Source organism: Phacochoerus africanus, chromosome 6 (assembly GCF_016906955.1).
Source record: "Phacochoerus africanus isolate WHEZ1 chromosome 6, ROS_Pafr_v1, whole genome shotgun sequence".
NCBI classification, from domain to species: domain Eukaryota; kingdom Metazoa; phylum Chordata; class Mammalia; order Artiodactyla; family Suidae; genus Phacochoerus; species Phacochoerus africanus.
In genome coordinates, this window is record NC_062549.1 from 8,027,055 (window position 1) to 8,093,799 (window position 66,745).

At 52.6% G+C, this 66,745-nt stretch overlaps 1 protein-coding gene across 1 annotated transcript; it reads left to right on the top strand.

The window, feature by feature from the left end:
- Positions 1–4,351: 4,351 nt before the first annotated feature.
- Positions 4,352–59,141, top strand: NDRG1 (N-myc downstream regulated 1). Its single transcript, XM_047783212.1, has 16 exons — positions 4,352–4,498; positions 17,320–17,400; positions 21,191–21,226; positions 32,803–32,908; positions 34,985–35,105; positions 38,071–38,133; positions 38,917–38,977; positions 40,428–40,514; positions 42,535–42,591; positions 45,917–46,020; positions 47,766–47,822; positions 48,626–48,677; positions 49,871–49,918; positions 50,941–50,976; positions 52,475–52,526; positions 57,287–59,141. The coding sequence occupies exons 2-16, from the start codon at positions 17,338–17,340 to the stop codon at positions 57,496–57,498; spliced, it is 1,155 nt and encodes a 384-aa protein (XP_047639168.1). The 5' UTR covers positions 4,352–4,498; positions 17,320–17,337; the 3' UTR covers positions 57,499–59,141.
- The last annotated feature ends 7,604 nt before the right edge of the window (positions 59,142–66,745 follow it).

Sequence of the window (66,745 nt, forward strand, 5' to 3'; positions counted from 1 at the left end):
GAAGGTTTCTTACCTTGGAGGCTTCAGAGGGAGCTCGGCCCTGCAGACATTGTGATTCGGGACCCCTGGGCTCTGGAACTGTGAGACGTTATATTTCTGTTGTTTAAAGGCACTCAAGTTTGTGATGTCTGTTACGGCATCCTCCACAAACTATTATAAACCAGAAGCAAAGAGAAACTCTCTCTATATATATATATATTTTTTTTTTCTTTTTTTCTTCAATCAGAATGGCTTCTGCTGGCCTGTGCCACAGCCACAGCAACACCAGATCTGAGCCTCATCCTCAACCTAGGCTGCAGCTCTCGGCAATGCTGGATCCTTAACCCACTGAGCAAGGTCAAGGATCCATCCCACAGCCTTATGGATACTAGTCGGGCTCTTCACCCGCTGAGCCGCAACGGGAACTCCAAAACTATTTTTTTATAGGCTAAAAGTTCATTCTTTTCTGTTCAAAGTAAAAGACTCATTAGCACCCTGAACGTGGGCTGGCATCTCTCGACACCCAGAATTGTTCTCCTTTCGTGGGCTGTCCCCTTGCTCACCACCGGATCTTACAGGTGGGTGATGCCCTCAGGGGACTGGGAGAATTTGCCTAGAGCTCCGTCTCTTTGGGCTCCTGAAGCAAATAGAAAGGTCACTTCTACTCCCAGCAAAGTCCGAGCAAGGCTGCATCAAGCAGGAGGCGTTCAGAGAGAAACACTTACATTCGCTCACTAATTCAATCAACATTCCCGGATGTCTCTAGGCATCAGGCGCTACGAAAGATGCCAGGCAAGATCGGGTGAGATGATGATGGTGATGGTGGCGATGACCATGATGGCATCTAATATTCTACCAAGGGCTTCCTTTCTATGTGCCAGGGGCTGCTCTAGGTCCTTGAGGCGTATTAACTAATTCTTACATCCACCATAGGAGGTAACTCTGTTATGACGTGTATCTTCTAGATGAAGAGGCTGAGGCAGGAGATTTTCGAACTTGCTCAGGGGTTTAGAGCTGCTGCTGATGAAGATAAGCTACAAATGGTCTGCAAAGAGAGGAAAGTATAGTGGCTTCTGAAGAGGAGGGGACGTGAGGACGTGGAGCGGGGGTGGGGAGGGGGTAAAGGCTACTGTGTCTCCCTAACCAGCTCTGGAGAATTATTAAGCCAGGACCAACCCCCCCACCCCGCCCCCCTGGGGGAACTTGACAAATTAAACACTGAAAAGTGAAAGGAAAGGGAGATGAGGAAGTGGAGACTGGATGGATGGGCAACTATTTAGAGAAGTTGTTTTTTTTTTTTTTTTGTCTTTTTAGGGCCGCACCTGCGGCACATGGAGGTGCCCAGGCTAGGGGTCGAATGGGAGCTGTAGCCGCTGGCCTGTGCCAGAGCCACAGCCACGCCAGATCCGAGTTGTGTCTGCGACCTACACCACAGCTCACGGCAACGCCGGATCCTCAACCCAATGAGTGATGCCAGGGATCGAACCCGAAACCTCGTGGTTCCTGGTCAGATTCATTAACCACTGAGCCACGACAGAAACTCCTAAAGAAGTTTGAGGAGGAAGAGGGGAGAGGATAGGGCTGCAGTAACTGGAGGGGAACTTGTGGGAAGGGGATTTTTAGGATGGGTCACTGACTGCTGGGAACGTGTACTTGTTGATTCTGGAGGAGCTGGGAGATGGGGGCAGGGAGAGCCCAGTACTAGAGCTGGGAGGTGCTGGCTTTTCAGGGACACTTTCTCATCCTGCCCGAAGAGGAAAAATATGCACTCATAAATTGTGATCAGAAGGTCCGATGACTCCTCTTTCTTAATCCTAACCCGTCTCCTCCATGTTCCTGTGGAGGTGATGGATGCAGAGAGAGGCGGGGGGGAACCACCCAAGGTTACACCCAGCTCCTGGGTGTTGAAATCAGGCGTTCTCCCTCTGAACTCCAGCTTTCTCTTGGGTGTCTCTCAACCTGACCACCCATGAACTCCAAGAAAGAAGGTTGGGAATGGAAGACTCTCGCAGTCCTTTTCATTAGAATACTCTATGCAAAAATTTAAGATGTTGCAAAAAAAAAAATTTAAGATGTTGCTAAATAGAAATTTCCAGGGACATTAGTCGACAAAAATCCAATCTCATCCTGTGATGGATTTGCAGCACATGTGCATTTACTAAAGCAAATCTAATTCTATTGCTGACCAGCGAGAAAGAGAAATAATTTAAACAGTTCAGTACAATGGCCCCTACATTTGGCTCCAAGAGCTTCTGCTGCCTCAGCGGGCCTGGGCTGGGTCGCTCCCAGTTCCCTGGGGCCAGTCCATAGGATAAGCCTCTTCTACTGGTGTGTATATCCAGGGTTGCCCCCAAGTCAGTCTTTTCTATAGCAAAATGCAAGAAAACAGCTTCCTCCGGCACTCACCGCATTGCAGAAACAACAGTGCATTGCAACATCAGAGGAAAAAGGATGAGAGGGAGTGTGGGGTGCAAAGGACACCTCGCTGAGAGCTCTTCCAAGCAGATGGATTTGGATTCTGCAAGGATCTCGTCTCATCCTGGTTTTAGAACTTTAGAATGCCACCCTTGGAAAAATCCCCCCCCCGCCCCCCAATTCCAGGGTTCCTTAGCCCAAGCCCAGCCTCCTTCTGGGCAAGTCTAGCTGCAGGTCTCGGCTGTTCTGTGTGCTCTGCCCCCAAGTCTTCCTTGAAGAGGAGGAAGTGGCTTCCCTGGCAAACTGGCCTTCTCCAGCCCGCACATGAAGGCTCCCATTTGTTACTGACGCCTACTCCTCTTTAGAATTTCATCCTCTATATTTTGGCCAGGTATACACCACAGGGGAGCAATGCATGTTTGTTGAAAGCCAAAATGGGGGTGGTAAGCGAATAAGAATGTGTGTGTGTCAGGTAAAAGAAAGCGGTCCTACCGATGGCTAGATCTGGCAGGTCTTCAGACGACAGGGGGGCTCTGGAGGGTGCCATGTCCCCAGTGTCTAGAACAGAGACTGGACATAGCAGGTGCTCAATCCAGTTACCCAGTGAATGAACTCAGCTTAAGCTTCTTATGTGGATGGAGAAACTGAGACTTGGGGGTCCTATGGTATGACTCTGAGGGAAAAGACGTTGCCTCTTCAGTCCTTTTTCCAGCAGCTGAGCACAGGACCTGGCTCGCATCAGTGGCTCTGTCCCAATGACAGAACAGGTAAATCTCAGAAACCTAGGGAAGCAAATGGCAAACACAGAGGAAAACCACCAGGACCCCTGCACTGAGCAAAGCAAGGGCTGGTGCTGGGAAGAGGTTAGCATCAGCAAGCAGAGGGATGGTGGGGGCAGGGTGCACATGCCTGCAAACACAAGTCTGGGCAAGGGGCCTTTCTTTGCCCATAAAATGATGTTTTCCTAATGCGGTGATTCTCGCTCCGGCTGCACACTTGAACCATTCGGGAACCCTTAACATACCTCTATGCCTGGTCTGCAATCCCTGAGATTCTGATCAAACTGTACTGGGGTGGAGCCCTGGCACGTACCTTCTGGGGAAAAAAAAAAAAAAGTTCCGCGGTGGATTCAGATATGAAGAGCGAGTTGAGAACACACAGGCAAAACCAGACAGCAGACAAGGCAAGTAAGCGAGGAAAGGTGCTCAGTACAAGGTCTGGGAATCAGGCGAGGGGAGAGTGAGAAACATCTCTTTCAGCCAGGGTCCTGGGGGCTGGAACCTGCACATAAGCTATGAACGGAGAGGTGGGTGGGAAGGGGAGTGGGGTGACCAGGCGTTAGGGTGGGCTGAGCAAGATGGTCGTGGTTAAAAGGGAATGAGGATTTCAGCGGTGAGCTGATGCAACAAGGAAGGGGCCTGAGGTGAGAAGGAGGCCGCCCTGGGAAGGCAGCTAAATGGGTCTCTGAGCTAAGACACGGAGTCTCCGCTAAGGGATGTCAGGGCATGGCCCGATGGGACTCGGAAGAAGACGCTCTGAGATGGAGATGGGGCCACTCGGTCACACAGAGACACACGGAAGTCCACATGCACACGCAGGGGCGCGCACAGGAACACGCACCCGCGCACAAAAGCATCCCCGGTGCACACACGCCCACTGCACACACCGAGGCCCCGGCTTTCCGGGCGAAGGAGGGGACCGCAAAGAGGAACGGCAGCGGGGACTGGGAGGCCCCTCCCCGCCGCACCCCTACTCCGGCTTGCGCAACAGGCGGCGGCTCCAACCGGCGCCCGCCGCGCGCAGCCCCAGCACAGCCCGGCGCGCCGTGGGGAGCGGGAGGAGCGCCTGGGAGGAGGGAGCGGGCGAGGGGTGTGTCCCCGCTGCGCGCTGGGCCCCCGGCGGGAGGGGGCGGGGCTAGGCGCCTGGGGGCGGGGCCGCAGCGCGTATAAAATCGTCCTCCTCCAGGGCATAAACAAACCTCGTCTGGCTCCTCACTCAAGCTCAGCGGCGGCGCACGCCCCTGATCGCCACTCGCCTCGCTGCTTCTGGGCGCCGCGTCGCCAGCCTAGCTCCGGCTCCTTTTGCTTTTCTCCCTCCACCCTAGGTAAGCCCGGCGCGCTCTTCCCGTCGAGCGGGAAGGGACTGGTCTCCCGCGGGGGCTGCTCCAGCTCCTGGATCGCTCTTTGTGGCCCCCTGGAGCTGCAAGTCCTTGGCCTCCCCGTGGCGCGAGAGCGAACGTGAGGAGGGGCTTTGGGGCCTGGGCACTGCTGGAGTGGGGGATTTCGGTTTGACAAGTGGAGGAAAAAAAGGTCGCTGTTCACCTTTTTCCCTAGCTGAGGAAGTGGGATCCTGAGGGTCGGGGTGGGGGGCAGAGAGGTGCGCGGGAAAGGTGCTTCCCAAGGCCTCTCAGATCACAGCTGGCGCCGCGGGCCTTGGGGCGAGCTGGACATGGGAGCAGAAGGGACCAGGAGAGAGAGAGAGAGAGAGAAAGAGAGAGAGAGAGAGTGTGTGTGTGTGTGTGTGTGTGTAGGTGGGGGTGGGGTGTGTCCCTGGAGTGAGCTGTCTGAGGAAGGAGGGATTGGGCGCGCGTGTGTAGAAGGGAGCTGGGTAGGGGTGATCAGCGCTGGGGATGAGGCTGGAGAAGGGGCCGTGGGTGTGTCTGGTTCCCAAAAGGTGCCCAGAACCAGTGTGCGTCCGAGGGGCTGGGGCCGATTCAGCCTGGAAGCCCGGGTGGGGCGCGCGCTCGCTTGTGTGTGTATATGTGTGTGTTGGGGGAGGGTCCGCGGTGTGTCACGGAGCGTGCGACAGGAGCGGGAGCGAGTGCGGCTGGGCAGGGCGCGCCCTCCGAGGTGGCCCGGGGTGGGCGCTGTGGCGGCGCCGACGAGGTGGCCTGGGCCAGAGGGGTCGTGTGGGCATCTGGCGGCCCTGCGCTGGCTGGGGCTTTGAGTGGCGTCATTTTTGCCTCCGCCCACCCTCCCTCTCGGTCCTTCTCGCCGCTGCCTCCTGGGCCCGCCTCTCCTGCCCTCCCGGGTGGAGAACAGCTGGAAGCTGCTTGGCCGATCCTGGGAGATCCGCCGCCGCGGTCTCTGATTCATCCTTGGGCAGGGCGTGTGCAACGTGGTGGGCTCCTGGGGAAATGGCGCTGTCACCACCGCTTGGGTCAAATTAGTGGCTGAAGCTGGGATTTAGTGGATCCTTTCCTTACTGCCCACCCCTCCCCCACTCGCCCGTCTGTCGCCTCTGCTGTCAGACAACCCCGTGGGTCTGGGGCAGCATGGGTCTGTGGCTTGGAAGAGGGAGGTGCCTGGCAGCTGGTGGGGGAGGGCCCGGTTATCTTGTGCTGAGGCCATCTCTTCTTTGCAGATATCCTGGGCATTTCAGCTTATTTGGTTCCTTTGGGTTACTGGGAAAGATTAAAGATTCAAAGTGAGTTCAGCCAGTGGCCACACAGGACGCCTCCTCATAATGTCTATATCACCCATACTTAACCTTCTCCTAATGAACAAAATCTCTAAACACGACTGCTCTTGCTATGAAAAATCCAATTCCAAGGCCAACTGTCCAGCCTCCCTTCTCCCGCATAGAAAGTCTGGAGTCTTTATTGAGTTTCACAAACATGAGTTGAATTAAGCAAGGTGCAGAGTGCAAAGGGCCAGCACTGCCTTCAGAGGGACCACCAACCAGGGGAGACATGCAGGTGAGGGTGCAGATTCTGGCCCTTGGTGGCAGTGGCTGTCAGTGCCTCTCCCCAGGGTGGCGCAGAGTGGGGGTCAGGGGAGTAGGGGAGGGAGAGGTGATCAGGAAGTGACGGGAAACCTGCAAAGGGACAGTGTTCTGAAATAAGGAGGGAAAGCTGCCATGTCTCCAAACTAGCGACTTCTTAGCTTTGTGGGACCTTGTCTCCCACTAGAGAGTGAGAAGGTAGGCGCTGTCAGCCTGGTCGGGTCACCTGGTACCTGGCTCAGGGCCAGGCACTTGGGAGGAGATCACATACCACACTGAATGAACTGAATGGCTTTCCCTCTGCCCTGTTCCCCTGTGATAAGCATCCCAGGAGGCAGCTGACCTTCTGGTAGCATGTGACTGGGCTTTCCAGGGAGACTTTGGAGCATCTGTCGGGGGTCTCCCCTCCTGAGATGCCAGTCCAGGATTACTATCCCTTGGTGTGATAATTTGGAGTAGAATGAAAAACTCACCCAAGTTTTCAGATGTTCCACTTCTTCCCATTTTACAGATGGAAACTGAGGCCCAAAGACAGGGAATGAGCTGAAACTGGCAATTGGCTCTCCAGGACCCTTTGCAGGGGTCTCCTGGCTGGGGTTGAAAGTGGTGAAGGCTGGGGGTGGGGGTGGGGGCATCTCAGGCTTGAGAGATGATTTATTTTCTGCTGTCAGAAGGGCAAAAATCCCGGGCTCTTCACTGAATTTCGGGTGAGGAAGCTTTCCAGATCGAACGTGGGTGATGGACTGCTTAACACTTATAAACCCTGTGTTCTTTGAGAGATGAGCAGCAGCAGTGTAGTGACAAGGGGTGCAACCTAGATAAAAGGGGGGGTGGTTGTCAAGACATGCTGCCCCCTCCAGGTTGGACCACAGATCTGAACCCAGCTGGGCCCCCGTTCCCCTCCCCTCTCAGCACTGAAATCTCCTGGCCCCAGTTGCCTGGGCAGGGATGGGGAAGAAAGATCGCATTGTGTTTTTCTGATGGCCCGGAGCTGCAGTTCTTCCTTGCGACCCAACCCCAGAGGATCCCATCCAAGGCGTGACTCAAAAGGCCCTGTGCTTCAGAAAGGAAGCCAAGATGATGACTCAGCATCTAAGATTCCAATAGGGAGGGGCCCTGACTCAGGCGAGGGGGCCTGGAGGCTCAGGACCTCTCTCTGCAGATCAGCTGCGGGATGCCCACACCCCTCCCCATGCTTGCCAGAGCTTTGCCTGGCCTCTGAGGGCTCCACTGAATGGATGGGAAAACTGAGGCCAAGAACGTTTAAGGGGCTGGCCTTGGCCCACGTGACTAAGAGTGGAAGAGCAGGCTTAGAACCCAGAGATGCAGACTCGAATGCCTTTTTTCTTTCCCATGGCAGCATCACTGCAGAAAGGCATGACAAGTACAGGGGAGGTCGGGAGCTCTGGGCCTCGGTTTCCACCCCCCTGAAAAATGAGAACAACAGAGCCTGTCTCATCAGGGCATGTAAATATTAATTGAGTTAATCCATGTAAAGAGATGAGAACAGTACTCTGCTCGTGAGGACACCGCGTCAATCATTTCTACAAATGACATTCTTCAGGCATGTCCTTGGCCATCAGGGACCTTTGTCCGAAAGATACCCAGGCCAGGAGGAGTGCCCACCACGGCTGGACTCATGTCTTGCTTCTTGAAGTTTTTCCAAAATGCTAGGCTTATACAGATGGCATAAAAATAGAATGGGATCTTTGCTTGAAATGCAGATTTCCAGGCCAAGTGGGTCTGGGATGGGCCAGGAAGCTGCTGCATTGTTTCCAAGCTCCCTGGGCTGGGTTGGGGGTGGGGTGTACTGAGAGCAGCCAGAGTTGGGGACAGCTGCTCCAGAATGATGGGGGGGGGTGGGGGAAGGAAGGGAAAGGGATGCCATAGTTTGAGAGACAGGAAAGGGGGGTCTCCAGGGTTTGGGGACCCAGCTCTCGGTATGTAGCTCTTATCTGGCTGAAGTGCCCTGTGACTTCAGGGCGTCCCCTCATTCAGTGGCGATAGGAAACATCCTTGTCATTTCTCTGGTTAGAAAACCCAGGCTTGGGCAGGTCACTTGCTGGTCCAGAATCAAGTGATGGGATCCTGTTCCAGGTGAGCCACTCTGGACCTTCCCCTGCACCATTGCCCTTGGAAGCTGCCCAGACCCTTTGGACCTGTTTTTGGAGTTTGAACTTGGCTTCTTGGGTTCTTTTCAGGCAGCCCTTCCTGCCTCCCTGATCTCAGTCTGGTCCCAGCCCTTCCCTTCCAACTTGTTCTTTCTCTGAAGGTTCAGAGACAGAGACAGGCGGGTTAGCCATCTCTGCTGCAGAGCCCGTGGTTAGAGGTTCATTCCCTGGACCTTCCCTTGGCCCCCTGCCATGCCAGCCCAGGTTTGTTGGAGGGGGGTGTGCCGGGTGGCAGATTCAGATGGGATGTGTGTGGAGCCCAGATCTTCAGGGTGGGCTCCTTGTGAGAAGAGAGCTGAGCCATCCGGGGGGATCCTGGTTTGATGCTGCAGAGGGACCAGGTGACAGAATTTGGGTCCACACACAAGAATCTCTCGGACCCGGTCTTTGACTTTCATATCTGACATATACTGAAGACCTGGGCTCCATCCCCAGGCGTTTCCAGTCTAGCTGGGGTGTTCCCCCAACCAAGTTAGGAAATGAGACTCTTTAGCAGATGAGGGCCTCATCTTTTATTTTACATATATTTTTTTTCCCCTTCCTTAAACCTGTGGAAACCTCTGTGCATAAGTGTTTTTTATACCCCATGTGCAGCTCTGCTTATGGGGACCAGGGCTAGTCTACTTCCTCCATCTTGACCCTGGGCTCCACCCTCCTGGGGAGGGGCCTGCATCCGCAGCATATGGAGGTTCCCAGGCTAGGGGTCGAATCAGAGCTACAGGGGCTGGCCTGTGCCATAGCCACAGCAACGTAAGATCCAAGCCACGACTTCGACCTACACCACAGCTCACGGCAATGCCGGATCCTTAACCCACTGAGCGAGGCCAGGGATCAAACCCACATCCTCATGGATACTAGATTCATTTTTGCTGCGCCACAAAGGGAGAACAGTACCCTTTTTTCCTATAGACCTGAGGGCCTGGCACTTAGTAGGCGCTTACTTAGTGCGGGTCCAATAGAAACTTCCATTTACGAAGGAAGTAACTTGAACCATTTCTCAGGGCAGAAAACTGAGGCTCGGGCAGGTCACTTGCTTGTCCAGAATCAGGTGATGGGGTTCTGTTCCAGGGGAGATTGGAAGGCCACCCAGAGGGTAGAAGCAGCAGGACCACTCTGGGGAAGGATCCTGTCAGCATGGCAGTCATTCCGTCTCAGGGGCAGCGGGTTTTGTAGGAAGGATCCGAATCCATGCCCTGTGCTAACGCTGGCTCCGTCCATGTGCTTTCAACATATGACCTCAGAGACCATCCGGTGCTGCGCATGCTTGTCCCAAAGAGGCATAGGAAAAACCTCTAAGCCAACCAGCCTCCTCCTTCGGACCTCCGTTGTTCCGCTCGACTCTGCAGAGGGTCAGATCTTCTCTCTGCCAGACAAGTTGCCTGGCTGCCAAAACTCCACTGAGGAGCTACAGGAAAATCTAGGTGTTGCAGGGAAGAGGGTGGGTGAGGACGGGTTGCTGGCCCTTCCCTCTTCCTGCTATTGTGTTCCAGACACGCTCCCTGACCTTCTTGCAAGTTCTGTGCTCTGGCTGAGCTCAGGGAAGTTCCACTGCAGCCCCAGCCTGGTACCCGGGGAACGGATGCCCCTGTGGTGTGCTAGGGATTCCTTTTGTATTCTTTCCATGTCAGACAATTTGTTGAATGCAACTGAGTTTCGGCTTCCATACAAAGCACCAGGGGCCCCGGAGGAATTCTGATTATCTGATTGTCTTTTCCGCAGTAGCGCTGGCTATTTTATGGGCCTTTGAAAGCCCTATTTTCGACTTCCCTTTTCCTCAACTGGGGAATTTTTTTTTTTTTTTTTTGGTCTTTTTAGGGCCATGCTCAAGGTATATGGAAATTCCCAGGCTAGGGGTTGAATCAGACCTACAGCTGCCAGCCTACACCACAGCCACAGCAATGCCGGATCCTTAACCCACGGAGCAGGGCCAGGAATCGAACCCACCTCCTCATGGATATGAAACCAGGAGCTATGCTGGGGGACCTCCTGGGGAACTTTCTTGAAGGTCCAGTGAGCCCACCCATATTGTTAGCTTGGTTGATTACATAAGAAAAACATTAAGCCTTAAGGCCATCAGCTTCCTGACCCTCCCCAGAGCCTGGAGTTTCAAAAGGTCCAGAAAACATCAAGAGAACCCATGACACGCCTGGTAGCTTGATGTCAAAATCTCTTTGGCAAAGAAGAGACAGAAGAACACATCCTGGACAAAGCGGGAAGAGGCCACAGCGGACCCCAACGCTGCTTTCCTTGAGGTTCATGCAGGAGTGGCATTGTTCTCTGGAACCCTCTGGATGACTGTATTTGGGGAAGACGGTGTGGCAAACAGCAGCAGCTACGCATTGATCGTCCTGCCCCCACCCCCTTTAAATTCTGTTCTATGAAGAGTCCAGTGTGCTGGAAAGAACACTGCTTTCATGTGGCTTGGAGACCAGGCATGTTCTGGAGGGGACAAAATCTGGGCCAGTGGCTGACAGTCACAATCGATGCAATGTGAACGTGTCCACAGTCCCTCCTGGTCCCCTCCTTCTCTGCTTCCCTGGAGGACTCCGGGAGGCTCTGGTCTGCACACCTGTACCCACGTGGAAGGCCGGTGTCTGGCCTTTAGGAAGTCACCTGGGGCTTGGCGTCTGAGCCTCAGGTGACCCATCTGTAAGGTGGGATGATCAGATTCACATTCTCCCTGGGACCTCCTCAAGGGACACGTAGAACAATGCAGCGAACCCTTTTGCAAAGCATTGGGTTTGCCAGGAAGGCACTTTGGGGAAAGCTAAACACAGACGCCCTTCTGGGTATTGTGCAGGGAGAAAGGAAAGGTCTTAAGACGTGGACTCGTGGACTTTGCCCACAGCCTGCACCTCCTTGTGATGGCTCGGGGGCCTGCTCCCGGTGGAGGGAGAAGCACGTGCATCCCCCAGCAGATCCACGCAGCAGAAGCCTGCGAGCACACATGATCCGTAGCACGTCCTACCTGGGCGGTGTGCACAGTACACATGTCTGTTTCAATGTGTCTGTTTCATGCCAGCTGGTATCGCAGTCGACTGTCTCCTTTAAGGTTGCTTGAAACGGTGCCAGCGTGATGCCTGGGGACTTGGGGTGCGTTTCTTATCCCCTCTGTGCCTCCGTTTCCCTGTCAAATGGTGAATCCGATAGGGCCCACCTCCTGGGGTTGTTGGAAAGCTCAAAGGAAGGATGCAGTTGGAGCCTTGTTGCTGTGATCATGTGTGTCTGTGCAGGGTTTTGGCCATTCGCTAAGGCAGGTGCAGCCTGGGGCTCCCAGGGCACATCCTGGATGTTTCGCTGCTTAGGTGCCTCTCTGCCCTCTTCAAGAGAGTTCTAGAGGCCCAGCAGAACTTGCTCAAGAGGGAGGGCAGATGGGTCTCCCCAGGTGGCTTGTTGGAGGAGTGCCAGCCTTGGCCAGAGAGACTTGGGTCATAATGACAAGGAGGGGTCGAGGCAGGAGGAGGGGAACATCCTGGTTCCCAGGGCGGCGGACCCAGGAAGAGTTGAGCTGTGTGTGTGTGTGTGTGTGTGTGTGTGTGTGTTTGGGGCGGGGGGGGGGGGTTTGAGCTGTGTGTGTGTGTGTGTTTGGGGCGGGGGGGGGGTTGTTGGTGGGATGGTAGGACCCCCAGGGTGCACGGCCCTTTGGCCTGCCTGCAGCATCTTCCCACCTGGGGTCCCGTCTGCCCTGAGCTTTGGGGACCCCGTGATGTCCACAGAATTCACCCCACACATTTTGTAGATGGGAAGCCCAGCCCAGGGCGGTGGGGAATGACTTGGGGGGAGAGTCATGTGGTGAAGTGAGGGGCAGGCTTCCCACGCCCCCACTCCTAGGCAGTGTTCCTGCAGCTCCACCCGGTCTTTTGAGAATCCCAGACTCTGTGCGTCCCCTCGCTGTCCCTGTGACCGATGATTAACAGCCCTCATGTGGTCTCATTGCCCAAGATGCCTCTGCCCACTGCCTTCCCAGTGCCCCGGGGTCACCTTCTTCCCTCCTCCAGGCAGATCTCTGTCTTGGCCTCCCTGGAACCCACGAAGTCCAGCTCATTGCTGGCCGTCTCCTGGGTCTGCTGAACTGGAAAGGTATTTGCCCATCCCCCACAGCCCAGGGCTTCGTTACTCATTGACCAACATGGGTGCTGCTGTGGGTGGGACTGCTGGGAACCCATGTGGCCCTTGCTGAAGCTTCTGTGTGCGCTCTCCTTGCTGGGCCACTCAGGGGACTAAAGAGGTATAAAACTCAGACTGTGTCCCCACAGGTGTCCCCAGGTCTCTGAGGCAACCAGGAGAGGAAAGTGCACTGATGAATTTGAGCAGCCATTTGCCAGGTTCTCTGGGCCAGCCTTGCCTTTGAGTCTGGCTGCCACTCACTGGGAGCAGGAGTTGTTATACCCATTTCACAGATGAGCAGACTGAGGCGAAGAGGTTAGATCCCAGAGGTAATTAAGGAGGAAGCCCAGGTCGGACCCTCAAGTCTTTTTCCCTCGGGTTCCTGGCTCCCTTTCACTTCTCCGAATTCCCTCTTGGCAGGCAGGTGGGGAAGGAAGAGTGGCACGAACCAGTCTAGCAGCTGGCATGGCTTGGAGCCCTGTTTCTGGCACTGAGTGGGGTTTTAGCAGAAGGAGACCTGTCCTGACCTCATTTCTGGTCTGGAGCAGCTAGCTGCCCTCTATGCCGGGACGTGGTTGGTACCACCCCAATCCCCCTGCAGATGGAGCGGAGGGCTGGGAGTCTGACACGTGGGCTCTGCCTCGTCATGCCCTGTCACCTGTGTCCACTATATGATGGCCTCGGCCCTTGTCGGTCTGACACTCTGTGCTAGGGCTTTCCAGGAGGCAGTGGAGAGGGGCAGGGGCGGGCCAAGTGGGGCCTCGGGTCGGTGGTGGGGAGAGACCCCCTGGATGTGGGTTTGGAGCAGCCTCGGGGGGTGGGGACACTGGCCAGAGCCCCCAAACCAGGTCACCTCGATCCATTCCCCCCGATGCTGGGACTGCTTCCTTCAGCGAGCCGTGTGGTCTTGGGGTTGTGAACTTGAACCCCACAGGACGCACTTGAAGAGTGAGGTGAAGAAGTGAGAGGGTGGGCGCCAGAGACCTCCCCACCCCCGCCCCTCCCTCTGCGCTGGCTGTGTCATTGCAGGACAGTCACTCAGACCCCCGGGGCAGACTGATGGCAGTGGCGGGGCTGTGTGTGTGAGGGAGTGTTAGGGTGTATGGTGAGGGGAGCCTGTGTGCACGTGTGTGTGCCCGCATGCTGGGCTTGATGAGAATTGCATCTGGCCGACCGCTCTGGGCTCCTGCCGTGAGCTGCCCTGGGACCGTGGTTCTCAGCCAGAGGGGACTTTGCCTCCCCGGGCATGGTGAGCGTGCAGCACTGCAGGCCTTTTGGGGTCTCACCGCCCCGGCGTATGCAGCCTGACACCCTGTGATGCAGTCGCAGCCGAGGCCGAAGCCCCCAGGGCTGTGACCCGGGCGGTGGAGAAGCGGCGCCCGCGGGAAGGCATGGCGAGGACCACGTGCCCTGCCCTGGGGGAGGTCACCTCCTGCAGAAACGGGACAGTAGCGACGGGGCCTGATGGGGGAGGGGCTGTGGGGCTGTGGGACCAGGCTCTGGCAACAGGACAGTCCTGACATGTCACACAGAAGAGTCCCATCACCAGAGCTGTCACTGGTCGTTTCTCGCTTGGCTCAGTGCCTGGTGCTGAGAACCTAGGCTAGAGGAAGCCACCACTGGTGACAGGGAGCTCAGATGGTCTGAGAGGGCTGGTCTCCCTGAGTCGGGGGTCGGGGAGGGGGGGCATGAGGGGCTGCTGGGAAGTGTCCCCGGCTTCATCCAAAGCATATCAGCTTCCTTTTTCTTTTAATTGTTAATCGAGTTAATTTTTAAGGTATTGAGCTTCCTTATAAATGTATTGAACTTCCTTATAAGGTTTTCTTTAGACAAGCAGCTTTTTCTGAAACAGCAGTTTGCAAGTTCTTTGGGGGGTGGAGGCAGCAGAGACGGGGAAGGGCTGACCCTCAGGCGGCCTAAGGTGGCCCAAGAGCCCCAGCTGTGTTCCTGCCCCAGGCAGGTTGACCAGGGAGCTGCAGGAGGGGCGGGGAGGGCGAGGTTCAAGGTACCCCTTCTGCAGCTGGTTTGGAGCTCCTTGGTTTTTGCAGGTAGTGCCCTAGACGGAGGTCCTGGCTGAGCTTTCCCAGTGGGGACATTTGCAGTTATCACCTGAGAGCTGCCCCAGGCCTGGGGTCCCCAGGGACAAGGAGTATCAGCTTCCTTTGCTTTATCTGGTCTCCCTGCCGATGGCGGAGCCCCCAAAACCAAAAAACAAAAAAGACAAAACAATAACAACAAAAAACTGTCTCCAGACTTTGCCAAATGTCCCCCTAGGGACAGACCCCCCTCCTCGTTTAGACAAACCCCATTTTAGTTCTTGGTGGGCTCACCTCTGAGCCTCTCCAGGGCCCTGAACACAGGAGGGCCGGGGCTCTGTGAAGCTGCCCACCCCCCCCCAGAGCCATGATTCTCAAATGCTGATCTTTAACGGACACTGGCCAGTTTTCAGCCCTCTGTCTCATGGGGTCTGGGGAGCTGGGATGGAGGAAGGAGAAGAAGGTATGAGGTCAGGAGCTTTCTCCCAGAGCGTGTTGGGGAAGCTGTAAAGGCTGGAATGGAACTCTTTCCCGTTCTGAAGAGGGTGGAGGGGTGGCCAGAGGCTGACACTCAATGGATCTGAACGCCAGGGAGAACCGACCACCGGGGCTGAACTGCAGCCTGAGCTGAGCCCCCACCCGTGTTTTCAAGGTCTTTCACTCTTGTGGTTTAATGATCATGTGAGAGTGGATTTAAATATAGACAGTGGTATGAAGCCCCATAAAACCTGTTCATTGAGTTCCCATGGTGGCTCAGCAGAAACAAACCCGAGTAGGATCCATGAGGATGCAGGTTTGATCCCTGGCCTCGCTCATTGGGTTAAGGATCCGGCATTGCTGTGGCTGTGGCGTAGGCTGGCAGCTGTGGCTCCAATTAGACGCCTAGCTTGGGAACTTCCATATGCCATGGCTACAGCCCTAAAAAACAAACAGACAACAACAACAACCAAAAAAAGCCTGTTCATTTATCTACTCAGCAAGGGCACGGAGGCCCGACTTTGCACCTGGTTGTGTTGCCAGGAGCCACAGGTTGGCAGGGGAATGAGCCAGGGAGGCTACCTGTCCTGGGGAGCTCACAGGTGGGGCTGAAGGAGGCCACCCAGGGGGTAGCAGCAGACCTCTCTGTCACCCCTGGCTTCTGAAGGAGCCCCTGTGAAATGTCATGTCCACTCCCTCTCAGCTCAGAGGGTGGTGTTGCCAGAGCCCTGGGCTTCTGGAAGGCTCCCTGGGCTGTGTAGGCGAGGTGTCCCACGGCCAGGGTCTCGGGACCATGAACACGCTGAGTTAGCAAGGCCGACAGACCTTGGCTTCTCATGCCTCCTGCCTCCAAGCTGGCAGCCGCCCAGGAATGCTCCCAAACATAAAACCGACTTTGTTTTCGGAATGTTCTGGAGCCTAGACTCCAAGGGCTGCATAAAGGCATTCTTGTGGGGCTGGTTATCTACTGGGGAGAATCATGCTGGGGTCTCAGACCAGAGCACACAGGGGATCTGCCCACAGAATGCCATGTGCGGGCACGGGCCTGGGTGCAGGGTGGCTCTGCTGCCCGCTGACCTCCAAGAGGTGTTTCACAAAGAGGGTTCTTCTGGGTTCGGGGGGGCGGGGTCTGCAGAGGAAGTTCAGAGACTTGCGTTCTCCCCCTGGCTGTTAAGTCTGTGGGGCCCTGGGGGAGCCTGGGGCCAGGATCCCCCTCCGGAAGGTAGCAGGGTCAGGGCCAAGGTCAGGCGGGTTTTCACCACGTGCCTGATCTGGAAGGTCTGGGTCTGTGACCTGGGTGTCGCCGGACTCCTCCTGTCACTTCCTCCTCCCCGTCTTTTCTGCTTCTGCCCGTGCACTTAACCATCTTCTGGGTTTTTTTTTTGTCTCACCCCAGTACTGGTGGGCACTTTGTCCTCCCAGTTTTGTTTTCCTTGGTTTTTTTTTTTTTTTTTTTTTTTGGCCACACCTGTGACATGGGGAAGTTCCCAGGCCAGGGATCGAACCTGAACCACAGCAGGGACCTGAGCCACAATAGTGACAACACCGGATCCTTGCCCGCTGGGCCGCCAGGGAACTCCCCATTCTCCCATTTGACTTGGATCTGTAAGAAGGAGTGTTCATGCTTCCAGGTCCCCGATGAACCTCCCAGAAGCATGCTCAGTACCTGTCACCGCCCACGCCTTGCTCCCCAGGGAGACAATTTCACTGGCTTTCCACCACCTGAACTCTGCTCAGTCTCTCTCTCCTGGTCCTTCTGCACCTGCCCAGGTGTCAGCGCCAAGGAGGACCTCTTCTGGCCCAGCCTGATCTCTGCACCCCACCCCCAGCCCTCCCCGCCTGCTCTCCCACCCCTGCTCTGGCTCATGAAGTGCTTTTTCTTTCAAAATCCTACTGAGTGTTCTGTCCTGTCAGATCCCCTTGGCTGGAGGTTTTGCCTGCCTTCCTGTCCCTCTCCTCTCCAGCCTGGAGCAAAGCACCCTGCACAGAGTGGGCCGCGTGGCCGCCCCTCTGCTGGGGCAAGTTCGAGAAGGAAGGAGGAGGAAGCTTGTGCCGTGGCTGCACTCGGCAGGCCTCTGTGACTGTCTGTCCCCTTTTGATTGTCCACCTGGGGCTGCCTGACCTCGGGATCCGCAATGGGGGTCTCCTAAGATGCAGGGAGGAATGTCCTCCCCATGGTGGCTGGGACTGGACTGGAGGTCAGGGCCTGGTCTTGAGCATAGTTGCGACCATAAACCTCAGTTTCCTGTCCCAGGGACTCTGCTTCCTCAGGGGCGGCAGGGCTGGTGGTTAGGACATTGGAACTGCAGGGCTGAGTGAAGGCTTGTTCCCCGACCTCAGATTTGCCTGCTCCTTTCTGGAAACATCTCTCAGTGGGAAACGCTGATGTCCTGGCTTTTGTTCCTTTGCAGGCAGGTGACAGCAGGGACATGTCTCGGGAGCTGCAGGACGTGGACCTCGCTGAGGTGAAACCTTTGGTGGAGAAAGGGGAGGTGAGTGGACATGCCTCTGGCCGCCCCCATCCCCCGCCCCCTGGTACACGGGTGTACATGTGTGCACGGTAGGACCAGGCATCTCAGTACACACGTGCACATCCACCCACGTGCGTGTACATACACACATACACACGTGTCCACTGCTTCCTTGTTCCCATAGGTCACCTCGTCCAGGAAGGCAAAGGGGCAAGAGGTACCCGTTCAAGTCCTGGCTTGGCCACTGAGTGCCCAGGTGCTGTGGGCCCGGGTCCTCACCCACCTCGAGCTTTTCTCACTGATCTCATTTGTGAAATAAGGGCATTGAACCTGAGTTCCTCTAAGCGCCTCCCACCTCTGTTATCCTGGTTCTAGAACCTGAAGCATGAAGCCCATTGCCCATCAGCTCCATCTGCCCCGTAGCATAGAGGTTAAGGCCACTTGCTCTGGGACTAGACTGCCTGGATTCAGATCCTGCCTGTGACACTGCAGCTCTGTGACCCCTGGCCAGTCCTTGAGCCTCTTCACATTTTAAAGTCATATCCTCTGACTTTAAAACTGTAACACGAGGACTGCCATCGTGGGGCCAGGGTGAGGATAGGGTAGGTCAATTCATGCGGAGCCCTTAGAGACTTGTTTGCCCTGAAGGGGACAAGCTATGCCCACAAGTTCTTATTGCTATAGTTATTACCCTCTGTTCGGTCAAACTTTCCATGACCATAACGCCTCCTTGTTGGAAACAGAAGCCCCTGGCCTACAGTCTAGCCTGGCATGATCCATCCTGGACTGGTTGTAGATGTATGCGAAAAGGCTTTTCATTTGCACAGTTGACAATGGATTTTTAAACTATATTTACGTCTCAGTTCTCACTAGAGCACATCACTGCCTATAACGAGACACCTTTTTAAAAAATATAAAGCTCAGATTCCAAAGTAAAGTTACTCTAAGATCAACTAAATGCTTTCGAAGCATGTGAACCATGTGCTACCTACCTGTCTCTGGGCCAGTCATATTTCCTGGCTTATCTCATGCTAAACCAAAGGATAAGCCTGTGGTTGATTAGAGACTAGGTTTTGTGATGATTCCCATTTTGCAGAAGAGGAAGCTGAGTCGCCCCGAGATTCATTTGTTCTCACTTGGTCACATAGTTACAAAATGTGGGGTGTGGAGTCAAACTCAGGCCAGCTGCCTTTGGCGAATGGGCTGTTCATTTAATTCCCTTATGACCCTGCACATGGCTGCTCTGTTTCAGGTCCACTATTTCATGGGCTTTTCATTACAAATAAAGGAGGCAACTATTTCTATTTCCCATTTTACAGATATAGAAACTGGTCTTGATGGGAAGGGAATGGCCCAAGTTCATTAGGTGATGCAACTGATATTAGAAGCCAGGCCAGGGGAAGCTGCAGGCGTTATCGTTTCCAGGGTCTGCAGGGCCACGTGGTAAACATCTTCAGCTTTGAGGACAACTGGTCTCTATTGTAACTGCTCAGCTTTACATCAACAGCATGAAAGTAACCCTGGACCATGTATGAGCGAACAGGCCTGCTGTGTTTCAGTAAAACTCTACGTCCAAAAAAAGGTGGAGGGGAATAGTTTGCCAGCTAGTACTATTCACCATGCATGCTCCAAATCCATTTCCTCTTCTGTCTGGAGCTTGGGCACAGTCTTAGAAAGCAAACAAATAAAAAACCCCTAGGTGATAACAAATACATGTCAGCATAGTCTTGTTTCCCCATTTTGAAAACCATGTGAAACGGGTGACCATACTTTGCTTTATTTATTTGATCTCTTGTGTTGGAGATCTTTCTAGCGTCAGTCGGTAGAGCACTTCCTTCTCTCTCCCCAGCATGAGAGTTCTCCACTGCGTTTATTTGACCCGTGCCCTGTGGTCACCAGGGTCCTTGTCACCATTCCTAGCCGTGCTGCAGGGGTTCAAACACTCCATGGACCTCGCGTGTGCTTCATTTCATACATATGCAGGTGCATCTCCAAGATAAATTCTCCAAGTGGTATTCCTGAGTCTAAGAGTAAATGCATTTTTATTTTATTCTTGTTTTGTTTTTTGCTTTTTAGGGCCACACCTGTGGCATATGGAGGTTCCCAGACTAGCGGTCAAATTGGAGCTATAGCTGCCGGCCTGCACCGCAGCCGTGGCAACTCAGGATCCGAGCCGCATCTGCGACCTACACCACAGCTCACAGCAATGCTGGATCCCTGACTCACTGAGTGAGGCCAGGGATCAAACCTACATTCTCATGGGGTTTGTTAACTGCTGAGCTGCAAAGGGAATACTCCGAGTAAATGCATTTTTAAACTCAGCATTTATTTATTTTTGGCAGCCTAGTGGTATCCTTGGAAAGTTTTATTTCTGAAACAAACATCTAAGAGATTATCAATTCCAGGTTACAGGAGTTCCTGTTGTGACTCAGTGGAAACAAACCTGACTAGTATCCATGAAAATGCAGGTTTGATCCCTGGCCCTGCTCAGTGGGTTAAGGATCCAGTGTTGCTCTGAGCTGTGGTATAGGTTGCAGATGAGTCTCAGATCTGGCATTGCTGTGGCTGTGGTGTAGACCAGCAGCTGCAGCTCCCATTTGACCCCTAACCTGGGAACTTCCATATACTGGAAGCAAAAGAAAAAGAAAAAAAAGAAAAAGAAAAAAAAATCCAGGTTACACATCAGTCTCTAGATATTTTCCTTTTTTTTCAAGGTTTCGATGGAAGCAAACCTTTCAGTTCCTTAGGTTGACTCAGCAAAGTTTTTTTAATTAGGTTTGCTATTGGGAAGTTCTTCCTGATGTCTATCCTCAGTCCTGATGACCCCTGCACTCTTATTAGCATTTGATAGGTTAGGGATGTAAGAACTTTTCTGCTCCCTCCTACCAACACACCCACACCCACACCCACACCCACACACTGCTGTTGGCCACATTTGCTTCCACCTGAATTTATCAAACTCCCTGATAGTCTTAACCCCCGACTAGGTGGTGTGAAGCTATTTTCATCTCCTTCAGGCGGCTGTTACAATCTTGTCTTCAGCCGCTGGCTGTCCCAAGGGGGTCCCCTTCCCTTTCCTTCACCTCTTTTGCCTTTTGCTCTGCTGAGCTGCCTTCTTTCACAGTGGATGGTGGTCTAGCTGGAGCTCAGCTTTCAGAGGGTGTTTGATCCCCACCTCTGAGCCGGGAGGAAAACATACCAGCCACATCTCTTAGAAATGTTGGCTGAGAGTGACTCCAGCCCCAGCTCTGAGCTGTGCTTTCCCTGCTACCCTGGGGACAAGGGCCCTTTTCCTGTTCTCTGGGCCTGACCTGCCACTGACGGCGCTGGTGAAGATGGACTTTGGGCTGGACACTCCGAATTGCTGGATTGAGGGAAAAGCTCAATCTTCCACCCATGAGAGACTGGATTTAATCCAGATGGTTGGCTATCCTGGAAGACATTTAAAGACAGCGACATGCTCAGGTTTGAGCTGTAGAAGTGTAGCCTTTGAATGGAGACAGAGGGACCAGTTAAGAGGCAATTACAGTCCTGTATCTCTCAAGCTTGTGGTCACCTTAGACCTGCAAATTTTTTTTTTTTTTTTTCCTACCAAGGCTTTTGTCAAAACCGAATCCAGCTAATATATCCACTTTTCTGCAGAGCTGCTGTTCTTTGAGATGAAAAGTCTCTCTCCGTAAGGGATTAGGCCCCACAGAGGGCGTGGGGTGGGTTTAATACACTCAGGGCACAGAGAGGCCAGTATGTTCCGACCTTACTTCTCTGGCCTAGGAACCCGATCAAACTGACCAGCGCTCTTGTCTCTCCACAGACCATCACCGGCCTCCTGCAAGAGTTTGATGTGCAGGCAAGTAGCAAATGCGGCTTCCCTTCCCCCTCCCCTCCTCTTTCTTCTCCCCTCCCCTCTTCCTTCCATTGGTTTGGAGTAGATGAGGGTTCAGACCTTAGGGCTAAGGGGAGGAAAGGAAGTGGCCTCCAGCTGGCTGCCCACACTCAGCTCTTTCTCCCCAGATAGAAGCAGGTTTGAGTTCTGGCCAAGGAAGCCAGAACCAGTTACCACTGTGAAAGCAGAACAGAGATCCAGCCCCCTTCGACCCTGCAGAGCTGGGCTGAGCTGTGGGGCAAGTGCCTGGGAAATGTCGAGACCTTGGATGGGCTCGGGACCCTGCCGTGGGAGGAAGTGGGAAGCAAAGGCTCGGTGTTCTTGGCTCTGCCGGGGAAAGTGAGACCAGCCTTCTCTGGTTTTCTGGCTCCATCTCTGCTCTGGGTTGGTGGGAGGGCAAGGGGCGGGGGTGGGGGTCGGGGTGGGGGTGGTATCTGAGTGGGTTGGCCACCCTGGGCCGAGGGGCAGGTCAGAACCTCAGGAACTGTGAATCCCTGTGGTGGGCTGGGCCCCGGGCGTGGGGCTGGAAGCCTGAGCACCTCTCTGCGGGCTTCCTGGAGGAGACGGGACCAGATACAGGCCAGGGGCAGGCTGACATGCTCACCTGGACCTCCACCTGCACAGCACCTGGGCACCCCAGCTTCCAGACCATTCTGAGCCCTGAGTCTCCATTATCATTCCACCTCCTTCCCCCCCGGAAGAGCTCCCTCGTCCTCCTGAATCTCATATTTCAGGGACTGGTCCATCCTCCATCAGAGCCTGGGATCTTGGCCTTGTACTTGGAAGGAAGAGGGAGAGGGAGAGGGGTTGGAAACATTGGCTGCTGGGAGATCACAGAGGCCAGTGTGTGAACAGCACATGCAAGGTGTGTGGGTCTCGGGGTGCTTGTACCTCGTCCGGGCTGCACCCTGACCTTGAGCTCCGCGGGGCCCCTGGGGCTTGTCCAAGGTATTGGTTTCTGTCTGGCCATTGGTTCCCTGAGGCCAGCACACCCCGCTCTGTCACATCACCTTGTTCAGAACATGCTTATGACACCACCACGGTGTACCAGGCCCCGGGCACCCAGACAGGCATGTGGCACCTGTCCTCTGTAGGGGACATCCTGCTTCACCCCAGCAGCATTGGGGTCGCTGTCCCCATTCTAAAGCTGGGGAAACCACAGGTTCAGCGTGGCTGGCGCTTTATCGCACAGGTAGCAGTGTGCCCTGTGCAGTTTGACCTTGACCTGCGTGTATGGCTTCTCAGCGGTGTCTGTGTCAGGGCCAAGAGCAGGAAGCCTGTGCCAGGGTTAGCAGTCACCATGGGCCTTTTCCTTAAGAGGGGCACTGTGGTCTGGCAGGGACTGCCCTTCTAGCCCGTGCCCTCGCAACTCCCTCGCCGTCAGTCGGTGTCTGGGGCAGGCAAACCAGGACGGTGGGGGTTGGGACAGGTCATCCCGCCCACCCCGGGGTTGGGGGTTGCGACTGAGAACAGCTGAGTGTAGAGACACCCTCTCACCCCCGGGCGCAGCTCTGACTTCTCAGCCTGGGTGTGTACCATCACGGCCATCCCAGCCTCTCCGTGCGCCGGCAGCGATGAACTCATGCCAGGGCTGGCATCTCCCCATTTGATGGATGACAAAACTGAGTCACTCAGGCTGTGAGACCCGCCACGGTGAGGCTACAGCTGAGACATCAGGCCAACTTGAACAAATGCGTCTTCCCCGCCTCCACCCTTTTTGAGTCAGGCCAGCCAGGTTTCATTCTAGCTCTTTCAAAGTGTGTGCCCTTGAACCAGCTACTCAGGACTTCTGCGCCTCCTTTACCCTCCGCCGGTAAAATTAACACAGCGATAAGAACTGATGCTTTGGGGTACCTGCCACGTGCCAGGAACTGTTCTAAGCATGCTGCCTTTAATTTATGTAATTAAATCACTCATTTACTCTTCACCAGAGCCCTGGGTGGTGATGGGGGGGTGGGTATCACCTTGTACAGAGGAGCGGTGCCTCCAGGTCACACACCAGGGAGGCCCCCAGCTCCCGCCGCCTCCCCTGGTGATAACTCAGCCTCCAGCGCTGTTCACAGCGCTGCTTATTACTCAGAAAGCAGAGGCTGCATGGCGAGAATCCGGATTACAGGCCTGCAGGGATGGGTCAAAGTGACCCTTAGATTCTGGGTTCTGGGGGCCTCTGAGCCACCCACAGCCCCCCCGCACACGTCCCTGGTTGTAGGAGGAAGGATGCCCATACCTCCAGACACACTTGTCCTCTGGGGTTCCCGCAGGTGGGAGTGTCAGCCTGTGGTCATGGCTGAGTCTTCAGCCTCGTGGGAGGAGCCCAGAGTGATGACATCTGATCCCCTGCTCTGTTTCCCACCCTCAGGAGGACAGAGAGAGCCGGTCACAGGGCCATGGAGCTGTAAAGATGCAGCAGCTGTGGCAGCCGTGGCCCTGGCTATTGCACGGGCTCTGTGGGCTGTGCCCCTCTGCATGGCAGCCCTGGGGGCCGACCGGTCAGTCCGGATAGACTGGGTGGGCCTGGGGCGGGAACACCAACCTACTTTCTCTGTCACTGAAATGTCAGCTCTGTGTCCCCACGCCACCCCACCCCCTCCCCGGAAGCAGCCGTCAGCGCTGTGGTTTTGTCTTCCTGTGACAGCCCCGTGATATCTGAACTCCCCCCGGGGTCAAGGCCACAGAGGCACCCAGACTTGGCCTTAGAGAGGTGGGTTTGCCCTTTCTTGACTCTTTGACCCAGAGCAAGCTGCTTCACCTCCCTTTAGCCTCAGTTTGCTCATCTATGAAATGGGGACAGGCACTCCAGCCTCATTTGAGCAGCAGGGCAGAGAGAACAGCGACGGGGACCATGATGGGATGTGTCCCAATCAGTGTTCGCTCACTCTGTCTATGCACTCTATTGTGAATCTTTTCCATTTTTTTTTTATTTTGTCTTTTTTATAGCCGCACCCACAGCATATGGAGGTTCCCAGGCTAGGGGTCAAATCGGAGCTGTAGCCACTGGCCTACGCCCCAGCCACAGCAACACCAGATCCGAGCCGTGTCTGTAACCTACACCACAGCTCACAGCAACGCCGGATCCTTAATCCACTGAGCAAGGCCAGGGATCGAACCCCTCATGGATGCCAGTCAGATTCGTTTCCTCAGCTGCAACCTGCACCACAGCTCAGCTGAGCCATGATGGGAACTCCATCCAATTTTTGGGGGGGAGGGTGAAATGCGTATAACATAAAATGTACCATCCTCGCCTTCTTCAGGGTGCGAACTTCAGTGGCAGTAAATATTCATCATGTTGTGCAGCCGTCACCACCGTCCATCTCCATGTTGCGAAACCGAAACTGCCCTCATGGATACTAGTCGGGTTTGTGACCTCGGAGCCACCACGGGAACTTCCTGTCCTTCCTTTTTAAGGCTGAATAATATTCTGTTATATGTCTAGACCAGACTTGGCTTATCCGTTCAGCCATCAGCGGGTACTTGGGTTGCTCCGACCCCTTGGCTGTGCTGACCCTCTGATCACAACTCTGCTTTCAGCCCTTTTGGGTACCTACCCAGAGGTGGCATTGTTGGGTCGTACGATTAGTGTAGATTTCGAAATTTGGGGTCATGAGAGAAACTTAGAAAGCGTAGTGCGTCTGCTCTCTGTGAAGATAATGCCTCACTAGTGCGTCACTCTCGATGGTTTGCAAAGCACGGTCCCGGGGCACAGGTAGCAGGTAGAGCTGGTGTCAGGATTTGAGAACTGACCTGCCTCAGTGGCAGCCAGCTCGCGTCTGTTCACTTAGTTGGTCTCCATGGGCTCACGGAATCGAAGCCCCATCTGGGCAGTTCTCTGGGAGTTGGGTTTTAGGGGGTCCAAGGTGCCTCTCTGTGTTCCCCAAACCAGCCAGTGTTATTTCTTGGGGAGTGTTTGCTTCAGCATTTTGACTAACGCAGGCAGATGCTTTTTCTTTCCCAAAGTGGTCAAAAATTTTTTTCTTTTTCTTTTCTTTTCTTTTCTTTTCTTTCTTTTGGCAGGAATCAAACTACACAGCATTAGCCCCAGGTCCTCAGTAAGAAGCTGCTGGTGCAGGCTGCTCCAGAGCTGCTGTCTTAGGAGACAGCGCAGCTGCCAGAGCAGGTGGCATCTTGGCCTTTTCTCTTCCTGGCTGACATCACTTTAGGCTGGCAGTTCGTTTGGGCCTGGCTGATGTTTTAGGGCAGATGGATGGGTGCACGGCTGGGCATGGAAGATTCCGCCAGCAGCTCTCGAGACCCTGCTTTGTCCCCCAGGCACCCCCCTCGGAAAGGTTCTGGAGCCCTCAGTGTGGAGCTGGGTGGGCTGCTGGCCTGAGGTGCTGTGGCTGCAGGAAGGAAGTGGTTTCATCTGGCTCTGCAGAGAAGGTTCTGGCACCAGACTAGGCAGTTGTGTTTGCAAATTTGATGAGTAGGGAAAATGGGAGTATTTTGGGTTCTGGTTTATTTTCTTTGGCTAGAATTCTAGAATCCATGAATATCCAGGCTGGCAGATGCTTTGTGATCCAGCCCTACCACTTCTGCTCCAGGTGGGGAGGCTTTGTTGAAGGCCACTGAGGGGAAGGATGGAGTGGGGAGGGAGGGAATGGCTATTTGTGTGCCCACCCATTGTCACAGGGCCTCCTTGCCAAGGTGGGAAGTGATAATCTCCTTTGCAGATGGGAGACCAGTTTGGAGAGGTGAAGAAACTCGTCCAAGGGTGCTATTGAGATAGTTCTAAATTTTGGCCCATCTGACCACTGGATATATGATAATTACGGGGAGTTTAAGAGCTGATGTCTCCTGAGCACTAACTCTAGGTCAGAAACCGTGCTGCCCTCTTTTTCTGCATCGTCTCATTAAATCCTCAAAACAACCCTTTAAAAGAGGTATCCTTATCATCTTCATTGAGGCCCAGAGAGGGTTTAAGGGATTTGCCCAGTGTCACACGCTGATGAGCTAGATGGCAAAGCCTGACTCAGTTCAGAGCCAAAGTCTATATCGCTGGTGGGGGTGGGAGGTGTGGGGGCTGCAGAGTGGAGTCCACTGCTCATCACTCCTTGATGAGAGGCTGGGTTACTTCCTTTGGCCCCAGGTCACCTCTCCTGGTAGACTTGCTATTCCTTTTCTTTTTTCTTTCTTTCTTTCTTTTTTTTTTGCTTTTTAGGGCCGCACCCAAGACATACGGAAGTTCCCAGGCTAGGGGTCTAATTGGAGCCACAGCTGCCTGCCTACACCACAGCCATAGCAACATAGGAGCTGAGCCACATCTGCGACCTACACCACAGCTCATGGCAACCCTGGATCCTTAACCCACTGAGCAGGGCCAGGGATCAAACCCTCATCCCCATGGGTACTAGTTCTTTACCACTGAGCCACAATGGGAACTCCACATTTTCTCTTTGAATTCCTTCCACCTGGATCTTTAGTTATTCAAACAGTTTGATTTGATTTGGTTTCCATGGGAACCTGTGTTTGTGCGCCCACCAGGGATCTCCGTGCTGTGAGCTGATGTGGCCTGCAGGGCCTCTGGGTGGAGGGGACAGAGGGGGCTGGGGCAGGAGGGGCGGTGGGCTGGAGGGTCTCCTGGGGTCTGGCTCCCACTCTGGAGCCCCGATGGGGTGGAGCGGGGCCAGGAGATGTCTGATCCCCATTGTGGGGCTGCTGATGTTTTTCCCTTCTCTTGGAAGCAGATCAGCTCCTGGGGAAGACAGAAATGGTGACCTTTCTTTGCACACAGTTGCTTCTTGTTTTCCTGCCCCCTGACTGAGGTGGGCAGTGCTCAGAGGCTTGGAAATCCTCAACCCACTGTTTCCCATCCCCGCCATCCCCCCGCCTCACTTCCGAGGACACCGTTGGGACTTAGAGCAAACCCCGAGTGACAGATGGCAGTGGCACGCATCTGGGTCAGTGCCAAATGAGGCTTTGCCTCCTCTGCCCTCCTCTGCGAATTTCCTGGAAATGCCCCCCTGGTGGAGGGGACAGAGCTCCTCGGTCGCCAGCACCCCCGTAGTGGGGCTCCCATCGGCGCCCCGGGTCTGTCCAGCCCAGGCGATCAGGCTGACCAAGTGTAGACACCCAGCTCCTGGTGTTGCTGAATAGGTGCAATGGACAGAGGCGGGTTCAGGTCTGCTCTGTCTTCGCTAGTCCTGTGTCCCTGTCCAATCTCCTGACCTCCTGCAGGCTTAGTCTTCTAATCCGTGATAACGGGGGCCGTAGCCCTGACCCGAGGAGTCACGATTGCCACAAAAACACGTGATCAGACTCAGCATTTGAGCCTTCTTTGGCCCCCTCTGCTCTTCCTCTTTTCCGTCATTCCAAACAGACTCTGCTCCCGATCGTTTCTTGCTTGGAGAGCCGTGGTCCTCGGCGTGGCTTCCTGCCATGTCCCCAGGTTCATGCCCTTCCTCCCACTGCACATCATTTTCTAACCGCAGCGTCTTTTCTATTTCTTGGTGTGATGACAGAATTAAAGAAAGCTGAGGCGTTCCCTTCATGGCGCAGTAGAAACGAATCCGCCTAGGAACCATGAGATTGCAGGTTCGATCCCTGGCCTCGCTCAGTGGGTTCAGGATCCGGCATTGCCGTGAGCTGTGGTGGAGGTCACAGACACGACTCGGATCTGCCGTTGCTGTGGCTCTGGCGTAGCTGTAGCTTCGATTAGACCCCTAGCCTGGGAACCTCCATATGCTATGGGTGCAGCTCTAAGAAGACAAAAAAAAAAAAAAAAGAAAGAAAGAAAGACAGCTGAGGGCGTCCCCTTGTGGCTCAGCAGGTTAAGGACCTGACATTGTCTCTGAGGATGCAGGTTGGATTCCTGGTCTTGCTCAGTGGGTTAAGAGTCCGGTATTGCTGAAAACTGCAGTGTAGGCCGGCAGCTGGGAACTTCCATGTGCTGTGGGTGTGGCCTTAACAAAAGAAAAAGAAAAAAAAGGAAAAAAAAAAAAAGGAAGAAGAAGAAAAATAGAAAGCTGAGACATGAAGGGAGTGGGACCTCCTTGAGGTCTTCCCATCTCGGTGTCCTATCAGGCCAGGAGTCAGGACTTGGAGGCCCAAGGGCCCGTGCAGAATCTCCACTCTGTCACCTGCGGCTGTGTCCCCTTGGCTTCTGGACTTCAGCCGGGCTTTGCCGTCTGAAATGGCTCTTCTGAGAGCTCAGGGCCCAGACCCGGCTTTCCAGTGTTTGCCTGGTAAGGGGATGTTCCTCTATGCAAGTGCTTTTGTGCTCCTGGCCGTATACGCCCCCTCCCCCGCTGGGGGGACATGCTTCCTCATGCCTGTGCTCCTTACTCAATGGGCAGGATGAGATCTGGAGCGGGCCCAGGCCCCCCCCCTTCCCCACCATGGACATGGGAGATGGACCAGGAAGATGGGAGGAAGGGTAGGTTATTTCACAAAATGATGGCACTGGGGCAGCCCTTGGCATTTTTCTCCTGAGTCTCTGTTCTTGTGATTCGTCTTTCTTGCCTCAACAAAACTTGAATGCTGCGTCTGATCAGCCAGAATCAGCTTTTCTTTGCCTGTTGTTCCAAAGGGTGCCCTCTGCCCTCGGGCTATGACTTGACCAAAGCTGGCTAGACTGAGTGGGGGGCAGCCCCGTGTGCCAGCTGGCTTAGACAGAGTCTGGGTAAGTGTGTCATCCTATCAGATCCAAAGTGTTCTGAGTCTCTCTGGGGTCTGCTGGGCAGGCGGATTATAGAGGGAGGTGGCAGCGGCTGGTCTCCGAGCTCCCCTCCATCGTCCCTGGTTGACTTAAACCAAGGCAGTTGACCTTCTGGCTTCATCATAATCCTTCACCATAAACCTCTGGGGCGGGGATCTCTGTAACAGCCGATGCGGAGGGAGACGCTGCAATTTTCAAAACGCTTCCCTGTCCCCATGGTGGATTTTGTCTGGGGAGAAGCACCATGAGCAGATGGGTTCGTTACTGACCTCATTTCCCGCAGAGGGAGGAAGTTCTCAGAGAGGTCTGGTAACTTGGCCAAAGTCACATGGTGGGAGTATCATTAGAATTAATATCACCCAACAAGTGGTGCCCCAAACAAGGAATTGTTTGATGTTTTTGCGGACCCAGAAGGCCTAGGACAGCAAACGACAAATGTCACCCAGTCTCAGAGCTTCCTGCTCTGTCATCCTGAACAGGTGGCTCTTGTCCTCATGCTCATAAGATGGCTGCTGAATCCCCAAGCATCCCACCCATAGTCCAGGGAGTAAGCAGGTGGAAGGAGGAAAGGGAAAAATCCAAAGGCCAAGTTTGATTCTTTAAAGCAAAATTATCCTCAAGGCTCCAGCAGTTCTGCTGACATCTCTTCTGACCACCCTTGAATACAAGAGAGATGGAGGGGGAGAGAATTTTATATCAGGCACATTGCTGGGAATTATGTTATAAAGAGGGGAGTAATACACGTCTGAGAGGCCCGCAGACATAGCCTGCCATACATAGTTCACAAGGTTCCCAAGCCAGAGTTGGCAGCCAAAGAGCTGAAATCTTTGAGGACTACTTAGTGGTAGGTGCTGTTTTTAGCACCTGCCAGCTTACAGGCTGTGTAGACGGAAGGCATAGTTGCCATTTCACAGCATACCAGCTTACAGGTGGTGTAGACTGCTTAAACCTCTTCACACCTCCTCCAGGCCAGACCCCGTCTGGGGCAGAGCCAACCTTTCTCTCTGGGGGTCTGCGGTCAAATTGGCAAGTTGGGGAGGCAGGTCACTGGAGTGGGTGCTGCAGGAAGATGACAAGGACCATGTGTCCCGCACATAGTGGGTGGCATGAAAGGCCAGCCCCAGGAAGTTAGGCTTTTGCTGAGGCTTTTCTGAGTCTGACGTACCTGCTGTACCTTCCTGCAGTTTGGGGGCAGGTGCATAACCGGGAGGAAGGGAGGAGCGGGTATTATTTCTCTGCTCTACGTGCCAGTGTATCTTGTGGTTGCTGGGGGGGGGGGTTGGTTTCGGTTTTTGAATTTTTTGTCTATGCCTGTGGCACAGGGAAGTTCCTGGGCTGGGGGATCATATCTGAGCCACAGCTGTAGCCTACACCCCAGCTGCAGCAACACCAGATCCTTATCCCATGGTGCCCTATCGGGAACTCCCGATTGCTGGTTTTTGGAGATGCTGGGAGGATAAAAAGCAATCTAGTCACTTTGCTGGGGACCTGACTTCCTGGTCGATCACACCCGCCTTCCCCTCCTCCGCGTGTGGGCTGCTGGCACAGAACTCAGAGGAGGGCTGGTGGGGGCCAACCCCAGCATGAGGGCCCAGTGGGCACAGGTTGTAATTCTGGTGCACCCTACAAGCTGCGTGCCCTTGGGGAAGTCATCTCAATGTCTTCATCTGGAAAATGGGTTTCTAGGCTCTCCGACTCTTGGTGGGCATTTAGCAAATCTCATCCCTCGCCTGAGCTGACCTGTGTCTCTAGGAGACCATGCCACACCTGCAGGCTTTCACCAGGGCCCTGCCTTTCTGAGATGGGGTTCTGTATCCTTCCCAACAAGGATAACCACGGCTGATGGCCCTTCTGACATCAACACAGGCTGACACGGGTGGTGGTGTGAGGCCACTGGCCATGAGACCCACGTGGTACCTCGTGCAGGTGGAGCAGTAGGGATCTGTGAGGCTTGTACCAATCCTGGGAGATTTCACACCAGTCCTGGGACTTTCACGGGGCTGAACTTGCCGAGACTCCCGTGGCCCATTAAGTGGCAGAGGGAAGCCTGAACCGAAAATAGGTCAGCGGACTTTCTGGGGAATCCATGTTGACCACGATTAGGTGGGTGTCAAGTCTTTATCCAACAGATCTGAGCTGTGCCAGGGCCTGAGGATATCACAGCAACAGGGCAGAGGCAGCCCCTTCCTTCTTGGACAGAGTCAACTCTGGTCCCACGCTTTATTTATTTATGCATTGGTTTTTCCTTTTTAAATTATTTTTTATTTTATAATTTTTAGTTTTTCCATTATATTTGAGTTACAGTGTTCTGTTAATTTCTGCTGTACAGCAAAGCGACTCAGTTACACACATATACATATATTCTTTTTCTCATATTATCTCCCATCATTTTTAAAATTATAGTTGATTGACCATGTTCTACACATGTTTTAATTTGAAGGTTTTATAATTTCAAGGCCTCCAAAGAGATCAGTCAACATCTGTTACCCATCCCCACCCCTGGGGGCTGCCAGATACATCCTTGGTGCCCGCCAGGGCTGGACATCCCACACCTGCCACCGAGGTGGCACCCAGACACCTGATTCACTTCTGCCACTGTGTACCCAATGTCCCCATCCCTCCTGGCGCTGTGTTTCTGACCCAGCTTGTCTCCTCTGCTGAGGAACCCTGGCTGGGGTGGCTCCCTCCTGTCTTAGTGGTGGGGACCCCAGGGCTCAGAGGAGTTGGGGAGGGGGCAGAGCTTTCACTTGAACCCCGATGCCCCAGGCCTGTAGGGACCCTGGTCTGCTGGTCCTATTTTAGAGGGTAGCGTGTAGGTCAGCTGGGGAGACAATAGAGAATGCGGCACCCACAATGAGCCATTGTTCCCACGGTGGCTTCTGGGCCAGGGCAGGGCCCAGCAGATGATCTGTGGCCCCCACAGGGGGCTGGACCTTTGCTTCTTCGGCTGGATTTTTCCAGCGCTTGTGTATACAGGAGCAAACAGGCACTTAGAGGAAGGGAGAGAGAGCCAGGCAGACAGCTGACTCTGGCTTGGGGCAGTCATTTCACAGGGACGATAAGTCAGGGGGCCTCGTGCTGGGGGTGGGCCTGGTCAGCACCCCCTCCAGTCTGTACTGGTTTATATCTGCTCCCATCACCTTAAAACACTCACCCTTCCCCCCGAGGTTCCATTACCCTTCCTGTCTCACAGAAGCAGATGGCAGTGTAGGAGAGGCTACAGTGAGAGCCCGAGCCCCTGCCTCGCTCTGTCAGGGATGGAGAAGGGAGTGGGTTTTTGTTCAAAGTGTAGATACTGGGAGTTCTCGCTGTGGCTCAGTGGGTTAAGAACCTGAGTAGTATCTATGAGGATGCGGGTTCCATCCCTGGCCTCACTCAGAGGGTTAAGGATCCAGCATTGCCGTGAGCTGTGGTGTAGGTCTCAGACATGGCTCGGATCCTGAGCTGCTGTGGCTGTGGTGAAGGCCGGCAGGTATAGCTCTGATTCGACCCCTGGCCTGGGAACTTCCATATGCTGTGGGTGAGGCCCTAAAAAGAAAAAGAAAAAAAAAAAAAAGGCGTGGATACTGAGTTTTCCTGCTCTTGAGGTGGAGCCTGAGGATTGGGGTGTATTTCTTTGTTTTTGAGCCAAGCTCTCAGATTGACAACCACTGACCTCCAGGAATGGGGGGGGCCCTCTCCCGGTCCCCCTTCCACTCATGTCTCTGCCTCTTGGGGTGGCTTCTCTGCCCAGGGAAACCTGCCACCCAGAGCCCAGCGATCCCACAACCAGATGAGATGCTTTCCCAACCTGCAGCGGGACACGTGCTGGGAGTCTGCAGGTCGTCCTTCCAGACGCACCCTGGCGGCAGCTCCCATGTGACAGGCCCGTCTGTCTGTCTCTCCCCAGGAGCAGGACATCGAGACTTTGCACGGCTCCATTCATGTCACGCTGTGCGGGACCCCCAAGGGAAACCGGCCCGTCATCCTCACCTACCATGACATTGGCATGAACCGTAAGTCCCGAGGAGCCGCGTGGCCTGGGCAAGCCTGTTCCTGCCCGGGTCGGGGGATGAGGACGGCTGGGAAGAGGGGTCCCGGCTTCTTCTCCTTTCCTGACACTTCCAGGAGCTGTTCTGGGAAGACCTCTTGCCACAGACAGAGGAGCCTGGGATGCACTGCCTTGGGGATGCTGGGATCTCAGGGATGCTGGGGTCTCCGGGACCCTCCACCATTTGTCTGGGTGGCAGTGACATCTTTTAACGAAGGCCTCTGGCGGTCTTTAGCATTTTCACAGGATTGTGCAGCCATCAGCACAATCCATTTTCAGACTTTCCTTTTCACTCTGCAGAGAACCCTGTCCTCGTCTCCATCGCCCCTTGTCTCTCCTGCCTCCAGCCCTCGTTCACCAGGAGTCTACTTTCTGTCTCTAAGGATCTGCCTAGTCTGGACATTTTTTATCAAGGGCATCACACAGCATGACTGGCTTCTTTCCTAATATTCTCAGCATTGGCATTGATCCATAGCATACTATATATTAATGTTTTACATTCTACTGTATATCTTTTTTTTTTTTTTTTTGGCTATGGAAGTGGAAGTTCTCCAGCCAGGGATCGAACCCACGCCACACCAGTGACCTGAGTCACTGCCTTGACAATGCCAGATCCTTAACCCACGGAGCCACAGGAGAAGTCCGATGGTCCATCGTGTGGACACATCACATTTTGCTTATTCTCAGTTGACTTGGATGCCTCCCACCTTTTCACTGTGCCGAGTACTGCTGCTGTGAATGCGGGGTCTGTGATTCCCACGAAGTGTTGCCAAAGGTGGGCTTTCACAGATGGTAGTGGAATAAGAGCTACTTAAGATTACAGTTACACAGAGCAGAAACGATTCTGTGATGATTCACAAGGAATTCACAGCCCTTTCTGGTCCAGTGAGCATTGCAAGCTGGATGCTTGCTTGATTTTTGACAGACTGACTGATTCACATTTTTTTTTTTTCCGTTCAGTTTACGAATACCTCGAGGCTGGGAATGATGTCAGTCCCTGAAAACCCTTTTCCTCCTTCACTCTCACTTCCCTTTTAGCTCTTCTCCTCCTGTATGCCCCCTGGTAACCATCACGTGCCGGATCCTAGGCTACGTAGCTCAATACGTGCCATCTTGTTCCACTGGACTCATGAGGACATGGAGTTGCGTGTGGTAGTGCTGCTCCCCCATCCTCAGAGTAGAGGAAGGGCTGTATCAAAAAGCCCGAGGGCTCTGTGGCTTACTGAACACAATATGTGTTTCTTTCTCCCTCATCTAACAACTCAGTGGGCATTCTGGGGCAATTCAGGGACCCAGGCTTCTTTGAGCTGTGATTCCACCATCCCCCGGGGCCACTGAGGCTTCTCTTGGCTCGTCCACATCTGACAGAGATGAAAGAAAGAGAGAAAAACCTAGAGGAATGGGTGGCAGGCAGGTGTTAAGAGGCAATGGGAGCCTGAACCCAGGCACGTGGCTGCCTCTGACTGCGAGGGAGGCTGGGAAGTGTAGTCCAGCGGTGAGTCTGGGCAGAAAAGGGAAAAGCTTTGGGGACCAGCTGGCTGTCGTTCCCTCGCACCCTCAGCAATGAGGAGGCTCGTCCAAGGCCACATAAGCATTTGTTTGAAAACCTCCTGTGCCTTGGCCAGTATCCCTGATGGGAAGGCTTAGGAGACCCAGAGAAAAAGGGAGTGTCAGTGGGGCGACCCCACCTCATACTCGGACCGTCGCGGCCTTATATGTGAGGACCACCACAGCCACGATGGGGAAAGAAGCAGGAGCCCCAGTGGGATCCCTCCCTGGACCAACTGGAAATTCAAGGTCATCCGCCAGTGGAGACAAGCAGGGTTTACCGACCGCCTCCACCTCCACACCCACTCCCCTGCCCCATGACTTATTCTTGCCTTTTATCACCAGAGCAAAGTGGGGGAGAAAAGGCATTCTTTCTTGGAAGTTCCTTCCCCCTGCTGAGTAGGCGTAGGCATGAAACAAGCAGCATGAACACACGCCATTCTCTCCTAACTTCTTCCTCCTTGTCGTCTTCTCTTTCCTGCCTATTCTCCAGACAAGACCTGCTACAACCCCCTCTTCAACTCGGAGGACATGCAGGAGATCACCCAGCACTTTGCCGTCTGCCACGTGGATGCCCCGGGCCAGCAGGACGGTGCTGCCTCCTTCCCCGCGGGGTGAGACGACCCCAGGGGAGGGATCGCAAAGCCGGGCAGGGAGGAAGCAGGTGGTTGGGCGGAGGCATTAGTCTGGCTTTTCATTGTGTGTGTGTGTGTGTGTGTGTTTAACTGTGGTAAGATATATATAATCCAAATCTTGCCATTTTAACCATTTAAAATTTTTTTTTTGCTTTTTAGGGCCACACCCATGGCATACAGAGGTTCCCAGGCTAGGGATCGAATTGGAGCTACAGCCCCTGGCCTACACCACAGCCACAGCAGCATCAGATCCAAGCCACATCTGCGACCCACACCACAGCTCATGGCAACACTGGATCCTTAACCCACTGAGTGAGGCCAGGGATCAAACCCGTAACCTCATGGTTCCTAGTTGGATTCGTTTCTGCTGCACCACGATAGGAACTCCTAAAACCTTCTTAGTACAGCAGCAGTTTAAGACAAAGTTCTGCCAGTATATCCACCTTTGGTTGGAACAATTGTTTGAAAGACTTAGGTGGGGTGTTCCTGTTGTGGCTCAGCGGTAACGAACCCGACTAGTATCCATGAGGACACAGGTTCAATCCCTGTCCCTGCTCAGTGGGTTAAGGATCTAGTGTTGCTGTGAGCTGTGGTGTAGATTGCAGATGTGGCTCAGATCTGGGGGTTGATGGGTCTGTGATGTAGGCTAGTAGCTGCGGTTCCAGTTCGACCCCCTAGCCTGGGAACTTCCATATGCCGCAGGTGCAGCCCTGAAAAAAAAAGAAAAGAAAGACTTAGGTTAACCCAGTGCTCTTAGCTCCCCACTGGGAGATTTCAAAAATACTCTGAAGCCTGGGCCCCATGCCCAGGAATTTTTATTCAGTTGACCTGGAGGCCAAGGTGCAGGGTATTTATTCCCCTAAGTCATTCAGTGATTCTGGTGTAGCTGACGGAACCACTGTCTGAGTGGGAGCCTGGCTCCCTTCTGCCCCACCTCCAGTGGTCTCCTTGGCCCTCCAGGGTGCACTCCCTTCATGCTGAGGCTTGGACAGCAAGGCAGGGCTCAGGGCCCCCGGCTGGGATCCTCCTGGCTTTGGGGTCAGCTTCTAACACATGGGGTTGGGTGAGTATAATCCTGTTGCCTCCTGGCTGTGCACTCGGCCCCCAAGAGCAGTGAGGAAAGAAGCCGTGGGGTTAGGTGGCTCCCCCTCTGTCACCCTTTGGGGGCTGCTGGCTTCAGCCTGAGCCACGGCCATTTCGGAAAGAAAGTGGCTCCACTGATGTGTAGCCATGCCAGCCAGGGTCTTCCTGGCTCTTTCTCTTTGCACATGCTGATCCCTCTGCCTGGAATATGTTCCCTACATTCCGATCCTCAAGCTCCCCCTACTCATGTCCCCTTCAATGGCGCTTCTTCCAGGAAGCCCTCCCTGACCACATGAGCAGAACAGGTCTGCCTGTTTCAGCCTCCCCCTCTCAACACCTCCCTGCCCTCGTGGTCATCATTGCCCTTGTGACACCCACTTGTCTCTGATGACTCACTGCCTGGCTCCTGCATGGGACTGTGTCTGCTTTGCTCACATGGGCTCCCCGTGGCCTCACCAGGAGCCTGGCATGAAGAAGGGCCGGTAACTCCTTTGTTAGGGGAATCCTTCCTGCCTGCTCTGTTTTCCCCTCCCTGAGTTCAGCACTGTGGAATATGCCTCCCCATCCATGTCAACCCCGCCCCCAGCAGCTAGAGCATCATAGGTTTTGCGCGGCTTCTGTGTGTAGACCTGCTTTCGGCAAAAAGGGCCAGGCTCCCTGAGGACAGCCAAGGGCTTGTGAAAGCAGTGAATCCTCGCCTTCCTCCCGGGAAAATGGAAAGAAAATGTGTGGCGACGCTGGCTAGGGTTACTGTCACCTGGCAGGGCAGAGGCTCTTGGGCTCCTTTCTGGACATTCAAGGGAGGTGAATGCATGTTTGCTTCGAGAGGCAGGAGGAACAGCATGTGCAAAGGCCACAACCTGGAACCTGGAAGGAAGAACGTGGTTCGGAGAGACACAGTTGGGGTGGGGGGTTGGTGGTGGCTGAGAGAAGGAGCCAGCCTGGGAAGTGGCTCCGTGGGGTACCAGGGCTCCGCCACAGGTGTCCCCGTTGGAAAGGTGGGCACAATGGGAACAAGTGACTCTTTCTGGGTCTTGCTGAAGAGTTGGTGATAGGAGACTTTGTCGTCTCCTGCATCCGGCAAAGGGGAGGCCCCCGCCTTTATGTACAGACCCAGGCAGCCTGCAGGCTCCCTGACCACCCAGACATGAGTCCTCACCTCTGTCTCCTCTCTCTGCGCCTGCTATTAGGGGCCAGTTTTGAGCAGAGGGGAACTCCGACAGCCCTTGATTAGCAGAAGGTGTGGTCCCAGAGGATGTGCAGATCCAGGCATCCTTGTGCCTTCAAATCCCTCTGGGCATCATTTCCCAGGGCCAATCAGCCCATGCCTCCAGCCAATCGGGGTGGCTGGCCCTCCCAGGCTCCCTGCCAAGCATCTCCTGGTCAAAGGGGATGAGGGAGGGGCTTCCCTAAGGTCATGAGCACTTCACAGGGCGACTGCCAGGAGCCCTCCCTGGGCAGGTGGTGAGTTCATGGGCCTTAAAATCCTACGAGCACCAAGTCCATGCTTTTCAGTGAAGCCATGTGGCTCGTCTCTTAGCATCAGTGATAGTTACAATCTTTATAAGGCGGAAATCATAGCAACCTCTTAGAGCTGTTGCAAAGGTTCGGTGAGCTTATAATGCTCATCACATGCGCTGGGTGGGACCTGGAACAGGTTTGCAAAGGGTCCCTCTGCAAAATAAAAAAGAGGAGCAGTCTGTGTACACTGTGGTTGCTTGGAATGGGGGCCGCTGGGGGGCTGGCCTGGGGAGTCTGGGCGCACGGGGTGGGTCGTTGCCCGCTCCCTGCCCTGTTTGTATTAATCACCTCCGCCGGGGTCCGGGCTCCCGCTAACTGCCTCTGCATGGCCCCTCCCCAGGTATATGTACCCGTCCATGGACCAGCTGGCTGAAATGCTTCCTGGAGTCCTCCATCAGTTTGGGTAAGAGCGAGGGCTCCTCTCCCCCACCAGCTTGCAGAGAAGGGTGGCCTCCCGCTCCTGCCTCTCCTGGGGCCTCCATCTGGCCCCACCGCCAAAATGGAGGTTAATGTTTAGCAATCGGGGAAAATCAGCCCGTCACGCTCTGCAAACACTTTTTCATGCAGTCTCTGTACTCCCATCTGCCTCTTGCATGTCGGGCTTTTCTCCTTGAGTGAATCCATCGCCTCGTGACAACCGCACCACCTGTCCTTTCCTCACCCCTCCTCTTTCATTGCTTTCTCTTTCCCGTGGAATGTTCTGGAATAGGGTTACCTGAGCCCTCAAGGTCTCCTCCCATCAGGCCCTTATCTCTTCAGGGCTCATTTCCTTCTTACTTGAGCCTTTTCATCAGATGATAACATCCCGAGTCCTTGCCCAATTTATTTCCATTCCAAGTTATAGAATTTAGAATCAAGCTTAGGAGCGGGAGGAAGCAGTTCGGAAAATAGGCCTTCCCGTCAATGACTGGCCCGCTCTCAGAGCCTGGCCGAGGGTGGAGAGGCGTGAGGGAAAGGGGCGGGTGTCTCCAAGGTCATGGTCTCCTGGGGAGCCATAAAGTAGGATGCACTGCAGGTCCTCCAGGCTGTGGTCCCCCCTTTGTCCAGCCTGCCAACCACCTGCAGTGATGCCCAGGACAGACCTGGGGGAGATGAGGGTCTCCACGGTGGGGGGGGGTTTCAAAAGGCTGTGAGGGCTGCCGTGACTCTCTCCTTCTGTGACATGAATTTTTATTTCTGCTTCCAGGCTGAAAAGCATTATTGGCATGGGAACTGGAGCGGGCGCCTACATTCTCACTCGATTTGCTGTGAGTTCTTTGGCATTGTTATTATTGCTATTATTATTATTATTATTATTATTATTATTGCTTTTCAGAGCCACACCCACGGCATATGGAGGTTCCCAGGCTAGGGGTGGAATCAGAGCTGCAGCTGCCAGCCAACACCACGGCCACAGCAACACCAGATCCTTAGCCCACTGAGGGAGGCCAGAGATCGAACTTGCATCCTCATGGATACTCGTTGGGCTCATTATCGCTGAGCCATGATGGGAACTTCCAGCATTTAAAAAAGAAAAAAAACTTTTTAAATAAAATGAATTCAAGATGAAGGAAGAAAATTGGAAAAATCTGAAAAGGGAGAAAGAAAATAACCCGTAATTCCATTTCCCAAATGATAACCACAGTTCGCATTGGGGTGTGTGGTCCAGAGTTACGGATGCACCTGGGGTGTGGGGGGAGGGGGGAGCTCAGGTACTTCCTAGTGGCTCTTTTTCCTTCGCAGAAATGCCACACCAGACAGACATGTCATTTTATCGCCGTCTTTGCTCACTTAGCAGTGATCGTGGCCAGGCTCCCATCCCTGAGTATTTCACCAGGCTCTTCTTTGTGAGAGATGCGTCGCTTCGGTAGTCAGGGGACTCTTGGCCCCTGAGAGAGTTTAAACCAATCAGAGACACCCATGTTAACATGACCGATGTCACTTACATGGCCATGGGTCCAAGTCGCTTGTTCACGGGGTCTTTTGTACCCTCACCAAACATCCGTTTAAAAATGCGCTGATGCTCAGTTTACTCAGCCGTAGATGTTTTGCTGGCCTGTTATTTGCTGGCCATTGCTGCGAGGTTAGCAATGCTGATGTGAGGAGTTCCCTGGTGGCTCCGTGGGTTAAGGATTCAGCGTTGTCACTGCTGTGGCTCTGGTTACAGCTGTGGTGCAGGTCTCATTCCTAGTCCGGGAACTTCCACATGCTGCAAGTGTAGCCAAAAAAAAAGAAAGAAAAAGAGAAAGAAAGAAAGAAAGAAATGCTGACAGGCATACAAAGTGATCAAGGCTCTCAGCAGACACAGTAAGGTCTCAGCCATATCTTAGCTCTCAATCTATCTTCTGCAAATAGTGGAAGTCTTAGTGGTGACTGGGGAGCCTCTGTGCACCCCATCTGATTTATGAGGTCAGTGGTGTGATGTACCCATTTCACAGCTGGGGAAGCTGAGGGGCCAGGGGCGAAGTGACTTGTCCCAAACAAGTGTGCTTCTACTTTTCCCGCAGTTTCCTCTTTCCACCCTCAGAAACCCAGTTTAGGGTCTGCTGAGCTGGAACGTCAGTTTTGCAAGACAGGGCAGGGCTGTGGAGAGCGGCAGTCTGCTCGGGGAGCCCACACGGGCTGTCTTCTCGTCCTTTTCTGTCTTTGGTTTGACTTTAAAGTCACAGTATCGCACGTGGCCGGGTCCTCTCTCTCACGTCGTGTCTTGAATTGCAGCTGAACAACCCCGAGATGGTAGAGGGCCTCGTCCTCATCAACGTGAACCCTTGTGCGGAAGGCTGGATGGACTGGGCCGCCTCCAAGGTGAGACCGGGGGCCTGGGTCGGGCAGGCGGAGGGGCGGGGAGGGGGTCCCAGCCTGCAGAGGGGCAGGTGTGTCCAACTCCCCCTGGAGGACCATCGAGAGACCTCTCCTGGCCCCTCCCCTCCACCACTGCCAGCAAAGAAACTTCCTCTGCTTGGCTTTGAATAGTGAACGTGAGCTCAGCCATGTGCCATTCGGAAATCAGTGGGACATGGCTGTCCAAGCCAGCTTTGAGAAGGACAGGCTGGGTCCAAATGTATCTGCTCGGGACTTAGCATATGCTGGACTTGGCCAAGAGGCTGAGAATAAAAAGAACATTTGAACCAGACAAATGCCTCTCACCCCAGTCACCCACATAGTGTTTATTTATTTATTTATTTTTATTTTCGCCCGCTCCATGGCATATGGAGCTCCTGGGCCAGGGATCAGATCTGAGCCGCAGGTGCAACCTAAGTCACAGCTGTGGCAACACAGGATCCCTAAGCCACTGTGCTAGGCTGGGGATCGAACCTGCGTCCCAGCACTCCCAAGACTCCATTGCTTCTGTTGCCCTACAGCGGGAGCTCCCGTCACCCACGTATTATTATTGAAAAAGAAATATATATTTGGTGTTAGCTCCATGCCACATAGTTTTATGACAATGATAATTAGCTAACATGTGTTGGGTGTTTATCAGACGCTGTTTCTCCTCCTCAGGTCATACCCCTGTCTCCACTTCTCAGCCAGTCCTGGCCACTCTGATGTTTCATTTCTTTCCAGAACCTTCCACAGGGACACAGGAGCTCTTTCCTCCCACATTTTTGATATTCAGAAGTGAAACACACACTCCCTGTTTTTTATTTTATTTTCCAGCAAAGGCAGTGGCATCGCAGTTGGCCACTTAGGTGTTCTGAGCCAGACATGGGGGCCTGGGAAAGCTTTTTTTTTTAACTTTTTTTTTAATTGCTTGATGAATTTTATTACATTTATAGTTGTGCAATAATCGGCCTGGGAATGTTGACGACGGGCTAACATGAAGCCTGAGGGCTGTTTGCGGGGTTTCGTACCTGCACTGCAGCCTTCTTCCTATCCCCAGCCCTGGCACAAGAAGACCTCTCTCAGGGGTCTAGCGTGTGTCAGGCACCAGGGTCAGATCCTCTGACATGTGTGGTTGCCTCGTGTAACCCTCACCTTGGCCTTGTGACTCTGAAGTTCCTGGCGCCCTGGTTACAGATGAGAGGGCTGAGGTCCCCCAGCTCTGCTACCTGCCTAGGACCACACGGCTAGGAGGTGGCAGCCAGGGCAGCCTAGGACCGCAGCTCTAGAGCCTCCCTCCTCTGCCAGTCCCTGCCTGACACTCGAGGTGGTCAACACACATTTATGGAGCTTCTACTGTATGCCTAACATGTACAGAGCTCCCACTGTGTACCTAGCATTTCTGGAGCTTCTGCTGCATATTTAACATTTATGGAGCACCCATGGTAGTAAGCATTTATGGAGCTCCTGTTGTATGCCTAGCATTTATGGACCCCCTGCTGTATACTTAGCATTGGTGGTGGGGACAGGTAGAGAAGAGAAGGGTACCAGTGTAACCTCAGTATATTCAGAGAGAGGAAACCAGCTTGAGAGGAAAATCTAGAGGGTGACACAGAAAGGATAGCTCGAGGTAGGCAGATTCTAATGTGTGGACAGAGAGAGCTTGATGTGTGTTAGAAGCAGCAGATGGCTCCCTTCACTGAGGACTTGCTGAGCTGTGGTGCAGCCAAAGCTGGGAGCATGTGGGGTCTTTATTCAGACACATTTTGCCCACATCTCCTGGGCGTGGGGTTCTGAGAGCAACGAAGCCCTTCCAGGTCCTGCCTTGGGGCCCCAGGTCCAGCAGGTACCTGGAGACAGGTGGCGCTGTCCCACCTAGGCGGTGTCCTCAGACCTGATTGCCTGGGATCCCACGCTGCTGCTGTGCCTCCAGGGCAGTGGGGTTTGGCTGACCTTCGCCCCACGCTGCCAGCACCTGTCTCTGACCCCCTTTCTTTCCTCCCAGATCTCCGGATGGACCCAGGCCCTTCCAGACATGGTGGTGTCACACCTCTTTGGGAAGGTGAGTGGCGCGGCCTGGCAGTTTGAGGTTGACACCGAGCCGTCATGCTGCCTGGCACTTAGGCCACAGAGACCAACAGGCCCCATCCGACCCTCACCAAATAGTGCGTCGTTATTCATTCCCCGTCGTCAGGTCATTCCTTCTCTCTCGCTCTCCTCTTAGCAGAAGTCTTGTTAACAGCTTTCTGGAAGTACAATTCGCTGCACATGTTGAAAGTATGAAATCTGACAAATTTGGACCTGTGTATACACCCATCCAACCATCGCTGAAACCCAGACAATGAACACCACACCTTCACCCCGAGAGCTTCCCTTGGGCAGCTGGATAATCCTTCTCTTCCTCCTCCTCAGGTGACCCCTGATCTGCTTCGGGTCCCTATAGATTTATTTTGCATGTCCTAGATTTTTATGTAAATAGCATTACATAGTGTGTGTTCTTTGTTTTCTTAAATCTGGCTTTGTTCACTCAGATAATTATTTTACGGCCCATCTGTGTCCTGAGGCTCAAGAGTTCATCCCTTTTTGGTGCTGAGTGGTAGGGACGTACCGCAGTTTGCTTCTCCATCCACTGTTGATGGACCCTGGGGTTCTTTCCAGTTCTGGGTGCTGACAAAGCCCACAGCAAACCCAGCTATGGAGTTGGCTGTGTGTCAGCCTCAGTCCTAAGGACTCTATAACCCGTATGGGATGTACTTCTTATTTATTCCCAGTTACGGATCTATTTGTATTCCCAGGTGAGACCAGAGAGGTCGAGTGACCTGTGTGAGGTCTCACAGCGAGAGAGAGGGCCTGAGATTGGAACCTGAGCCTGGCTCCAATGTGGGTTCTCATAACCACACAGAGCACTGGCCATTTGCACCTCTGCTGGAGCCTGGCTCTCAAACGGGCTGTCCTGCAACTCCCATGTGGGTGCTCACCCCCCCCGCCGCCCCCGACCACCTGCCTGCCAGGACAAGCTGAGCCAGGCCCCTGTAGCACACACGTGGTGTGTGGTTCTAGCCCACCAGTGGTCTAGCATAGCCCCCGGCTCTGTACCTCCTGCCGGGCTGGAGGGTGTGCCAGGGGCTTTGATGCAAAGCTGGGGTCTGAAGCACCCCATCTGTTGCCCAGCTCCAGGTGATTCGCTCTGTTTATTGCATGTGGCAAAGAGGGTGACCGTGTGCTGCGCGGCATGTGACAGTATGATACCCAGGGAAGCAAATGTTTTGTTGGGGGTGCAGTGCCCTCACTGTGTTTGGTCCTTGTTTTCATTTCCTGTGGCTGCTGTGAAGCACTGACTGGCTTCAAACAACAGAAGTATATTCTCTGTTCTGGGGGCCAGAACTCTGACCACAAGTGCCAGCCGGGCCACTCTCCTCCAGGGCCTCCTGTCTTTGCAGCTACAGCATCCTTTGGCTTGTGGTTGCTCTCTCCAGGCTCTGCCTCCACCTTTGCATGGCTTTCTCTGCATCTGTTCAAATCTCTCTCCACCTTTCTCTTCCAAGGACACTTGTCATTGGACTTAGGACTCTGGGATTATCCCAGATGACCTCATCTCTGGATCCCTAACTTAATGATGTCCGCAGAAACCTTTTTTCTGAAATAAGTTAACATTTACTGGATCTGGGAGTTTGATGTGGACCCATCCTTGGGGTCACCTTTCAAGCCCACTAGGGTCGTTTTTCACTTTTTAGGCTTCGTCGCAGTTTGCAATGCATTTTCTCCACCCTGAATGTATAATGTGAGCCTGATGGGAATAGGGAACAATCAGAGGCAATGTCTGTATTTACTTGGAAGAGGGGTGTCAAGTACAGGGTGAGAGTCTGACTGCACCCCGAGTTACTCAGGGCATCTTTGGGGCCCCCAAGTTGCTGTAGCTGTGTTTCCTCCTGAACCCCAGCACGATTCTTCAGACTCTTTTTCCTGATTTTTGCGGAACAGCCAGTGGGTCTCTTTGTTGCTTCAATGGCCGTGGACGGTTTTGACACAGCTCGGGGCTGACACTGGCCCCCTTGGCTCCCTCCCACGCCTGCTCCGGTTGGCGGTAATCATATCAGGCCATTTCACGAAACCTCCAGCATCCGCCATGGTCCAAATGAGAAACAGAGCACGCTCATAGCTTATCTGTGGGTCCCAAATCACATTCAAAAAGGGAGAGGGAAGACGGCGGCCGGCCTTCTGCAAGGGCCTGGGTGACCCTCCTGGCTATTAAGATTGCCCTTCTTTCTGCAACTTCCTGTTGCATGGGTTGGTTTTGTTTGGCAAACATCAAGAGCTTTTTACCCTCTCCCCATTAAAGAAAAAAAAAATGCTCAGTGTTCCTGTTGTGGCTCAGTGGAATCGCACCCGACTAGTGAGGGTGCGGTTCGATCCCTGGCCTCACTCAGTAGGTTAAGGATCCGGTGTTGCCGTGAGCTGTGGGGTAGGTCGCAGACACAGCTCGGATCCTGAGTTGCTGTGGCCGTGGTGTAGGCCAGCGGCTGTAGCTCCGATTCGACCCCTAGCCTGGGAATTTCCATATGCTGCAGATGTGGCCACAAAATAAATAAATAAATAAATAAATAATGAAATAAAATAAATGCCAACATTGGCATCAGTTTTAGACTTTCCCGTGTGCCCGATCTCTGTTCATCCCTACAATCAGATGACATAGGTAGTAGGTAATGTCATCCCCACGCTTTTTTTTTTTTACTTTTATTTGTATTTTTTTTTTTTATGGAATTTATTCCCAGGCCATGAGTTTTTGTTTCTTCATTTTCTTCTGGGCACACATGGCTTCTGTAAAGTGACATCCTTCACATATTTGGTGGCTTTTCAGATATGCATATCCTTAAAGGCCTGGGCAGTTTCACCAGTGTTCTTAAAGTGTCCAACATGAAGATTTGAAACCTCTTGGTTTGCATGATTTTGTGGGTTTTCTGGGTCAAGTGAAAAGGGAACCATTTTTAGAGGTCCCCTCAGGCCAATTACTGGGGGAAAAAACCCTCAGCCCCACTTTTTTTTTTTTTTTTTTAAGGGCATTGAGGCTCAGAGAAGTAAAACACTTGTCTAACAAAGGGACAGGGCTGGAACAAGTTCCCATCCGGGAGGACTGACTTCAGATCACAACTCCTCAAGTCTGAGCCCGGAAGGGCGTGGTTGCCCCTCAGGGTTGCGTCACCTCTGCTCCCAGCTGATATTCAGACATGAGTCTGCATCTGGATGTAGCTTCTGCTTTCCTGAAGGTTCCCTCAGGCTCCCTAGCCGGCTTGTGAATTAGGCATCACTACATTCACTTTGTGGTGAGGCTTGTGACCCGCCCAGGGTCACAGGTCCCATGCATGACATTTTGCCCGCTCTCAATGCAGGAGGAGATGCAGAATAACGTGGAGGTGGTGCACACCTACCGACAGCACATCATCAACGACATGAACCCCGGTAACCTGCACCTGTTCATCAACGCCTACAACAGGTACCGGATGCTGCCCAGCCACACAATAGCTGCTTATCTGGCTCCTTTTGTAGGTCTGGCATGCACATGGGGCAGGAGAAGGGGGATCATAAAATTAACAGAAGATTCAGCCCTGAGCAAAATAGATGATCAGAGGTGCCTGGGGAATCCAGATGCCTTGGGGAGTTTTGAGTGCTTTGCAAGGAGCTGAACTTCCACTCCAGACCACTAGGGGCGCAAGCAAGAGTGGGACCTGGTCACATCTCAATGGGTTTGAATACATGCCTGTGCCATGGCTGACGCCAAGGAAGGTCCAGGTGTGATGCGAGTGGCAGAGGATGTGGGAGGATGGGAGGAATCCAGGGAGGCTGCTGGGAGGCGGAGGAGTCGTTCCAAGGATGAGGAGCACTTTTAGCAGGCCTTTGGCAGGGGTGCAGCCCTCTTAAGGATAAGAGGGTCTGGAGTCAACTAGAGGAGGGGACACTGGGACCGCTGCTGTTCGGTCAGGGGTTCTAGAATCTTCAGGGAACTCATCCTGCTGTGCTCCCACAGAGGTGGCAGGAATGAGCCTCCTGGGCTCTGTTTTCCCACATGTTAATAACTTGACTTCATGATGGGCATTAGAGTCCATTTCCTCTGACCCTCCTCCCAGCCTCTCAGTGCAGGAGGGACAGGCGGTACCCCCAGCGTGTAACGGAGGGCACGGAGGCTGAGCTGCTCATTTATTCAGCAAACCCTAAACAAGGCTGGAGTGGGCAGGCTTTCAGTGGGGCCGTGGGCACAAGGAGGAGGCCAGCCACGGCCCTCACAGCCCCACATGCTGCAGGAAGAAACTGATTCCTGTCAAAAACCCCATGAAGAAGTGCTGTCACAGGCCATTTCCTGCTAAGGAAGCAAAGGCACAGAGAGGCTCAGCCTTCTGCCTGAGGTCACCCAGCTAGGAAGCAGAGGGGTGTGATTTGAATCCAGCCGGGCTGACTCCCAGCTGTGACGTGAGAAAGGGCAGCTCACGGTGGGAGCCACCAGGCAGCGTGAGGCTGGTGAGGAGACAGATGGGGCCAGGCTGGACTTTAAGGCACAGCGGAAAACCGCGGGAGGGTTGAAAATGAGGGAGTGAACGGGATAAGCCTGAGTTCCAAAATGATGCTTTGGGAGTTCCCATTGTGGCTCAGCTGGTTATGAACCCGAATAGAATCGTATCCATGAGGATGCGGCCCCACTCAGTGGGTTAAATATCTGGCATTGCCATGGGCTGTGGAGTAGGTCACAGATGTAGCTTGGATCCCTTGATGGTTGCTGTGACTGTGGGGCAGCTCTGATTCTACCCCCAGCCTGGGAACTTCCTTATGCCGCAGGTGCGGCCCTAAAAAACACAAAACAAAACAAAACAAAATGATGTGGTTACTATACAGAGGACTCAGAATTTGGGTGGGACTGAGGCTCAGACCAAGTGGAGGCTGGACACCATCTGAGACATGCAGGCTCCCACTAGGGCCACGGGAGGCAGGGACCTTCTGTAGAGGAGGGTGTGACGTGTCCTCCTGACAAAAGAAGGAAACCTGGGGGCTCCATGGGGAATGCGTGAGTCCTGAAACATCTGTGGATCCCAAGAGGCCGGGGAGTGACCTTGCACAGGTTGGAATGTGGGTGTTTGCCAGAGTGGATGGTGCAGGACCTCCAGGGATCAGCTCAGGGGGAGGGCGCTTCCTCCAGGGGAGGGTCTGCTATGCTGGTGTAATGGGGCATTTGTCTGTGTCTGTCTGTAGCCGGCGGGACCTGGAGATTGAGCGGCCGATGCCCGGAGCCCACACGGTCACCCTACAGTGAGTTGCTCTTTCTTCCTGCTGTCTCCTTAGCTTTACTCACAGTTGCCCGCTGTGCCTTCCTTCTGAGTCTGGCAGGACTGACCCCTGCCCCATGCTAGGACTGGGTGGGTTCTGTCCAGGGATTGGGCATGGCCCAGCCTCACTCGACTTCTCCTTGGGCAAGGGCTTGGTTCATAGAGTGTCCCTGAGACTAACAGGGAGGCTTAGATCTCAGATGAGAAATGCTGTCCACACCAGACAGGATTTACAAAGCACCTATTTTGCCCCCATACTATGTGAGGCTTTGCTTCACTGAGCCTTGGGGTGAACAAGACATAGGACCCACCCTGAAGAGCCCTATAAAACTGGAAGGAAAAGACACTCATGGATACAACCAGCTGGATTCCACCAGTAGTGGCTGTTGGTTTTTTTATAACCTCATCACCCCCATGAACCATATTATTTGACACTTAAACTTGGCATATGCTTCGTCACATCCTTTGCCAGGCATGTCCTTTTTGTCTCTGATCTTGATTGCTAGCAAAGTCCTATTTATCCTTCCTTGAGGAGAGGAAATAAAACATCAGGGCATGGAAATTCTCTGGCCGAAATTCAGACTAAGGTGTAAATGACTACTAACTCATGTTATTCTAAGAGTAAAGCAGAGGATAGAGAAAGAAGGCAGTTAAAAAAGAGCAAAGGGTAATGGGAAAAAACAAAATAATTTTTTTTTTTTTAGCATTTTCATCCCAGCCTGGCAGGCCTGGGAGTGTAAGGCTCTTTAAATGAACTTCAGCTCCTCCTTCTCTCTCTGCCCCCAGGTGTCCTGCTTTGTTGGTGGTTGGGGACAATTCTCCTGCTGTGGACGCTGTGGTATGTAGAAACCAACCCCTGGCTTCTGCACTTAATTCAACAGTCCAAAGTTATATGGAGGCTCCTTTCCCACCATCTTCCCTCCTCTGCCTTCATCAGGGCAAGTGACATCTTCTAGATGTCATATTGGCCTTTGGGCAGAGGACTCAGGCACCAGCTCCTTCCCTGGTGACTGCCAGTCCTAGTTGCTCAGCCGCGGGCCCTCTGTCTCATCTCCCAGGCCCCTCACCTGCTGATCCACCTCCCATTGGTTTATATAGGCATGTTGCCACTTGGCTTCCTGGCCAAGAGACTCTCTGCCCATCTGGGAATCAGGTGGCAGCTTCAGACGTGGTTGGAGCCTGGTCCTCTGGCAAGGCAGAGAGGCACCTGGGTAGCAGGGCTTAGACATAGCTTTCTGGCTCATTTCACCCCCTAATTTCCACCTGTGATGTTGTGGAGGCAAAACAAGGGTTATCTTTCCAACATCCCCATAGCTGGGGACGTGGGAGACTTGGGGGCTATTGGGCAGAATCCTAGAGTGGTGACATGCCTTGAGCAGTAGGCCGAGCAGAGTCTGCAAGTGCTCACTTAGTAAAGACCTGGGGTGTCTGATTGAACCATGAATTTCTTGTCATCTAGTCCACTGGACATAATTATAGGATGCATCAATAAAGATATATTGTTTATATTAAGGGAGATGATAGTTCTACTGTAGACACTTTAAACATTACAGGTTACAAGGGGGTATTTTGCCCACTTCTGGATGCACTTTTAAGAGGATCACGGACAAACTGAAAAAAGAAACTATCCTAGTGGATGTGATTTCATTTGAAAAATATTTGCCGAGACTGGGGATGTTGAATCTGTAGAATCACTGGCAGCATCTGGTTAAAGAAGGCCATTCATTTAGCACTGTTTTTGGAGCACCTTCTAGATTTTAGCTCATTTTCATAACAACCTTTTGAAAAAGATAGTATCCCCATTTTACTGATGAGGAAACTGAGGCTCCAAGAAGTTAAGTAACTTGTCCAGGGTCATAGCTGGAAATGTCAGGGCCACATATATTTAATCCCAAAGCCCACGTTCCTCAATCCATGCCAGTAGGAGTATTTTACTTTCAGATGGTGGCAGAGTGACAGGCAAGGAAGAAAGCTTATGACTTTGGCTCCAGGTAGAAAATTAACAAATTTCTTTTCCCTCTCCCTGTCCAGGTGGAGTGCAACTCAAAACTGGACCCAACGAAGACCACTCTTCTCAAGGTACAGAGACAATTGTGCCGGGGGGTGGGGGTGTTGTTCTTTCTTAGAAACTCCTAAGTTTTCAGCAGAATTGAGTTGTACCTGATACAGCAAAACTAGTGGTCAGAAACCCCAGAAATGATTATGTAATGTATCTGTTCACAGGCATCTAGGGTGCTGACTGGTAACCCAAGGCTGCAGAGATGAGGGGATCCCTGTCTAGGTCCCCCGGAGTTTAGGGGCTGTGGGTCATGGCTCAGGAATTTATGGGCGGGGCTGGCTGCGTTCCCATGGGGCTGAGGACTGCCCCAGGTTAGCTGACCTTGAGGCTTGCCCTTGGGATTCAGCCTTGAGATGCTAGCCCGTAGGATGGTCACCGCCTCACCCACCCTCCCCAGGACCTTCCAATCCAGTTTCCCCACCCCCACTCTGCTGCCCAAGTGCTCCAGTGCCCTGGGCTCTGGTTAAATATTCACACATGCAAAACAGTGATGGCTTTGAGTGATGTACCAGGAACTCCGGAAGTTATAGCATGTACCAAGGGTGGCCAACCAGGAGCCCCATCAGGCCCGAAGCTTTGAATGGTGCAGTCTCCTTCTGAGGGGTCATCAAAGAGATTGTCTGTGCAGGGCCTCGTGCAATGAACGCCTTCTAGTCAGGCAGACCTTGGCTGGAACTTTGTAAGCTCTCCAAGTTCTCCCTGGCCCAGTTTCTACCTCTAAAGTGGCACAGTGGTACCTTCCAGGGTCCTTGGGGAGCAGAGTGAAATTAATGACAGGGCCTAGCACAGCGCCTGGCCCATCATAGGCTGCGAGCAGCGGTTACCAAGACGACAGAGTGTCATGCTGAGAGGCATGGTAACCACAGCAGCCTTGCCAGGTGGGCTGGGTGCTCCCCCATCTATAATATGCCCAGACGCCTCTCAGCAGGGCAGGCCCAGGGCTGGACAGCGGGCAGAATGGGTGTCTATTTGGAGCCGGTCCGCAGAGCCGGGATCTCCTCCACTGAGGTGTTCGATACTCACCGGCTTCTCTCTCCCCCAGATGGCGGATTGTGGCGGCCTCCCCCAGATCTCCCAGGTGAGTCGCACCTGTCCCCACTCCCCAGGTGGAGGGCATGTGCCTCTGTGACCTGTTACCCTCTTTGTGCTCACTGTCTGCTCAGCATCTCCCACCCCTATTATAAATCTGATGACACATTGTGGACCCGCTGCCCTTCATCAAAGGTGCTTAAAGGAGTTCCCGTTGTGATTCAGTGGAAACTAACCTGACTAGTTTCCCTAAGGATGTGGGTTTGATCTCTGGCCTCGCTCAGTGGGTTAAGGATCCAGCGTTGCCGTGAGCTGCAGTGTAGATCTCAGATGCGGCTCAGATCCTGCCTTGCTGTAGCTGTGGCATTGGCCAGCAGCTGTAGCTCTGATTCAGCCCCTATCCTGGGAACTTCCATATGCTGCAGGTACAGCCCTAAAAAGCAAAAAAAAAAAAAAAAAAAAAGGAATAGTTTCTGCTTTGGGGGCTGTCTTTTGCACATAACTGTGCCCTGCTTCTCTTTCTTCCTCCAGTCCTGAAAAGGACTTTCTAGCTACGGGTGCCCCTCCAGCCCTTACAAGCCCCCCTGAGCTCCCTGGGGGCCCCCCTTGCGGCAGCGAGCAGGCACTGGGGGTCCCTGCCACCCGTCCTAGTGTTTTTGGGTGGTGATTCCATCCTCTCACAGAGGCCACATCACCCCAGGCCTCCCTCCTTCCCGTTAGCATGTCCCCAGCAGGTGCATCTCACCCCCGAGCTCATGCTTTCCTTGTCCGTCTGTCCATCCATCCATTCATCTATCCTTCCCATTTCTTTCCTTCGATGCACACATCCCTTCTTCTGCATGTCCACCCGTCCTTTCTTTTCATTCATCCACCCATCTTTTTTCATGTCTTCCTTTTCCATCCACCTTCTTTTTCATTGTCATCTATCCATTTGTCCACCATCCTTTTATCCAGCCACGCGGCCTGCTATTAACGCACAGAGTAAAGTGCTATGGGGCGTGGAGAGCCCTGCGCTGACATGCAGGACCACTGACTAATCCTAAAACCTTGGGCGGATTATTTATCTGTCCGAGTCTGTTGAGCTGGGGAATGTGGATGGCAGTGATACTGCCTGCCTGAGTTGGATGTTGGGAGAAAGTGAGGTGATGTTGCAAAGCCCTTAGCGTGATGAGGGGCCCTTACATTCTCGACGCGGAGTTGGACCCATCAGTTTATCTAAGGCGGTCTTCACAGAAACCCTCAGAAGTAGCTGTGGCACCCCGCCCATACCTTCCAGGTGAGGGAACTGGCTCAGACAGGTCAGGTCATTTGACCGAGCTCCCCCACCTGTGACGTGACCTTGAACTTTTTCTTCCTGGCCAAGGCCAGTCTTGGTCTCCGTGATTATACACCACAGTCTTTACTCGTGTGTTTTGTCCTATCCACACGTGCTGGCCTTCCACCTCGGGTCAAGGTCTTTAATGAAGGTGACCACGGGCACGGCTCCCCGCGCCCTGTGAGATCGGGACCTCTGGCACTGACCCCACTCTCCCTTGTTTCTCTTGCAGCCGGCCAAGCTGGCTGAAGCCTTCAAGTACTTCGTGCAGGGCATGGGATACAGTGAGTATGGCCTTTCCTGGCAGGCGGTGGGTTGAGGGGCAGGTGTGGGAGGCAGGGCCAGGCTGAGCTGCGTATTCTCTATCCCCTTGGCTGGGCTGGGCTTTCCGCAGGCAGAGCTTTCCGGGGAAGAAGTATTAAGGTGCCTGGAGGATGGGCAGCCGTGCAGAGGTTCTAGTGTCTCTTCAGACCATAGCAGTTCATTCTCCCTTGTTGAATGGAAGCTGGTTCCAACCAGGAATTTTTTTTAAGCACCAAGAAGACAGCAGACAATGAAACCACGAAAATCTTTTTAAATTTTGATTACCCGCTTTCCAAAGGACTTTGAGTTGTAGTGATGATGGTGGTGATGGCGGTAATGGTGATGGTGATCATGATGATGGTGGTGATGATGGTGGTGGTGGTGATCGTGATGGTGGGAATGATGGTGGTGATGGTGATGATCGTGATGATGGTGGTGATGGTGGTAACGATGATGGTGATGATGGTGGTGATGGTGATGGTGGTGGTGATAATGATGATCATGATGATGGTGGTGATCATGATGGTGGTGATGGTGGTGACGATGATGGTGATGATGGTGGTGATAGTGATGATCACGATGGTGGTGGTGATCATGATGATGGTGGTGATGGTGGTGGTGGTGGTGATCGTGATGGTGGGAATGATGGTGGTGATGGTGATGATCGTGATGATGGTGGTGATGGTGGTAACGATGATGGTGATGATGGTGGTGATGGTGATGGTGGTGGTGATAATGATGATCATGATGATGGTGGTGATCATGATGGTGGTGATGGTGGTGACGATGATGGTGATGATGGTGGTGATAGTGATGATCACGATGGTGGTGGTGATCATGATGATGGTGGTGATGGTGGTGGTGGTGGTGATCGTGATGGTGGGAATGATGGTGGTGATAGTGATGATCGTGATGATGGTGGTGATGGTGGTAACGATGATGGTGATGATGGTGGTGATGGTGATGGTGGTGGTGATAATGATGATCATGATGATGGTGGTGATCATGATGGTGGTGATGGTGGTGACGATGATGGTGATGATGGTGGTGATAGTGATGATCACGATGGTGGTGGTGATCATGATGATGGTGGTGATGGTGGTGGTGGTGGTGATCGTGATGGTGGGAATGATGGTGGTGATAGTGATGATCGTGATGATGGTGGTGATGGTGGTAACGATGATGGTGATGATGGTGGTGATGGTGATGGTGGTGGTGATAATGATGATCATGATGATGGTGGTGATCATGATGGTGGTGATGGTCGTGACGATGATGGTGATGATGGTGGTGATAGTGATGATCACGATGGTGGTGGTGATCATGATGATGGTGGTGATGGTGGTGATAGTGATGATCGTGATGATGGTGGTGATGGTGGTAACGATGATGGTGATGATGGTGGTGATGGTGATGGTGGTGGTGATAATGATGATCATGATGATGGTGGTGATCATGATGGTGGTGATGGTCGTGACGATGATGGTGATGATGGTGGTGATAGTGATGATCACGATGGTGGTGGTGATCATGATGATGGTGGTGATGGTGGTGACGATGATGGTGATGATGGTGGTGATAGTGATGATCATGATGATGGTGATGATCATGATGATGGTGGTGATGATGGTGGTGATGATGGTGATGATGGTGATGATGGTGGTGATAATGGTGATGATGGTGATAATGGTGATGATGGTGATAGTGATGACGGTGATGATCATGATGATGGTGGTGATGGTGGTGGTAATGATGGTGGTGGTGATAGTGATGGAAGATTAATAAAACCTTTATTTTTTTCCTCATGTAATCATCACAGTAATCCTATGTGATACTCTTATTGTCATTTTATAAATGATGAATCTGAGGCTTTGAGGAGTTCACTCTCTGGCTCAGCAGAAATTAATCTGACTAGGATCCATGCTGTGACATAGGCTGGCAGGTACAGCTCCAATTTGACCCCTAGCCTGGGAACTCCCATATGCCTCGGGTATGGCCCTAAAAAAAAGAAAAGAAAAAAGGAAAGTGAGGCTTTGGGAGATGAAACCAGGAGCAGAGTGGGGATCTGTGGCATTCTTGAGCAAGTGGGTAATAAAGTCACATTTTTAAGACACTCTTTGCTAAATCATTAGGTTTGGGAATTGAAGGATAAAGAGAAACACAGTTAAGAATTTGCAGATGGAGTTCCTGTCGTGGCTCAGTGGTTAACGAACCCGACTAGTGTCCATGAGGCTGTGGGTTCGATCCCTGGCCTTGCTCAGTGGGTTAAGGATCTGGTGTTTTCATGAGCTGTGGTGTAGGTCACAGACACGGCTCAGATCCAGCATTTCTGTGGCTGTGATCTAGGCCGGCAGCTATGGCTCCAATTCGACCCCTAGTCTGGGAACCTCCATGTAAAGACAAAAGACAAAAAAAAAAAAGGAATTTGCAACTTTTTGCAGTATGGTTATAGTTTATTCATAGACACATGTAGCCCTTTCTCAGGAATACAGGCCCCTGCTCAGGACGGACAACACCAAGTTTAAGTACACCGTTGGGCAGCAGCCTCGGTTGGTCCATGTGGGTGTGTTGGCCACGGTTTGGGCCCTGATGTGGTTCTCTGGCTCTTTCAGTCTGTTGCCAGGAATTATCATCCATATGCCCATCTAAACGAGGAAGTCTGAGCATCTCATCACTTCCATTTTTTCCTGTGAGACTTAAACGGTTTGCTTGTTTAAAATAGTGATGTTATGTTTGGTAAACTGGCCGCGGTCCCTAAGATTGGCCTCAGCCGTGTCTAGTTTCTAGTGTGGCTGAGAGTGGGCCAGCCTGATTTACATGCTTTGGGCAGGATGCCTGTCCCAAAGTGCCCTCTCGCAACAGAAAACATCTGCCTGTGGGTCCTGCCTCTCCGGCCTCCTTCCTTCTGGAAAAGTGTGCAGGCAGAGGCGGTGCCTGGAGAAAGCCTGCGTTTACCTCCAGGGCATGAATTGCCACTTGTCCTCTCAGACCTGCCCGGGGTTTGGATTTCTGCTTTGGAAGTGCATTCTGGGGAGACAGGGAATGAAAGGCAGGCTTTGTTTTTCCCCACAGCAGCTTCTATTTCCAGAAAGCCGAGGCATCCTGCAGTCACAGGGAAAGACAACAGAAAGATCTAGAAGCATCCACCAAAGACAAGGAGAGGGATTGTTTGTTTATGCAGGGCCTGCTCACGGTGACTGGTCAGCATCATCCATGACACCCTGCCCGAGTCACCGGAGCCCTGCAAGGTCAAGAAAAGCCCAGATCTGGGGTCGAGAAATAGAGGCTCGGAGAAAACATGTGAGCAACAGATGTGGGATTGATCCCCATTTTTTCTGGGTTTGACGACTAGCTCTTTCAGAAAGATTCAGGAGTTCCTGCTGTGGTGCAGTGAGTTAATGATCCAGCTTGTTTCTGTGGTGTTGCCGGTTTGATCCCCAGCCGGGAGCAATGGGTTAAGGATCCAGCATTGCCACATGGTGTTGGATTTGATCCCTGGCCCAGGAACTTCTTTATGACAAAGATGCAGTCAAAAAAAAAAAAAAAAAAAAAAGGAAGAAAGAAAAAGAAAGACAAAGGAAAAGATGAGGATTCAGTACAGCAAGAATGAAAATGAATTCAGCTTGTGGGTGTTTGCCATGGAAAACACATGTGCCTGTTGAGCGAACAGTGTAAGCCCTAATTGCATGTGTCCATATCAGCCACCTCACTGTTTGATGTCCATCATTCACTGTGGCCTTGGCAATGATGCTTTAGTCGGTGGTGCTGTACTTTCCCACGGCTGCCGTAACAAATCCCTACAAACTGGGTGGCTTAAAACACCAGATACTTATTCTCTCACAGTCCTACAGTTCTAGAGGCTGGGAGATCAGAATCAAGATGCCGGCAGGGTCATGCTCCCTCCCAAGATTCTAGGAAGAATCCTTTGTTGCCCCATCCCAGCTTCCGGTGGTTGCCGGGAGTCCTTGGCTTGCCGCTGCATCCCTCTGACCTCTGCCCTGTCTGCACGTGGCCTCTCCCAGGTGTGCATGTGTCTGTCTCCTCTCCTGTGGGGAAACCAGCCTTTGCAGGAGAGTTCACCCTAACCTAGCGTGACCTCATCTTAATGAAACAGACCTGCAAAGATCCTCTTTACAAATAAGGTTACAGTCTGAGGTTCCGATGGACTCGAATTTGAGGGGGATGCTATTCCAACCCAGCACAGGTGGAGGGATTTTGTTGTCTTCATTCCACCTTATCAGCCACCTGCTGGGTTCAAGTGCACTTGTGAGCCCTTTGGAAAGGACGGTGCCATTGCTAGTTCCTGGGAGCTCATGGGCTTCTTCAGGGGAGAGATGATGGCTCTGAGTGGCCTTGATTTCTAGTCTGGCTGACCTCGAATATTCCTGCTCTAGTGATCATTGACCGTATGGGGTGGTAGGCACACATGCAGGCACTGATACCAGGGGATCAGTGTTAGTATCATTTTACAGGCGAGGCTGGGACTCAGAGGGGGACACTCCCCAAATCCCACAGCTGGGGAACATGTAGCAGGACTGGGATTTGGACCCAGCTCTGTGTTCGAACTACTGTGGGATCACAGCTGGTGCTTGCCTGGCTCTCCCCCTCTGGGAGTGGATGCAGGAACAATGGGGAGCCTGGAGACTGGCTGGCTGCCAGGATGGATAGGAGCAAAGGTGCCCGGCCAGGTGGGGCAGACACATCGCGCCTCCACTCAGTGGGCACTCTCCTCTCTCCGCAGTGCCCTCTGCCAGCATGACCCGCCTGATGCGGTCCCGCACAGCCTCGGGCTCCAGTGTCACCTCCCTGGAGGGTGCCCGCAGCCGCTCCCACACCAGCGAGGGTGTCCGCAGCCGCTCCCACACTAGCGAGGGCGCCCGCCTGGACATCATCCCCAACTCGGGTGGCACCAGGAACAGCGCCGGACCCAACTCTGCGGAGGTGTCCTGCTAAGCGACCTGCAGGGACCTCCGTCCCTGGACTCTGGGATCCATCGCTGTAGCCGCCCCTCCTCCGGCCCCTCCCCGCCCCTGCCTGCCAACCACGCGTAACTCGGTATTAATCCAAAGCTTGTTTTGTACGAGTGAGCTCTGGCGACAAAGCTAGATTGGGTTTGTGGAGGGCGCCCTTTCCGCCGAGGGCAGGGCGGGGTGGACCAGCGGACAGGAGCCCCTGTTTCCACCACCCAGTGGCCTAGTGGCCACGCACCCTCCCCGAGAGACGCCAGGCTGCCAGGAACAAGACGCGCAGCGGTAAACACTTCATAAATCCAAGCCTAGGCTGACCCGAGCATCCTGGCTGCAAAGGACGTTTTGTTGGACGTCCCGCCCACCTACGTCCTGTTTCCTCTCCAACTCAAGCAAAAACAGGCCTGTTTCTGGAAACCAACCCCTATGCGATTTGGGGAGGGGGGAGCAGCCAAGCGTGGGTCGTTCTTTTAACATGGCCAGACAGGAGGCCAGGAAGGGGGGGCAGTGTGTGGGGAGGCTCTGAAGCGTTTGGAAAAGCAAATCTGGGTAATTAACGAGAAGACGTCGATTTTTAAAGTTTGTGCATTTGTACACTTTTTATTGCTGAAGCCTACAGGCCTGTTTTCCTGGCATTTTTTTAATAGGCAACAAAAGCAGGCGACAGAGTCTCTCGGTTTTTCGAAGAAACTCTTGGCAAACATTGGGTATCATGGTGGGTTGAAGGCTTTGGCTTTGCTGCCTGTCTGCCTCCTCCTCTGCCCCTACTTCCCGCCTCACAGACGTGAACGCGTGGTTATTTTGTTCATGGGGAAGATCATTTAGATGTGCAGTCGCTTCCTCTGAAATGGAGGGAACGATTGAAAGTAGCTGTGCCCGGCTGTGACAAAGCGTCATTGCCATGCAGTGGGGGGCAGGGCTGCTGGGGTGGGGGGATTTGGGTTATACTAGATGTAAGGGATTCCTTGTGGTTGCCATAGACTCTAGCGCAGTTGTAATTTCAGTTGATCCCATCTGGTTCCCAGGAAATCACGTGTGATTGAGTTAAATCCAGCCTCCAATCTTTGATAACCGGAGTTGAATCTGAACTTGACCGCCAAACGTTTCCCACCTGGTGACCTTCCAGAATCTTCAGAGAGAAGCCTTTGCTCTTGTAGGGGGTGGGGATTCACGTGGGGAGTGGTGGCCCAGAAGATGTAAGGATTCTGGGATGTGTATTCCCTGGCGGTTCCTTCTCTCCTGCCTTCCCCTCTCCCTGCCCCTCTAACCTTTTGCTGAAGGGGGTGGCACCACTGACATCTCTGGGCAATGTCAGCGTAGCTGTCAAGTTCCTATACTACTGCCTTTTGATTTGCATTTTGGCTAACCATGGATCTTCTTATAGGACGTTTGGTCAGAGTGAACGGAACATTGTGAATCAGCCGCCAGGGCCTGGTGGGGAGTGGAGGGAAGTCATCAAGCCTTCTAGGTAGCTTGAGGGGCCATGACTCAGTTTACCTGCCACCTACCACCTGGGAGGCAGGGGTGGCTGATTCAGAACAAGAAACTGTTGTGTATAAGTCTTTCCAGAGGAGTTTCTTAATGAGATATTTGTATTTATTTCCAGACCAATAAATTTGTAACTTTGCAGTGGTCTGTGTCTTCTTCCTCTCCCTGGGAAGTCCTACCCTGGGACAGGACTTTCCCCACCTAGGGTCTCCCGCCACATACCCTTCACCTTTGGAATTCTTTGCTTTAGAGCATTGCAGTCCAATAAAAACGCAATGCAAGCCACAGATGGAACTTTAACGTTTCAAGTGGCCACGTCAAAAAAAAAAAAAAAGCAAAGAAACAAGTGAAATTAATTTTAACAATACATTTAACCCAAAGTATCCAAACCATGACCATTACGACCTGGGGTCAGTATGACAATTATTAACATCGTAAGCATTCTTCCTACTAGGAAATCCAGTATGTCTCAGTGCAGACCAGCTCCGCTTGAGGTGCTTACTAGCTGAATAATACAGTGACCAAGAGATCAAGTTTTTCAGCCTCTGATTAGGAAGAAACCTCTCTTTTTTTGGACACTGTGTTTTTATTATAGAAAAGCATGTGGAAAGACCAGCCCATGGCCATCACTGTAAGGCTTCTTGCTCTTGTGTTTTAAGAAGATGTGAACACAACAGGTTTCCATATAACCTCCCATTTTTAGTTTAAAATGTACAAAACAGTTGCAAAGATAAGACAGAGAGTTTCCACGTACCCCACCCCCCGTTTCCTGTTAGTATTGGCCTCTTGTCTTATTCTGGCACCTTTGTCACAACTAAGAGATCAGAACTGACATGTGACTGTTAAGTAAGCTCCACGCTTTCTTGGGATTTTACTAGTTTTCCCTGTTGGCTTTTTTTTTTTTCTTTTTCTTTTTTTGGGCTGCACCCACGGCATATGGAAGTTCCCAGGCTAGGGGTCTAATCAGCTGTAGCCGCCGCCTACCCCACAGCCACAGCAATGCCGGATCTGAGCCGCGTCTGTGACCTACACCACAGCTCACGGCAACACGGAATCCTTAACCCCTGAGCAAGGCCAGGCATTGAAGGTGGATCCTCATGGATACTAGTTGGGTTTGCAACCTGCTGCCCCACAACGGGGACTCCCTCCCTGTGGTCCTTGTTTGTCCCAGGATCTCCCCCCCCCCACCCAGATGCCACGCTCCATGGAGTCATCATGCCTCTTGCGCTTCCTCTGCCCTGTGGCAGTTCCTCAGACTTCCCTCGCGTTTGATGACCTTGACAGTTTGGAGCAGCCCTGGTGGGACATTTTGGAGACGGGCCCTGTGTTGTGGTTTGTGTGGATGGTTTTCTCACGGTCCAGATGAGCTTCTGAGTTTTCTGGAATGAGGACCACAGGGGCTCAGTGCCTTCTCATCGCCTTGTGTTGTCAGTGTGATGGGTCATCGTGGTTTATCTCAGAGGAGGCTGACCTTGATCACCTGGCTGAGGGCGTGTTTGCCGGGTTTCTCCACTGTCAAGTTCCTTTTGCTGTTTCTCTATAGTCATTCTAGAGGCAGCCCACACTTAAGACCCTGCTCCCTTTTAAACAGCTCTCATGCTGTTTATTTGTTTTTTTCATGCTGTTTATTGATACTGGTTTTTCCTCACTCCTTGAGGGGTTTCCTAGCATGTATAATTAGCTGCAGACACTTCTGCAGCCTGTGCCATCCTGCAGCCAGTGACTGGGCAGAGGAGGATGAGGTGGGTGCCTCTGTGTGGGCACAGCCGGAAGGGAGGCAGGAAGAATTCTAAAGGCATAAAATACAACACATAATATTACAAAGGAAACCACTTAGAGTGAACTGTAATTCCCCAAATGTTCCAATTGCGTGACAAGAAAACATATGTCTCTTTATTAATGAGTGACATAGTGACATGGAGGCAGGGCTCCAGATAATGTCTAGATAATGATGAGCATAGCAGCATCTCGAGGTCATGGCCACAAGTGTGATAAGAAAAATACATGCAATTTAACTGGTGATATTAGGGTCTGTGGTCTACGTGCAGGTAGGAGGAAATACTCAGTTGCAATTAGAGTCTGGTAAAAACCCGAAGATGCACTTCCCCTCATCCAAGCACATGACCCCTGAACTTAATCCATGGACCCCTGGACCAAGGACCCGAGGTTAAAGAGCCCTGCGTTAGATGCAGGAGGAGGAGCACGAGGCGCATCCTTATTCTCCATTCACGGTAAGTGCCTTTTTGGCGTGAGAGTCAGGAACGAGGAGGGGCAGGCATAGAAGAGCCAGCGGCGGTATCGATGCATCGCAGCAATGGGTGTGTCCACAGCACAGAGGCCCCCTTGAACCTGCCAGGCTCAGCAACTTGGGGCTCAGGCTTCCACCAAGGGGAATGAACTGTGACCAGTGTTTGCAGGTTTCAGATGCTATTGAGAGAGGGTGGCCTGGAGGCTGTTTTGCCAGCTGAGGATCTATTTCTATTCTCTTACTTTTTGTTTTGGTTTCAATTCCCTGGACCCTTGGGTTTCAGCAGCAGCTGGGAGACCAAGAGCAGGCCCTGGCGGGCAATGGGTGCCTCCATCTGCCACCTGCCTCTTTCCCCCTCCTCAGACACACCTCACTGCTGGTCATCGGATGGGCCCCTAGAGGCAGCCTAAATCCACCTTAGGCTTTTCAGACTGCAGGGAACCCTTTCGACTGTGTCCCACCTGGAATCCAAGGGCAGAAGGGGGAGGAAGCTTGGCCTCATGGAGGCCGAGTTGGGATTAGGCAGGGGGCGTGTGAGCAGATCAGCCTTCTGTTCGAAGATCAGATTTCCTGCATCTCTCAAGCATGAAACGTGGTCCTAACCCAAGGGCTCCTTGACCTTCTGGTTCGTAGACCCGGAACCAAGTGGGTCTTTGTGTCTCTTAAGGGAAAGGATTGAATTGGTCCAGGCGCTGTCCAATCAACTGTGAGCATAATAGCATCTCGAGATAAGAGCCACTGTTGAGATAAGAAAAACAGATGTGGTTTCAACCAGTGACATTGGGGTGGGTGGCCCACCTTTAGGTAGGAGGAAATGCCACATTGCAATTAGAGGTTAGCCCACCCTTCTTCCACCCTGCTCCCCCACCCCCACAGGGCAGGGATCTTGAATAATTCCTGTAGTTGTAGCAGGGGAAATGCTATGTCCTTTGCAATGAACTCCATTGACAGCCAAACTCACTCTTGCAGGAAAGGCCCTTCCTCATTCCTGCTTTGAGAAGTGTTCCCTAAAAGTCGCATCCTCCCTAGGGAGCAGCGACTCTGTGACCTTGTGACAAGAGCACCCTAAAGAGATGGCATCACTACTAATAGTAATATTTAACATATACTTCCTTTTCCCCTTTTCTCTTATCTGTGAGGATGAGTTATCCTTGCTTCACAGATGAGAACGTCAAGGCTCATCGGATGGCTCCCTGGTCCAGCCCTTTCTAAAAGGGATGACGTGCCTCACACCTTTTCAAACAATGGCGGAGCACATGACGAATGCAGCCACCTATTGACGTCTTGGGATGGTAGAGTATCAGGTAGTCCCTGGACCTAACGGCACAGGGGACTGGAAGTCTTATCCCCTTGGGGCCATTTTCCCTTTCCTTAAATAGCCCCGCCCAGCCGGGGGCTTTTCTGAAGTCTCTTATCTGGTCCTTAATGCTTCCGTCTCCTCCTTCGCTGGCAGGCTGACATGCTTCTCATCGCTGTCAATAAGCCAGCTTTTAGCAGCTTCCTTTTCCTACCTCTGGGCTGGACTAAGAAACCGACTTTTGCTAGTGTTGGGTGAAAAATAAGATTGAGTGGGAAGCTCTGCTACCATTCTTTGCAGACTATATGATATACAGAACCCTACATGGGCTTGGTGCCAGGTGTTTTTTTTTTTTTTTTTTTTGCTTTTGTCTTTTTAGGGCCACACCCTCAGCATGTGGAGGTTCCCAGGCTTAGGGGTCTAATCAGAGCTACAGCTGCCAGCCTACGCCAGAGACACAGCCACGCCAGATCCGAGCCATGTCTGTGACCTACACCCCTACACCACAGCTCATGGCAACACTGGATCCTGAACCCACTGAGCGAGGCCAGGGATCAAACCTGCAACTTCACGGTTCCTAGTGGAATTCGTTTTCGCTGCGCAATGACGGGAATTCCGCTGGGCCGTGATGGGAATTCTGGCACCAGGTTCTCTGCTCAGTTCTATATTGGAAAGAACCCAGGTTCAGCCTGGAACTTAGACTTCTGAAGACATAGGATCTTTTGGCATTTTCATTTTATCAGTTGGGATGAAATAGAACACTGGCTTCTCTGCTGTACTTTTTAACCTTCATGTTACAAGTTCCCAGGCTAGGGGTCCAACTGGAGCTGCAGCCATCAGCCTACGCCACAGCCACAGCAACTCGGGATTCAACCCTTGGATGCAACCTACACCACAGGTCACAGCAATGCCGGGTCCTTAATCCACTGAGCAAGGCCAGGAATCGAACCCTCAACCTCATGGTTCCTAGTCGGATTTGTTAACCACTGAGCCACGACGGGATCTCCCCATTTCCCCCAAATTTTAACCACCTGATATTGTTAGAAGTTCCTCCCAAAGTCTACACATTCATCTTAATCAGAGGCATCCCCCTCAGCTCTATGATCTAACTTCTAATTTTGAAAAAATGCTTCAGGATAGAGGTATTCTTGGAAGTAATTCATGTGGCAATTATTTTTATATTGGAGTCGATTTTCCCCTAGAGTTTATTATAATAGTATAATCTGTTGAGAGGAGGGTTGGCTAGAGAGGGAGGGTTGGCTAGTATAATGTGTTGAGTGGGAGATTTGGCCAGAAAGTATCAAATGTGTCATTCACTTCATTTACTCAGCTGTCTGCACATCTGTTCAAAGAGCTGAGCAGGTGCCATACACTGAGCTGGTTTGGGAGGCACCTTCCTGCCTTAAAGAATCTGGATGTTTCATCTAATTAGAGCATAAAGGGAAGCCATCAAAATAAAAAGCGAAAGGAGATGCATATGACTAAACTTAAAAAGCATTCAACCGCATACTGGTGACACTTTTTCTTCATATTTGCTATGGGACTAAATAAATCCAATAGGCAGGCACAAACACTGACTTCAATTCTTACGGTGGCCTTGTGGCTCATTCCCAGTTCATGAGGAAACTGAGACTCAGCTAATAACGGACGTGTTTGCTAAGTGCTTACCGTGTACCAAGCTCTATTTGAAACTTTGCATGCATTTTGCGTTTTAGCCATCCTATCATCTCCCCCACCAGGAAAGTACTATCTTTTTTTTTTTTTTGCATTTCCCAGCACAGATGGGTTAAGTAAGGAATTTCAGTACGGAATATAGTATATAAAGATCAGTTGACTCTCAAAGTCAGAACTGGTTCCATTGTATCATGCAACTTCCCTTTATTTTACCCCCCTTGGTTACCAAGGCAGCCAGGAGGGGACTGTCATCCATCCGCCCCCATCCATCTAACCTCCACTGCGCGGTCCTGACTGTGCTAGGCTCGGAGGATGCCATCATGGTCCCCGATCTCCAGGTACCCACAGGGTAACTGGGATATAAAAAGGCATTGAATAAGTGAGTAAGTGAATGCATGCATAGATGAATACAAAAATATTCATTTTATATTTATGGGAGATCTCCAGCCTGGATACATTTGTACCCTCGGTCTTTTCTGCAGGCCAGAATTCCTATTTCTCAGTACATTTCCAAACCTTTGGCTATTTTTATTGCCACGTATAAAATATCTGGGACCTAATTTCCACCATGTGCACAGTTACTGAATGTGTTCGATATTCCGTCATTGTCTCATACGAACTGAACAGACTTGAAAACTCATCAAATCCAGTAAGTCCTTTACTGATGATTTATTGCTTTAGGGCGAAAAGACATAAACATGGAATTTGAGCAATGAAAATGCTTTGCATGGGATAAACACGTTCCGTGCTACACAAATCATGAGAAAAATGAGGAATGCTGTAAAACATGACAGATTGCCCAAGTGCTGTTTTTCCCTCTATTGGGAAATTCCAAGACATTTCTTGCAAAAGTGGCAGTTGGAATACTTAAATATGAGGTCATAGTTTGAAAATAGACACACACACACACACACACACAGACACACACACACACTGTATTCACATCTGACCATTCAGTCATCCCCGATTCTCCGCTGTGCAGGGTCATCATTGTAGATATTTTGGAGCAAGATAAGTCTTTGAAAATCAGTGACCCGGGAGTTCTCATTGTGGCTCAGTGGGCTATGAGTCCAACTAGTATCCATGAGGATGCTGGTTCAATTCCGGGCCTCGCTCAGTGGATTAAGGATCTGGCATTGCCGCAAGCTGTGGTGTAGGTCGAAGACATGGCTTGGATCCAGTGTTTCTGTGGCTCTGGCTCTGATTCAAATTCTAGCCTGGGAACTTCCACATGCCACAGGTGTGGCCCTAAAAAAGCAAAAAAAAAAAAAAACCCCAAACAAAACAAAGAGTGACCTAATTCAATGTAACAGTCATGGGTCCCTACACGAATCTCTAGGCATACACAGTACTTACAATGTTAATGAGATTGTGGGTAATCACAGCATTTGATTCAACTTTGATCACTGTCTGAATCAATTTCAAAGTTAAAACAACTAGCTAGAGTTCCCGTCATGGCTCAGTGGTAATGAACCAGACAAGTATCCCTAGCCTCGCACAGTGGGTTAAATGATTCAGTGTAGCCATGAGTTGTGGTGTAGGTTGCAAGACATGGCTTGGATCTGCCGTTGCTGTGTCTGTGGCGTAGGCCAGCAGCTATAGCTCCAACACAACCCTTAGCCTGGGAACTTCCATATACAGAGGGTGGCCCTGAAAAGACCAAAAAAAAAAAAAAAAGGACTGGCTAATGTCAGTAAAGTGTGTTTTGTCCCTTTGGACTTGAGGTGGTGGTGGGGGGGAGCAGGCTAACTGGGCTTAGCATCAAGAAAGATGGCTCAGGAGTTCCAGTCATGGCGCAGCAGAAACGAATCTGACTGGGACCATGAGGTTGTGGGTTTGATCCCTGGCCTTGTTCAGTGGGTTAAGGATTTGGCATGGCCGTGAGCTGTGGTGTAGGTCACAGACACATCTCGGATCCCGGATTGCTGTGGTTGTGGTGTCAGTCGGCAGTTGTGGCTCTGATTAGACCCCTAGCCTGGGAATTTCCATATGTCGTGGGTGCAGCCCTCAAAAGAAAGAAAGGAAGACGGCTCAGTGTCAGACTAAGCTTGGTTTGCAATCCTGGCCTGCATTGCTGGTTCATTAGCTGAGAAGACGTTGAGCAGATAACGTCCCCTCTAGAAGCGTCAGCTATCTTAGCTCCAAACGGGGGACATGGACGTGACGCCGTGTCTCAGAGGCTGGCTCCGAGGAGCAAATCAGCTCTGGCTCAGCACCTAGGGTAAGGCCTGGTAGCTAAGAGCTCACCAAAAGCGATGGCAAGGTTTGGCGAGCCGTAGTGGTTTGTAAATTCATGATCTCCCTTTTCTCCCACACTGACGCCACTTCCCCGAGACATCCACTCGAGCACGAGGGCAGATGTCCTCCGCAAAGGAGGGCAAATCTTGAGTGACCTTTCCCCTCTCTCAGAGCACGGGGTTACAGGGGACCAGAGAGGTCATCTTCCTGGTCTTTTTTTTTTTTTAGGGCCGCACCCGTGGCACATGGACCTTCCCAGGCTAGGGGTCCAATGGAAGCGGCAGCTGC

Coding starts and splice junctions, on each gene's coding strand:
- NDRG1 (XM_047783212.1), top strand. CDS start 17,338: ATGTCTCGGGAGCTGCAGGACGTGGACCTCGCTGAGGTGAAACCTTTG. Junction 21,227..32,802: donor TGCAAGAGTTTGATGTGCAG/GCAAGTAGCAAA, acceptor GTCTCTCCCCAG/GAGCAGGACATCGAGACTTT. Junction 38,978..40,427: donor ACATTCTCACTCGATTTGCT/GTGAGTTCTTTG, acceptor CTTGAATTGCAG/CTGAACAACCCCGAGATGGT.